The sequence below is a fragment of the Triticum aestivum genome, chromosome 5A (genome assembly GCF_018294505.1).
Source record: "Triticum aestivum cultivar Chinese Spring chromosome 5A, IWGSC CS RefSeq v2.1, whole genome shotgun sequence".
Taxonomy (NCBI): Eukaryota; Viridiplantae; Streptophyta; class Magnoliopsida; order Poales; family Poaceae; genus Triticum; species Triticum aestivum.
Window position 1 is genome coordinate 472,948,093 of NC_057806.1, and position 72,089 is coordinate 473,020,181.

General features: G+C 44.7%; 2 protein-coding genes, 1 long non-coding RNA gene and 2 pseudogenes across 22 annotated transcripts; 4 read left to right on the forward strand and 1 right to left on the reverse strand.

Annotated features, from left to right (window-relative positions):
* Window positions 1-11,792: 11,792 nt before the first annotated feature.
* On the forward strand, window positions 11,793-12,486 carry LOC123107216 (auxin-responsive protein SAUR36-like; annotated as a pseudogene).
* Window positions 12,487-18,018: 5,532 nt separating this feature from the next.
* LOC123104113 (uncharacterized) lies at window positions 18,019-31,113 on the forward strand. 20 transcript variants are annotated; one of them, XM_044525863.1, is made up of 12 exons: window positions 18,019-18,800; window positions 18,904-19,071; window positions 20,209-20,288; window positions 20,430-20,500; window positions 20,570-20,685; window positions 20,817-20,961; window positions 21,403-21,440; window positions 27,611-27,736; window positions 27,828-28,315; window positions 28,403-28,774; window positions 28,963-29,186; window positions 30,438-31,113. In XM_044525863.1, the coding sequence occupies exons 9-12, from the start codon at window positions 28,018-28,020 to the stop codon at window positions 31,080-31,082; spliced, it is 1,539 nt and encodes a 512-aa protein (XP_044381798.1). In that variant the 5' UTR covers window positions 18,019-18,800; window positions 18,904-19,071; window positions 20,209-20,288; window positions 20,430-20,500; window positions 20,570-20,685; window positions 20,817-20,961; window positions 21,403-21,440; window positions 27,611-27,736; window positions 27,828-28,017; the 3' UTR covers window positions 31,083-31,113. The 20 variants fall into 20 exon arrangements, 19 of the variants coding, with proteins under 19 accessions (XP_044381798.1, XP_044381782.1, XP_044381787.1 ...); XM_044525847.1 differs by having other exon boundaries at window positions 18,019-18,614; window positions 18,747-18,800; window positions 20,430-20,685; XM_044525852.1 differs by having other exon boundaries at window positions 18,019-18,614; window positions 18,747-18,800; window positions 18,907-19,071; window positions 20,430-20,685.
* Window positions 22,154-25,708, reverse strand: LOC123101415 (senescence/dehydration-associated protein At4g35985, chloroplastic-like; annotated as a pseudogene).
* A 3,056-nt stretch (window positions 31,114-34,169) lies between the features above and the next one.
* Window positions 34,170-37,743, forward strand: LOC123101416 (probable L-type lectin-domain containing receptor kinase S.5). The gene is made up of 2 exons (XM_044522878.1): window positions 34,170-34,241; window positions 36,902-37,743. Exons 1-2 carry the CDS (start codon window positions 34,170-34,172, stop codon window positions 37,691-37,693), a joined length of 864 nt encoding a protein of 287 aa, XP_044378813.1. The 3' UTR covers window positions 37,694-37,743.
* Window positions 37,744-53,833: 16,090 nt separating this feature from the next.
* LOC123107217 (uncharacterized) lies at window positions 53,834-54,626 on the forward strand. The gene is made up of 2 exons (XR_006451616.1): window positions 53,834-54,064; window positions 54,171-54,626. It is a non-coding gene; the product is annotated as an uncharacterized lncRNA (long non-coding RNA).
* The last annotated feature ends 17,463 nt before the right edge of the window (window positions 54,627-72,089 follow it).

A 72,089-nucleotide genomic window follows, 5' to 3' on the forward strand; every position in this document is an offset into this window, starting at 1 on the left:
TGCCTAGATATTCTCACAACGATGCTCAATTCTGTCAATTGCTCAACAGCAATTTGTTCACCCACCGTAGAATACTTATGCTCTCGAGAGAAGCCACTAGTGAAACCTATGGCCCCCGGGTCTATCTTTATCATATTAATCTCCTACTACTTAGTTATTTCCTTTTGCTTTTACTTTGCTTTTATTTTACTTTGCATCTTTATCACAAAAATACCAAAAAATATTATCTTATCATATCTATCAGATCTCACTCTCGTAAGTGGTCTTATAGAGATTGACAACCCCTATTTGCGTTGGTTGCGAGGATTTATTTGTTTTGTGCAGGTACGAGGGACTCGCGCGTAGCCTCCTACTGAATTGATACCTTGGTTCTCAAAAACTGAGGGAAATACTTACGCTACTTTGCTGCATCATCCCTTCCTCTTCGGTGAAAACCAACGCAGTGCTCAAGAGGTAGCAAGAAGGATTTCTGGCGCCGTTGCCGGGGAGGTCTACGCAAAAGTCAACATACCAAGTATCCATCACAAACCATTATCTCCCGCATTGCATTATTTGCCATTTGCCTCTCGTTTTTCTCTCCCCACTTTACCCTTGCCGTTTTATTCGCCCTCTCTTCTTCGTTCGCCTCCTTTTCGCTTGCTTTTTGTTTGCTCGTATGGTTGGAATAGTTGTTTATTTATTACTAAACAGAGAACCTAAGATATATGGATCGTCATCCGCTTGCTAATCTTTTTAAGTGATCCAATTATGATGAACCAATTGCTAGTGAGTTTTTGTGCACTAGATTATCTTTATGAGGTTTTGCTTCAAATTCGTGAATCTTAAAAGTGTGATGAATTACTTTATGAAGCGATTCACGATAGATCTTTGAATAAAAAGCATGATCGCAATGATTTTATTATAAATTCTATTCATGTAAATTGTGCTAATAATATGCAAAACCCTAAGCTTGGGGATGCTAGTTTTGCTATGCCCTCTACTTGTTGCAATGATCATGATTGGGGTGATTCTTCTTATGATATTGAAAATTTATTTAAACCCCATGATGATGAATATGAGATTGATAATAGTGTTTGCAATATTATTGAAAGTGGGTCTGAAGAGTGTCAACTTTAGATCCCACATATTTGGAGAATGGTCAATCTTATGAAATTTTTGATAAAAGTGGGTCTGGAGAGATCATGACTTTAGTTAATGTTAATCTCACTATTTTGGAAGAGTGTCAACTTTGCATGCATGTGGATCATGTTGAAAATATTTTATGTGATAGCTATTTTGTTGAATTTGCTTATGATCCTACATGTAATTATTATGAGAAAGGAAATTATGATGGTAGAAATTTTCATGTTACTAAATTACCTCTCGTTATGTTGAGATTGCTATTGTTTTTTTCCGCTTCCTTGCATATGCTAGTTTTTGCTTGCCTTGATAATTTGTTTGCCTATAAGATGCCTATGCATAGGAAGTATGTTAGACTTAAATGCATTTCTCACGTGTTTTATGATGCTCTCTTTGTGCTTCAATTCTTGTCTTTCATGTGAGCATCATTGAAATATTATGCCTAGCTATAAGGCTTTAAAGAAAAGCGCTTGTTGGGAGACAACCCAATATTTTCCTTACTGTTATTCAATAAATAATTTATCTAGCCTCTGTTTTGGTTGTGTTTTTTGTGTTTACTTAGTGTTTGTGCCAAGTAGAACCGTTGGGAAGACTTGGGAAAAGTCTTGTTGAACTTGCTGTAAAAAACAGAAACTTTAGCGCTCACGAGAACTGTTGTCATTTTTATTTGGAAAGTGTTATTTAGTTAATTATTTTTTGCAGATGATTAACAGATAAATTCCTCACGTCCAGCAATTTATTTTAGAATTTTTGGGGTTCCAGATCTTGCGCTAGCTACATATTACTACAGACTGTTCTGTTTTTGACAGATTCTGTTTTTCGTGTGTTGTTTGCTTATTTTGATGAATCTATGGCTAGTAAAATAGTTTATAAACCATAGAGAAGTTGGAATACAGTAGGTATAACACCAATATAAATAAAGAATGAGTTCATTACAGTAACTTGAAGTGGTCTTTTATTTTTTTTCGCTAACGGAGCTCACGAGATTTTATACTTTGAGTTTTGTGTTGTGAAGTTTTTCAAGTTTTGGGTAAAGATTTGATGGATTATGGAACAAGGAGTGGCAAGAGTCTAAGCTTGGGGATGACCATGGCACCCCCAAGATAATCTAAGGACACCTAAAAGCCAAAGCTTGGGGATGCCCCGGAACGCATCCCCTCTTTCGTCTACTTCTATCGGTAACTTTACTTGGAGCTATTTTTATTCGCCACATGATATGTGTTTTGCTTGGAGTGTCTTGTATGATTTGAGTCTTTGCTTGTTAGTTTACAACAATCATCCTTGTTGTACACATCTTTTGAGAGAGCCATACATGATTTGGAATTTGTTAGAATACCCTATGTGCTCCGCTTATATCTTTTGAGTTATATAATTTTTGCTTTAGTACTTCACTTATATCTTTTAGAGCACAGTGGTGGATTTGTTTTATAGAAATTATTGATCTCTCATGCTTCACTTAGATTATTTTGAGAGTCTTAATAGCATGGTAATTTTCTTAAAATCCTAATATGCTAGGTATTCAAAGTTAGTAAAATTTTCTTAAGAGTGTTTTGAATACTAAGAGAAGTTTGATGCTTGATGATTGTTTTGAGATATGGAGGTAATAATATCAAAGTCGTGCTAGTTGAGTAGTTGTGAAATTGAGAAATACGTGTGTTGAAGTTTGCAAGTCCCGTATCATGCACGTATGGTAGACGTTATGTAACAAATTTGAAACATGAGGTGTTATTTGATTGTCTTTCTTATGAGTGGCGGTCGGGGACGAGCGATGGTCTTTTCCTACCAATCTATCCCCCTAGGAGCATGCGCGTAGTACCGAGGTTTTTGATGACTTGTAGATTTTTGCAATAAGTATATGAGTTCTTTATGACTAATGTTGAGTCCATGGATTATACACACTCTCACCCTTCCATCCTTGCTAGCCTCTTCGGTACCGTGCATTGCCCTTTCTCACATTGAGAGTTGGCGCAAACTTCGCCGGTACATCCAAACCCCGTGATATGATACGCTCTTTCACACATAAACCTCCTTATATCTTCCTCAAAACAGTCACCATACCTACCTATTATGGCATTTCCATAGCCATTCCGAGATATATTGCCATGCAACTTTCCATCATTCCGTTCATTATGAGACATTCATTATTGTCATATTGCTTAGCATGATCATGTAGTTGACATAGTATTTGTGGCAAAGCCACCGTTCATAATTCTCTCATACATGTCACTCTTGGTCCATTGCATATCCCGGTACACCGCCAGAGGCATTCATATAGAGTCATCTTTTGTTCTAGTATCGAGTTGTAATCATTGAGTTGTAAATAAATAGAAGTGTGATGATCATCATTTTCTAGAGCATTGTCCCAAGTGAGGAAAAAAGGCCATAAAAAGGCCATAAAATGAGAGAAAAAGAGAGAATGGACAATGTTACTATTCTTTGCCACACTTGTGCTTCAAAGTAGCACCTTAATCTTCGTGTTAGAGTCTCTTGTTTTGTCACTTTCATATACTAGTGGGAATTTTTCATTATAGAACTTGGCTTGTATATTCCAACAATGGGCCTCCTTAAGTGTCGTAGGTCTTCGTGAGCAAGCAAGTTGGATGTACACCCACTAGTTTCTTTTGTTGAGCTTTCATACATTTATAGCTCTAGTGCATCCGTTGCATGGCAATCCCTACTCCTTGCATTAACATCAATCGGTGGGCATCTCCATAGCCCATTGATTAGCCTCGTTGATGTGAGACTTTCTCCTTTTTTGTCTTCTCCACATAATCCCCCTCATTATATTCTATTCCACCCATAGTGCTATGTCCATGGCTCGCGCTCATATATTGCGTGAAAGTTTATAGGTTTGAGATTACTAAAGTATGAAACAATTGCTTGGCTTGTCATCGGGGTTGTGCATGATGAGAGCATTCTTGTGTGACGAAAATGAAACATGACTAAACCATATGATTTTGTAGGGATGAACATTCTTTGGCCATGTTATTTTGAGAAGACATAATTGCTTAGTTAGTATGCTCGAAGTATTATTATTTTTATGTCAATATGAACTTTTGTCTTGAATCTTTCGGATCTGAATATTCATACCACAATTAAGAAGAAGGGTTTTTATCATTTTTGCCACTAGTTGTGTCCCACTACTCAGTTTTGCCATTAGAAGTTACAACTACTCAAAAATGCCATCGATCCGTGAGATGTTTGCTCAAAAATGCCATCGTCCCGTTAGATGTTTCCTCAAAAATGCCATTAGACATCGTTATTTACACATCAAACTCATTGACCATGTTATATGACAAAAATAAGCCTAGACCCACATGTCAGTTCTCTCTATCTCACAATGATAAGTGTGGCCCCACTTGTCAGGAGTAACCAAGCGAATAATTTTATAAAAAAATAAGAACATCGTTGGGATCAAGTGGGCCCCACACTTTATTGTAGTAAGATAGAAGGAGAGATGGCATGCTGGTTCATAGGTATTTATGTCATTATAACATGGCAAAAGAGATTTGAGATCACAATAATGGTGCCCAGTGGCATTTTTGAACATGTGTCTAACACAGCGATGGCATTTTTGAGCAGTTGAAATTCCTAGTGGCAAAACTGAGTAGTGGGACACAACCGATGGCATAAATGATAAAAACCCTTAAGAAGAATTACATTAAAATTATGCCAAGTAGCACTCCGCATCAAAAATTCTGTTTTTATCATTTACCTACTCGAGGACGAGCAGGAATTAAGCTTGGGGATGCTTGATACGTCTCCAGCATATCTATAATTTTTGATTGCTCCATGCTATATTATCTACTGTTTTGGACATTATTGGGCTTTATTATCCACTTTTATATTATTTTTGGGACTAACCTATTAACCGGAGGCCCAGCCCAGAATTGCTGTTTTTTGCCTGTTTTAGGGTTTCGAAGAAAATGAATATCAAACGGAGTCCAAACGGAATGAAACCTTCGGGAACGTGATTTTCTCAACGAACAAGACCTGGGAGACTTGGACCCTACGTCAAGAAAGAAAAGAGGAGGCCACGAGGTAGGGGGTGCGCCTACCCCCCCCCCCCAAGTGCGCCCTCCACCCTCGTGGGCCCCCTATTGCTCCACCGACGTACTCATTCCTCCTATATATACCTACGTACCCCCAAACGATCAGATACGGAGCCAAAACCCTAATTCCACCGATGTAACTTTCTGTATCCACGAGATCCCATCTTGGGGCCTGTTCCGGAGCTCCGCCGGAGGGGGCATCGATCACGGAGGGCTTCTACATCAACACCATAGCCCCTCCGATGAAGTGTGAGTAGTTTACTTCAGACCTACGGGTCCATAGTTAGTAGCTAGGTGGCTTATTCTCTCTTTTTGGATCTCAATACAATGTTCTCCCCCTCTCTTGTGGAGAAATATTCGATGTAATCTTCTTTTTGCGGTGTGTTTGTTGAGATAGATGAATTGTGGGTTTATGATCAAGTCTATATATGAATAATATTTGAATCTTCTCTGAATTCTTTTATGTATGATTGGTTATCTTTGCAAGTCTCTTTGAATTATCAGTTTGGTTTGGCCTACTAGATTGATCTTTTTTGCAATGGGAGAAGTGCTTAGCTTTGGGTTCAATCTTGCGGTGTCCTTTCCCAGTGACAGTAGGGGCAGCAAGGCACGTATTGTATTGTTGCCATCGAGGATAACAAGATGAGGCTTTCTTCATATTGCATGAGTCTATCCCTCTACATCATGTCATCTTGCTTAAGGCGTTACTCTGTTTTTAACTTAATACTCTAGATGCATGCTGGATAGATATTCTTAGGAGTAATAGTAGTAGATGCAGGCATGAGTCGGTCTACTTGTCTCGGACGTGATGTCTATATACATGATCATGCCTAGATATTCTCATAACTATGCTCAATTCTGTCAATTGCTCAACAGTAATTTGTTCACCCACCGTAGAATACTTATGCTCTCGAGAGAAGCCACTAGTGAAACCTATGGCCCTCGGGTCTATCTTTATCATATTAATCTCCTACTACTTAGTTATTTCCTTTTGCTTTTACTTTGCTTTTATTTTACTTTGCATCTTTATCACAAAAATACCAAAAAAATTATCTTATCATATCTATCAGATCTCACTCTCGTAAGTGGCCTTATAGGGATTGACAACCCCTATTTGCGTTGGTTGCGAGGATTTATTTGTTTTGTGCGGGTACGAGGGACTCGCGCGTAGCCTCCTACTGGATTGATACCTTGGTTCTCAAAAACTGAGGGAAATACTTACGCTACTTTGCTGCATCATCCCTTCCTCTTCGGGGAAAACCAACGCAGTGCTCAAGAGGTAGCAACTGACGATGCCGGAAGCACGGTCAGCCTTACCAAGAAGGTCTATTCCTGCAAGCAATCGAAGAACGAGCGAGAATATGATAAAGCAATCTGAATATCGCGAATATATATGAAGTATTGATAAAGGTGGGGATCCGTAAGCGGTCTTGGTCTGGTAGTTGGACACAAACAAAGTACGCGAAGTTGCAATGGCTAACTTTTAACTAAACAAATCCCAAGCAAAAAAGCTACTAGATGGATCTACTTATATTGGAGCAAGGGGTGGCGTCCAAGGAGGTGGGAGGACGTTCCAAGGCAGTCTAAAACTAACCCTAGGTCGTACAAGGCTCATGGGCCCAAGTGGAGGTGGTGCAACACCTTTGGACTTGTTATTTGACTCGGATTCTGCTGCAGCGTCAGATTGTTTCGTCGATATCTCAAAATTACGAACGAATTTGAAGGTTATTCCAATTGGGTTGGAAAGAGCACGAAATCTACTTTCCAACAAAAAAAGAATCACCCAATTTGGAGTCCGTATGAAAACGTTGTTGACGTTTTTGAGTCAGGTATGTTTGTGCAGTCCGAATCTGAATCCAAAACGTGAGAGACTTGGACTCTATCTTCTCTTGGCCCAAAAGTGACGTGAGAGGACTTTTTGAATAGAACCTAAACTTCTCATTTTCCCTTATTTTCATATGTGGATTGTACAAATGTCTCATACACCTACAATTAGACAAAACACAAAAGTGTGTGAAGTATTTTTGTTCTGAATAACATAAATAGATCATTGAATAGTTTGCACTAGAAATCACCTGACAAATATGCATGTATGCAATATTTTTGGTCGTATCCAAGGTAGTAATGTCCTCATCATCCTCCCCTTCTTGAAAACAAAGCCATCCTCGGCGTTGCTTAATCTGAAATGTGGCTAACAAAAGAGACAAGGTGTACATGTTGTGTATGTATATGTCATCCATTTTTACTTCCCTTGATTTTTGCACATATGACACATGTATACATGAGTAACTTTCATAGTTCATAAAATATATAGCCAAAAAATTATCACAAGAAGTAGAAGGTATGAAAATATTGCAACTCAGTTTGCACATATAAGTGAAGCTCTTATTCATTTCAAAAGATTGACAATGTTCATCATTAAACCATCCCAACATTGGTGAATAAACCTTACTTGCATCAAATTTACATGGTACAACATGCTTAAATAAGCAAACATGCAATAAGTCATTGGACATAGAATCATCACCAAGATTAGAGGTCATATCAAAATGATTAAACATTGCTTTTTTTGTATCAACAGTTAATTCAATGGGTGCACTCAAAATTGTTGGTATTTCATTTATTTGATCACATGACTCATTCATGACAGTAACAAGATTCTCTAAAATAGGCGGTGTGCTCAAATCAACAAGTAACTCAACACATGATGCATTCAAATTAACTAGGCATGCATCATTCTCATGTGAAGTTATATCATCAATACCTTTATTGTTACCTTGTCGCAAAGACGTAGCTGATGTAGGTACGGACGTTGACAATGTACCATACTCTTGAGATAATGTCGCGCTCACAATCCGAGGTGAGGCTGCTCTAGTAGGTGCAAAGGTGGAGGAACCAACCGGCGGTGGTGAGCATGAACTGGAATAGTAGTAGTTGTTGTCACCCAATGCATCCTCCTGTATTTGTCTCTTAAAGGTACAAGCACGAACATACATACCAGTAATACAATGAGGAATATACTGAAATCTTGCACGAATATCATGGTTCAAACCACCAAAAAATCTATTCATTGTATCATCCTCAGATTCTTCCATGTCACAATGATGCATATAAGATTTGAACTCTTGGTAGTAAGCATGAACAGTGTTACTGCCTTGTTTTAATTGTTCCAATTTGCGAAGCAATTCACGACGATAGTAAGGAAGAAAAAATTGTTGCCTCATTACAGCTTTCAAAACTTTCCAAGTTGTGGGTTGGTTATCAATGTTTTTCTTACAATGTACACTCCACCAAACAGAAGCAAAACCAGTAAATGCTCTAGTGGTAGCTCGTACTCTCTCAAGTTCAGAAAAATCATGGTGAGTAAAAACTTGTTCTACTTCAATCTCCCAAGCTAGATAAATAGCAGGATTAAATCTACCCTCAAACGACGGTAAAGAGATAACCGGACCATGTGCATGTGTGTGTTGTCCCTACTCTCATGATGGTGAAGATGTGTCCGTCGTCCGAGAACTTCTATCTCCGGAACCTGTCATGATTAGTAGAAACAATAAACAAAATTCGAGAATAGTGTTCCTATGAGCTATTAGGATGTGGTTGTAAAGTGCTCACAGTAAATCAAATATCAATATCTTACAAGTTCTTACCATGCGGCAGGTGGTGACAGCGCAACCAGCGGTGTCAAATAACTCCGAAGATTGTGTAAAGCAATTGCCAGGGAAACATACATATACACGGTATAGAAATATGTGGAGCTGGATTGACTATATTTGGTAGCAAAAGATTAGCAATAATCAATTCAGAGATGCAATGTTGAATAAACGCTCAACGACGATACTATGCTGGTCCTAGGCTAGACTGAACTAGAGACGCGAGCCTAAAACAATAATGAGGTCACGCCATAGCACAACTAGCATCAATAAAGAATATGAATTAGTTCTAGACAGCAAAATATAAGCGAAGATCACAATAGCCGTAAAGATAATGATGTGAAACAACAGCCAAACAGGGTATATCAACAACTTTCTCTCCAACTTTCCTCTGGAAAAGTTTGTGCTAATTTTTTGATAATTTTTTCAAGAATGGTATTGACTCAAGCTTTCAAACACAAAAAGAATCACTCAATTCAGAGTTGATATGAGGAGTCAAAAAATTCTAAAACTGGCCTGGAAAACTGGAATAAGTTGTGTTCGTGAATTTCGGAGGGTAAAAAGACCTATTTAGAAGCCGATTTTGAGGTGCCAAATATGGAATTAGCTTCTGCAACTATTTAGAAGCGGCTCGTCGCTAGCTTTTATTTGAGTATTCGCGGAGCCAAAACGGACTTTGTATGAGGAAGTTATGCCTGTTTTACTGAACAGTGCACAAAACAAATTCCAATCCGAATTCAACTACGAGATTGAGTCTAGATAGATCTGAATTTTGTTTTTTTCTTCTCTCTTTTTTTCTCACACTTTTTTTCTTTCTCTTTTTTTTCTCTGGCTTTTTTTACTTTCTCTCTCTCGTTTTTTCTGTCTTTTTTTCTTTCTCTCCCTCTTTCCAAAACAAACTAGATAAGATGCAGATTGGATCAAGCGAAGATGTGAACGATCTCAACTATGATTATGACAATGAACGGTGGGTAGCACATGGTGGAAATTGATGGATGGGTGGTGGACAGCGGAAGGAATAACGATGCAGCGCCGACGTGAGTAATGTGAACAGAACTCAAAAGTCTAAATGATCTAGACACTAAGACCAGCAACTCGACACGACGATGTAACCGATAATTCAACTATGCAAACAATGAAAAGAAAATTGCAAAGACTCAGACTGGCTTGGACAAAGAATGAATAGATCTAACTTTTTTGTGGCTTTTTTTGGACAATAGGTAAGAAAAAAATCTAATCTACGGAAAACTGGAAATTCTCACCGAGTAACCTGAAAACTGATACCACTTGATAGAGGCGAGGGTCCCGATCTTTCGATGAGATGATAACTATCGATTTGGTGGAGACGACTTTGACGATCCGACTACAAACGTGCACGACGTCGCGCCTTAGCAATCGCTAAACCAATCTCCTGAGGTTACTGACGATGCCGGAAGCACGGTCAACCTGACCACGAAGGTCTATTCCTGCAAGTAATCGAAGAACAAGAAAAAATATGATAAAGCAATCTGAATATCGCGAATATATATGAAGTATTGATAAAGGTGGGGATCCGTAAGCGGTCTTGGTCTGGTCGTTGGACACAAACAAAGTACGCGAAGTTGCAATGGCTAACTTTTAACTAAACAAATCCCAAGCAAAAAAGCTACTAGATGGATCTACTTATATAGGAGCAAGGGGTGGCGTCCAATGAGGTGGGAGGACGTCCCAAGGCAGTCTAAAACTAACCCTAGGTCGTACAAGGCTCATGGGCCCAAGTGGAGGTGGTGCAACACCTTTGGACTTGTTGTTTGACTCGGATTCTGCTGCAGCGCAGATTGTTTCGTCGATATCTCAAAGATCCGAACGAATTTGAAGGTGATTCCAATTGGGTTGAAAAGAGCACGGAATCTATTTTCCAACAAAAAAAGAATCACTCAATTTGGAGTCTGTATGAAAAAGTTGTTCACGTTTTGAGTCAGGTATGTCTGTGCAGTCCGAATCTGAATCCAGAACATGAGAGACTTGGACTTTATCTTTTCTTGGCCCAAAAATGACGTGAGAGGATTTTTTAAATAGAACCTAAACTTCTCATTTTTTCTTATCTTCATATGTGGATTGTACAAATGTCTCATACACCTACAATTAGACAAAACACAAAAATATGTGAAGTATTTTTGTTCTGAATAATATAAATAGGTTATTGAATAGTTTGCACTAGAAATCACCTGACAAATATGCATATATACAATATTTTTGGTCGTATCCAAACTTCCAAAATAGTCAATGTCCTCATCAGGTACACCAGAGGGACCTCGAACCGTGCTCCGTCGGCAGCATACATCACACAGTGGCCCTCATCGGCAACCACAGATGACGTTGTGCTGCAGGATTCGTCGTCAGCCATGTCTGAGGCATGCTGGCGGCCGGCACCGGCTCCGGCCACAAGCATCCGCTGACACTTCTTGGCCAGCTGAGCAAGCTTCTTTGGATGGATGCACTTTGGCTCTAAAAGTCTGAAGGTGTGGTGTAGATTGTGATGTTGCTTGCAGATGACATGAAGAAATTTGTGTTGAGGAGGCCATGGATTTATAGTGAAAGGAAGAAGGGCCTAGGGAAGTGCTTATGTGTGTGGGTTGTGTCTGTGTGTAACTATCAGCAAGATCGGTGGGCAGGAGACAAGGCCACGAGTGCTCTGAGTGTGGTGTCGTTGCAGCTAGCTTCAGACAGCGTGATGAATGGTTTTGATGAGACACCATTCATGTCCAAAATGTGGTCCTTGTGCCATTTCCCCAGCAAATCGATCACCACTGCTGTGCAGGCAAGATGTCCAGCCCAAGCTCCGGCATGTGCCAAACACTTGGCCCCGGCAGAACCTGATACAGATCACATCATGGACCTCCAAAACCGTAGCACCACATGGACCCTGCACATGGCATTGTTTCCTGCCTAACCATTACACACTCCACCGTGTGGGCGCTCGCTTTACCCTTGAGCTATAAATCCATGGCTAAGTGCCCTGCAAACACCACCACTTCATCCACAGACAAAGGCATTCCAACTTCCAACTAACAGGAGAATTTCTCCCGTTTCAAGAAACACAAGAAGCCACCATGATAAGTGCCAAAATACTCGCTCGGCTGGTCAAGAAGTGGTAATGGCCCTTGGGAGGAAGAGGCTGACCTCATCGCCGTCGATGCTGGAGGGTCGTGCGGTACGTCGTGCTCATCGGTGGCCAGCAAGGGCCGCTTCGTCGTGTACACTGCTGACGGTGCGAGGTTCGAAGTGCCGCTTGGGTTCCTTGGCACGACGGTCTTCGGCGAGCTCTTGAGGATGTCCCAGGAGGAGTTTGGATTTGCAGGCGTTGACAGTGGCAGAATCATGCTGCTGCCCTGTGACGCACCGGTGATGGAGTACGCCATGTGCTTGCTCAGGAGAAGCACCTCCGCGGAGATGGAGGCCGCCTTCCTCCATTCCATGATGATGCCATGCCACTATCATGCGGCAGCAAATCTGGGAGTTAGGCAGTATTTTGGTGTCTGCACCTCCTAATTACCCTCTCCAGAGATATACTAGGAAACAGGCAAAGGGATAGACATCATCCTTTCAATGTACTAGATGAATAAAGTCTCTAAGAGTAAGCTCAGTATGTGTTACAAACTTACAATACACACTTCTGTCTATAATTTTTTTACCGTGTCACTATTATGCTGATAGGTTGCTCCCTGCCTTTGAATGAATAGCGACGAAGCTTCAGCTGGGCAGCAAAGGTGTTTTCACAAGCCGCGCCCTATGTCCAAATCTTTTCTACTATGGTGCATACCTTTCTGGCAGATTGCACCAGACCACTAGAGGTGTACGGTTACATCGCGGTCCAAGATGACAAGGAATATGGCCGCAATTATCTTTTCAACCGATCCCGAGCTATAAATTCAGTAATCGTGACATATTCAATATTAACTGTGTAGCTGTGTTCTAACTTCTAAATACAGTATATGTTGTCATGTGAGGTAAAAGCACACCAGATACCCTAACTTGTATGGAATGTGATGATTTAGTCCCAAACTTGCAAAATGCAACTTCACCATACTCCAACTTGCACCGAATATGATGATTTGGTCCCCGGCCTATCACAGTGCGGCAAGTGGCAGCCAGGTGGCTGTGCCGGTCGTTGCCCGCACTTTTGCACAAAACACCCTACCGTTTTATCTAAATCAACCCGTAGTACATGGCACTTGAATTAATTCTGTCTCAACTCGCATCTCTGGTAACCGAAACCGGCAGCGAATCACCGGAGCTCAACTGAGATACCAAAGTCACTCCTCTCTGATTCCCAACTGCTCCACCTCGCCAATCTCTCATCATGGCGACGGCGGCTGCATCCCGGCCCAGCGGCCCTGTCCTTTTGAGCCCCATTCCCAGCTACCACTCCGCCTCCCTCTCCCGCGTCAAGCTCTCCGCCGGCGGCTCACCGGTCAAGTCGGTCAGCGTCACGTCTCTCCCCTCCTCCCCCTCAGGCGGCGCCGCCAAGATCCGCCGGTCCTGCATGTGCTTCCCGAGGAACCACCCGGGCTCGTTCCGTTGCAGCCAGCACAAGGAGCGGAGGCCCCGACCGGCAGCACCAAGCCCGCCTCCCAGCCGCCCGTCGGCAGCGGCTGCTCTAGGCGCATGCTAAACGTGCTAGCGCAGCGCATGGGGAGCGGACACTGGGCACGCAGGGCGCTGGCTCCGTACCCCTCGGTGCAGCAACCGCGCCGACGGGTTCCGCGCCGGGGCCAGCCTGCTCTCCGCCATGTCCACGTCCATGGCTGGCGGCCGCCTGCAGTGAAAAAACAACAGCGTCGACATGCCATAGCGAAGATACTACTAGTACATACCCCCTCCCGAACACGTGAAACCTCACTTTCCCATTACTATTCGGGCTCGTCTCTCTCACTCGTGCACACTGGAGATGAAGGACGGGGTTTGAGGCGGCGGCGCGGTTGGATCTCGAGATGGCCGGCGACTGGATCTCAAGGAGGCAGGCGGCGCAGCGGCTAGATCTCGAGGAGCCAGGCGGCTCGGGCTGAGGAGACGCGGCGCCAGTGATTGAGGGTGGGGCGGCGGCCACGTGCATGGGGCTGGTCCGCTGGTGGAAATTTCTCTCTTCAGTTTGCCATTGTGTGTTTTGCGCTTTGTGTAGTTTTCCTGCTACTGTACTTTCTGCTGCTGTATGCACAGTTGTGGTGCCTGCTGTTGAGGCATGCTTGATGTGTGGTGCGCGTGCATTGATGCTCAATCAAAAAGATGATGATTCTGACGAACCAAACACATCCCAACTTGCAGGACGGGAGAAATCCCCGATTCCGACGAAGTTTCTGTAAAGTTTCATGGCGGAGCGGCTCACCCCCCCCCCCCCCCCAGCTCTTCAACTTGCGCAAGAAGATGATGGACAGCTGGATAGCTTCTTTGGTCGGTACTGTTTCTTCGCCAGAAAGCAGTCGTCGCGCGCTGTGTCTGTCAGTTTGGCTCTTGTCCCCATTGTAGTATTGCATGCAGTGTTCATTTTTTCTTGATGGACGAGAAACATCGGTGCACTTTTTCAGATGAGCGAATGGAGCGATGAACACACAATACATAATAAGGGCGCGAACAAAGGAAAACTCTGAAATAAATCAGTAGCAAGCTTCCGTTGGAACCCTGCCGTTCACATGATGCCATGTACTGCAGTGTAGTGTAAATAGTTAACTGAATTGGTGTAGTGCAAAGGGGGTTTTGAGACAGAATTAATTCAAGTGCCATGTACCGTGGGTTGATTAGATAAAACGGCAGAGTGTTTTCTGCAAAAGTGCAGGCGATGACCGTTCCAACCACTTGGCTGCCATTTGTCACGCTGTGATAGGCCGGGGATCAAATCGTCACATCCGGTGCAAGTTGGGGTATGGTGAAGTTGCATTTTACAAGTTTGGGACTAAATCATCACATCTCATGCAAGTTAGGGTACCTGAGGTGCTTTTACCTCTTGTCATGTTGGTATGCTCACTCTGCTACTCAACTAAATTTGAGGTAATAGCACCCGAGGTACCCTAACTTACACAGAATGTGGCAATTTAGTCCCAAACTTGCAAAATTTGACTCCACAATACCCCAACTTGCACCTCATGTGATGATTTAGTCCCAGGCCAATCACAGCTCGACAATTGGCAGCCAGGTGGCTGGATTGGTCAGCGCACACACTTTTGCACAAAACCTCCTGCCGTTTCCTTTTATGGTTTTATCAACCCGCAGTATAGCACACCTGAATGAAATCTGTCATGGTTTGCCATCCAAAAATTAGGCAATGCAGGGGACAAATACCTGCAGCAGACGCCGTCCGTCCATCGCTCTCGCCTCTCCGAACCATGCGGACACCACGGTCAGCTGACTGACACAATCGTCGTCATCGTCTTCACTTGTCACATCAAATCACCGGCCAGATCAGTTGAGCAGAGCGGAGCAGAGCAGCCAGCCGGGCAAGAGCAGCCTTCTCCATCGTCCATCCATGGGCAAGAGATGGAATAGAAGAATAGAAGAACCTCCGCTGCCACTAATCCACCTCAAAACATGTTCTCTGGCTTATTCCATCCCTTGCTCATCAGCCAGCAGTAGGCTACCCCTCGGCTTGCTTTGCTGCTGCTGCAATGCTGGCCCTGGCACGACAACAGAGGACCACACATACCAGCAGGAATCCTGATGCTCCGTGATCAGCAACGGCGAGGCGTAGTAATATTCCAACATGCTCTGCATTGCTGGTGTGTCACGCACAACAGATCCTCATAGCCTCCCTTCCCTCCCTGCACTTGGACTCGTGGGGTTCAGTCGGCGGCTTCTTCATGTGCGCGCCCATCTCGCCCAGCATCGACATCACCACTGCGCCATCTTCAGTGCCAAGGCGGGTCTCTGGTTCACTTGATCCCCCTACAAGGCTCAGCCCCACGTCCTTCTCAACGCCGTTCTCCTTCATCGCCTCCCTCACTTTCTCCACGTCGTCCCACCTTCCTTCCGCCGCGTAGATGTTCGAGAGGAGCACGTACGGGCCGACCTCCGCCGGCTTCATCTCGATCAGCTTCTTCCCGACAAACTCCCCGAGCTTGGAGCCATTATGCATCTGAGAGGCCGAGACCATGGCACCCCACAACGCGGGGGACGCCTTGCCTTGTAAATTCTGGATGAGGTTCTCCGAGCCTGTGAGCAGCCCGGCACGGTCGAGGAGGTCCATCATGCACCCGAAGTGCTCGGCCTTGGGCTCGATGCCGTAGAGCCTGACCATCCTGTCGAAGCACCACCAGCCCTCGAGCACCAGGCCGCCATAGGCGCAGGTACTCAGGACGCAGACAAAGGTCGTCTCGTTCGGCCTAGGCCCGCTCCTCTCCATCTCCAGGAACAGCTCGAGCGCCTTCTCGCTCTGCTTGTGCAGCCCGTAACCGATGATCATTGAGTTCCAGGACGGAACACTTCTTTCAGTCATCAAGTCGAAGATCTCCCTCGCCGTCTCCATCAGATTCCGACAGATTTAATTCAAGTGTGCTATACTGCGGGTTGATAAAAGGAAACATCAGGGGGTTTTGTGCAAAAGTGTGTGCGCTGATTGGTCCAGCCATCTAGCTGCCAATTGTTGACCTGTGATTGGCCTGGGACTAAATCATCACATGAGGTGCAAGTTGGGGTATGATGGAGTCAAGTTTTGTAAGTTTGGGACTAAAGCATCACATTCTGTACAAGTTAGGGTAACTGGGGTGCTATTACCTCATTAAATTTCAGGCTAGCGACTATCTACGATTGTTGAGCCCCAAAAAAGGCATGCCGATGAAATTCAATTGCCTAGCTGAAGTGGATATTAGAACAAAGGCATTGTCAGGTGATAGAGATGATAAAACACTTGTTGATGGATGTTTCGACCTAATCGAGGGCCGGTCTACTTTCAACATGCTTTCTAGAATAAAAATGGAAGGTGAACATGGGGCCCTTGTTTTTAATCTTATCATATTGCGAGTTTGCAACAAAGTGTAGAGGCGACCATACATATGAACTTTTTGGAAGTGTCTGGAGATGAGTTTGATATAAAGATGTGCCATTTGGAAGAGCTTGTATGCATTCATATATAGACGATGAACAATGCGAGTGCAATAGGTTCGTCTCTTCAGCTGGGAAATATTCACAATATTTTGTAGCAGCTGTGCAGATGGATGACACACTGTTATTTAATTTTATGGAGTGGAGTATGCCAATTTTCATTCAAATCAGCACTTAGTGAAGAAAAGGAATATTACTTCGGTAATAGTGCTATGGGAACTTTGAAGAGAACAAAACTTATGCTGGTTGATGTAATTTCTTTTGCAGGCGATTGATGTACTGTACTATTTTGTCATGTCTTGCGAACTACTCCCTCCGTCCCATAATATAAGAACATTTTTTACACTAGTAAACGCTCTTATATTATGGGACGGAGGAAGTACTATACATGTTAAATCAACATAGGGGAAACAAGTACCAGAAGACTCGCTACATACCTAAACTTTAATCAAAATTCTTCCAAGAGCTCAGTTTGCAAGTCATTTATTCGAGTTTAACATTTTCTTTTGGTTTTTCTTCAACTTCTTACTTAAGCTTTTATTTCGAAAAGGAGGTTGACCCCCGGCCTCTGCATCCAAGGGATGCATACGGCCTCAACTTCTTACTTAAGTGGTCAACCTATACAGTATTTAAATACTTTAGGTATGAAATAATCTCCCGCAAAAACAAATGTATGTAACAATAAGCCAGATTCGTTTCCCACTAAGAACTGACGTATGAAACCATTTCTGGAATTCTTCGGTCAGCGAAAAATGAAAGTTTTATCTCCAATCCTTGTACCATGCAATTGTTTCAAAGTTGCATTGAACTTACCAACTCCCATTTAATATACTACCTCCGTTTCAGTTTACAAGTCTTACGCGTATATCTAGGTTGTCAATTTTATCATCTTAATATAAACTATATAACATAAAAATTATATGGTTTAAAAATAGAACATCTGAAGTTTATATTGGTATATATTTTTTAATATATGACTTGTATTAGGTTGGTCAAATTAACGACCTAGAAGCACACGCACGCCTGTAAACTAAAAGAGAGGTAGTAGTAAAAATATGTAACTTTCTAAAATAAATCTCAGCGTTTCAGAGAATAATGTTTTTTTCTTTTAAAAAAGCTACATGGAAGCAAGCCCTCTTCCTCGATCCTCCCTCCACCACCGGCCGCCGCTACCGCTCCTCCATGGCTCAATCCCTCCTCTTTGTCCGATGGAGGCGACCGACTTTGCTCCATCTCGAGCTGCTTGTTCTCTCCTCTCCCCTGACGACCAGCGCAGGAGATAGAAGATAAGAGAGGAGGGAAAGGGAGAGGGAGAGAGAGAAGGAAGGAGAGGAGGGAGAAAGAGAGAGGAAAGAGAAGAGGGAGGTACGATGGCGGACGGGGTAGGTTCACCGGCCGGCACCGGCGAGGTCGGGCGTGGTCTCCCGGTCGGTGGTGGCTCAATCCGCTCCTGGATCGGGGGCCTCCCGTCCGCACCGCAGCACCGCCGGCATGGAGGCCCGGGCTCGGGCAGCCACTGCCCTCCTTCTCTCTATTGTTCACTGCTTGCAGATTCCTTTCATCTTGTGCCTTATTCTCATATGTGTTTCCCATCTCGCAGATCATGGGGAAGTGAGTGGGCGGATCATCCTTGTTTGCTAACCCTGCACGTGGTAATCCTCTTCGTTTCATCGAAACTCATCTTTGTCCGGCATTCAGTTGCGGTTCTTCTCGCCTTATTCAGGTGTAATATGACTGATTTGTTTCTTTTGATTTGGTGACGTTTCTGTGTTCGTCGGTTGCTGCTCACCACTTGTTTGTGTTTATGCATCGCCAGAATATTCGTCTGTTCTAATAGTGTTGCTTTGTTGGTTAGGCATCCTGCTCGTTGGTGATTGGGTTCTCGGGTTAGCTCGTGTTTCTCATCCAGGTATGCCTACGCACAATTTTCACGCCTTTCCCTTCACATGATGATCCTGATGCTGTTCATATTGTTACTGGATCCCACGATTAAATTCCTTTAGTACTATTAGTAGGTGCGCACGATATGAGCTCAAATGATCATGCCCACGATATGAGCTTAAATGATCCTGTCCATGATATGAGCTCAACTGATCCTGCCGCGGATCGTGCTGCTGCACGTGACCGTTCTGTGGCTCGGTGGCGCAACGGAGTCTCAGCGCGAATCGCACTGTTTCAGGGTTCGTGCTTATTTGGTTTCATGATCTGTCTTCCTTGCTTGCTCGCCTGCCTTTACACTATGTTTGACCTTTCTGATTGTCGTTGATTTGTATTCGTTTAGATGCGTTTAGTGCCGGGCGTGCTACTTCCTCTGTCCCTGCAAACACGCTGTTTGTAGGTGCGTGTACCACACTTTGACACAACCAGGCTTCGCCTTCCACAATTTAAGAACGATCTTAACATGAGTGGCACAGTAGGTGGCGGTTACTTCCCGGTTGTCTCAGCTGCTTATAGCAGCGTTAGGCGTCAACAGCGAATGCGAAAGAGAAAGTTCCGTAAATGGGTTTCTTCAGGTGTGTTTTCATTTCCTTGTCTTTGTGCCCGCTTAAAAAATATAGAATACCTTAGTCAAACTGCAGTGAATAAAAGCTTTCTGTTGATTTGAAGGATGCCCATACCCAACTACATTGACATCTCGATCTTTGTTCTGTCCAGAATACACTGAATTCTTAAAAGGTATAGAAACAATTCAGACTAAAACATGTTAAATGATCTATGTGCACCTCTGGTGTCTCGTCTTTGCAGCCACACATAGGAAGAGATCATATCACGATGCACTTAAATACCGTTGCCAATTCTATGGTGCCGTGTTTTGGTTCCAGGAGAGATGCAAGGCTGAATCCTCTGTGATTGAGCGCCGTATCCTATACAGCTTGTGCTGTAAGGGTGGTAAGGTCAAAATACCAGCTTTTAAACCCCCCCTCCTCTCCTATCAGAGCTTCTTAGATTCAATGGTGACTCACAGTGCAAGCACTTCTTGGATAGAATAAGGCAGTATAATTCTCTTTTCACTTTTACTTCCATGGGAGCCGATATCGACAAACACATTAACCGGGGGGTGGGTGGGGGGGGGGGGTGGGGTGGTCCTTATGTTTTTAAAATCCATGGTCTGCTATATCATCGTATAGGATCACTATTTGCCCAACAGAGGTGCTACTCCAAAATTTGCTGAATTGTATATTCATGACACGCATAATGAGGTGAGCAATAGAATTAAGGCTGTGATGTCTGAAGATGGTGAAAAAGAGAGTGGTATGGATAGAGCGATAGCTGATGGTCTAATGGAAATGCTTAATGAATTCAACCCTCTTGTGCAGACAGCAGGTCGGCTTCCTCTCGCCGCTCTGAACTGCAGGACTCGCTGGATGGATGTGAATGTGAGCAACCAAACTATCAGGTGAGAATAGCTTCGTGTGGCTCTTTATTTTTTGAGCTGGTCAAGTGATTCTAGGAGACTCATATTCTGTTTCATTACTTTTTTATCTGTGATGTCTGGACTTTCTTTGAGGCTCATATTCTTTTTTTTATTGTTCACAAGATAGGTTAGATTTTTGTGGCAATATCACTATGAGGAAGCCGACAACCTGGATTGCCAATTACCTCCGCAGGGTGCCCCATTTTTTGATGTCATGATTATCCGCGTTCGAGAACCGGTGGATCATTTTGTAACTTATGCAGGTTATGTGCACATTGAGAGTTTCTTCTGCTCGAGGCAGCCGTCGTCCACATGCTCCTCCTAAAGTTCCTCCTTGTCACCACGAGTGGATGCCGGTGAGGCCAGCCTTCCCGGACTGGTATGGTATAATACCCATATTTCTCTGTAGGTGCATTCGGTTTTTGTCTTGAAGAACCAAGAACAATCCTGTTTTGATAAGGGTGGCAATTTTACAAGCTTTGGTTCTAACAGTAATCTGCCTGGTTTCAGCTATCTTCTCATGCTGCTGCAACAACTTCATAAATTGTGACTTGAGACACCTCCCTGCGGATTACCATCAATACTTACAAGAAAATGAGGTGAAAGTGAGTACAGTTGAAAGCTACCCTATGAATAATGGAGGATGCACCAGCAGGTCAATTAACTCCTCATCCTGCAAATCATGCCTGATCTTAGCTGAACTAAATCTTTGTGATATTAGCGACCACTTTCGTATTTCAAGACAAATCAACACCCAACCACCATCCACGGGTAAAATGTTGCATGTTTTCTTTTTTCTTTTGAGGAAGAATGTGGTATAATTTCAGTTGGTCCTGTATATAATTACACATGTTACACAATTTTTGCTCGCTTTGGTACCAATTACCAAGGATAGTTTGTCCAAAAAGTTTGGATATGCGGGAGCTTTGTGCCCATTCGCAGAAACATTTTGAACACTCACACAGTTGGTTTTACAAATCAAAATAATTGTAATTTTGAAATTATGTGGGGAGCATGGAACCTGAATCCCTTAAGGCCTTCCCATCTCATGTTTGGAAGAAGTTACGGTATTGATTGGTTAGGTTTTTTTTTGCAGCAATGTGAAGCAAAATTTTCAGAGATTCAAGCATGCAAGTAAGTGTTGCCTATCCCTGTGATGTTCTCTACTAACTTGTCGACATTAATGATCTTCCCATTTAGTTTGTGCTTGCGTATACTACATACCATGATGTATTCCAAGGACAATGTTTGGATGTTTGGTAGACGAATTTTCAGTTTTAATTCAGCATGGGCACTGGGACCGGGGATCAAGTAGAGAGGTGATAGAAGAAGAAATTTATTCAAATGATGATTATTAACATTCTCGTATGCATTTTTAGTACCTTATGTAGGACATTTCAACTGTCATTATTAACTTTAGCTTAACATAGATTGTTTGTGTCCTCCAGTGAAGTAACTTTTAGATTGATGTATTAGTACTTACAATTATATTTGCTTCATTGCAGTGCTTGGTTTGAGAAGCTTCACAAGCAGAGAGTTGCTGAATTGAAAAGGGAGGCGGCTCGGCGCCGCCGACTCCCCACTGGCCATCGAGCATGGGCACCGTCATGATACTTCTGTTATGCGACTATTCTCTGGGGGCATGGTATATGGCCAAGCTGATTATAGAGAAGGGATACACGGGTGCCCAGGTCATGAATGTCATCTTTGCGGTGCTTACCCACTCTGTAAGTTAGTGATCTCCATGCCTATCTGTAGTGTCATATTTTTAAAAGAGAAGGGATACACCGGAGACGAGCTGATTATAGAGAATGTGATTTAAAAGAACCATGCCAGAGGTTTTCTAGGGGCTGCTATTTTTTGTTGCTATCGGTAGTGTTATATTTTTAACCATTGTTGTTTGTCTGTGTTGTTAGAACGTTGCAGTATGATTGTGCATACAATAACGCTTAAGAGGAGCACCCTCGTCATGTCCGATAGCTATATTTACCTGTGGCCAAATCACTTTTGTTATATATAATCAAGGCTCAACCTAGATCTAAGGATGTATGTAAGCTAGATAAGTGCGCGCATCACCGCTCAGGAGGCGTGCCAATGGCACGCCCCAACCACTAGTAGATTGTAATGGTGGAGCAAGGCCGGCTGGGCGGATCGTGGCGGCGGTAGAAACTAGGCGAACCCCGAGAAGAGGGTACGATGGACCGGCGATTCAATCCATTCAAGGGGCCAGGGGGTGTGGTGGCTACAGTTTCGACAGCAGAGACCGGACGGTGGATATGGCGAGCGACCTGGGTTTCAGGAGTCTCTTTGGGTTCATGGCCTGGCCGATCTTGAACACAGCCCACGCCGTGCCTAGGGCGTGGCCGGCTGCATCGAGCCCTTCATTCGTCGCAGCAGCGGCTTTCTCTCCGTACCTGAACAGAAGAAGCACCGTATGAGGGAAAATGCTCCGAATCCTGGTCCAAGACCAAGAGAGAGTAGGAACAAGGATGTACGGCAGAACAACACATACTTGTGAGACACATATATCATGTGTCTGTGTGGTATATTGATCTTGTTTCATGGTATGCTTAAGTTTGGCATCATTTTCATGGTTCACACCACGCAAATATTAACATAGGTCACATTCTCTTTCAAGAAAAAAGATGACATACCAAATCCATCAAGCGAAGCAAGAACAATCTCTCCAGGCAATAGGTTGAAAAACTTCTTGCCAGCTTCCGAGTTAGCTAATGAACCTGTAAAATAGCCAGTAACCTTCACGACTCCAGACAGTATTCCAGCAGCCACTTTCTCAGACATTTTTGTCACCTTCTTAACCCTGCTAGAAACGACATGTACTGATTCTTTATGGCTGACAGTAACAGAAATATTTGACTGAAATTATCTGTGTCCAAATTGTGTAATTAAGCCCAAAGGATTACTTGACTAATTTGCATAGATTATGCTTGCCAATCATAGACTTTCTTTTTAATACAACCTGAATAACATCGAATGCAAATGAGATGCCCAAGATGGCACATTGTATCACGATCTAAAGTTGTACTATTAGAGTTGCGCCATTTAATTTGGATCGAAGGGAGTACTAATCTACTCTGACTACGAGGGTGCTTGGATCCAAGAGATTTATCTTAGTCTGACTAAAAATAGTCTCTTTATCTCTTTAAGAGGCTAAAGTTTCAAGCACCCCTGACTAAGAGGGGCTAAAACTAGTATTGAGACTAAATTTTTTTAGTCATGGGTACTCCTACTAAAATATGGATTAGCCATCTCTCTCCTTATTTAACTCCTCTCCTTTAACTCAGGCGAGTTCTGGATTGAAGAGTTTCGAGGATAATAAATGTTCATTAACTTGATTTTAATCTCTCTAGTATTTGGATCCAAGCATGGATGAGGCTAGCAAGTTTTAGTCCCATTACTTTTACTCATGAGAGTAAAACGTATCCAAGCACCCTCTACGAACTGTGATGTGCCCAAAACCTGAAACATTTACTCATTATGCATCACAGACCTTACTGGATAAGCTTGCATGGCTGCAAATTAAGAACACATTTGATATGAACAAGTGAGAAGCAAAGTAATACATTTTGATCCGTTTGAGCATCTCCGGGCTGACCTCGGCCTCAGCATCACCGGGCTGGATCCTCTTCCTGAGCACCTCGTTCCCCCACCGGAGCCTCTCCACCGTCATCTCGCCGCACCACAGTATCCCCTTGGCCAGGTTGTCGGCGCCCATCGCGATCGCCTTCGCCACGGTGCCACCGTACTCCTTGACGTTCGGCGCCACGGTCGTCCAGTACGCGGCCGCCTCCACCTCGCCGCGCACCCTGTGGGCGAGCCCCTCGCTGCCGGCAACAGAATGGGCCGAGAACCTGGTGTAGGTGGCGAGGACGCCGTCGAGGCGCGGGTCGGGGTTGGAGAGCGTGAGGCCGTAGTGGAGCGGGTCGTCGGGGGAGGCGGGGACGGCGAGGGAGAAGGAGTAGTGGCGGGGGTCGAGTTTGACGGCGGCGACGTCGCGGGCGAGCGGCCACTGGATGGGGCCGAGCCGCGCGATGGCGGCGAGGGACGTGTCGCCGGCGCGGATGCGGAGCAGATAGAGGTCGCCGGCGGCGAGCGGGAGGCTGCGTCGGCGATCGATGAGGTGGAGCTGCGCGCCGGGGAGGCGGAGGAGCACGTCCTCCGAGGGCGCCGGCGCGCCGGGCAAAGACGGGATCTCGACCCGTGGTTCAGCCGCACCATCCCGTACGGCGCTCCGCCCGTGGTTCTCAGCAACGGCGACCGTTCGTGGTTCTCAGCAACGGCGAAGGGTCCTTGGGGCCCATGACGGCGGGGCTCCTCGAGGCGGCAAGCCAGCGATGCCGCTCCTTCTGCTGGTGGACGAAGTGGGGATCGAGTTGTGTCGTGAGTGTGAAGTATGACTTTGGCAGACAGCTCTAACGGCCCACCGTGACGGAACCGGATCCTCTAACACAGACAAAGAAAATCACGATACTACAGTTAGCCTAGACTAAAATGAGGAATGAAAGCTAGAAACTGTTAGTATTAGGTAGTTAGCGGGTTGTTTACTGTTGGTATTCACTATAGATATAAATAATTTAAAATTAATTTTATTTCATCATCAATTTATTTGTATGTAATTATTATAAATGTACATAGTAGATCATCAATTTTGAAATTAATTTAAGTCATTTTAGCCTTAATCATATGAATAGAAATGAGAAAAGTTAAGGCATCGTAACTTCTCTAACTTTTTTTTTCAATATTAGAGGATCCAGTTCCCACCCCTACCTCCTTTTGACTCGCCTCTATTATTGGTTTCGGTGTTGCTGATCTGTCAAACACATCAGATTGTAGTCTTTTTTTTAGCATAACATCAGATTGTAGTCGATTCGGCCTTTCTAGTCTCGTACAGGGCGTAGCCAATGTGCACGAGTACTAGCTTTTTTGTTTTTCGTTTACGGAGCTGGGCTATATGGGTTTTTCTTCATCTATTTTTTACCCAGCTGAATAAGAGAAAGAGGATATGATCGAATGATGCGAATAGTTGCTAGCTGTTTGCATTCTTCCTTGAATGCTATTGTCACATGTTTTCATTTTTAAATCATGTTATTGTCATTTGTTGACCGTCGCTTCCAGGGGTCAGCTCTTTGTAGCGACTTTCTTTTCTTTTTTTTCCGCATGATTAATTGTTTTTTATTTTTGTTTTTCTATTTCACTAAATGTAGTAGGGCAAAGTTTAATATGCTCCCTCTTACTGCTCATGCAGTAGAACATTATTCTGCTCTTCTCCCTTTTCCTAATTTCGTGTATTCATTTTCTTTAGCTTAATATTCATTTGTTACCATAGTTTGAAAAATTGATTTTTTTAGGGATTTCACTACTTTTTCATTGTTCTCTTCCATTTTTCCATTTTGTATATTTTTTGTTTCCCATTTTCGTCTTTCTTTTTATTCCTCATTTTTATTTAATATTTTTTTGTTTTTTCATTATATTGATATCAAAGCCCATGCCTCCTTTTCGGTAGAAATGCTTTTTCCATGAATTTTTCAGTCAACAAAATTGTGTGACCTAAGTTTTTAAGTCTGGTCACAACTACAAAATTTTCAAATTGGGTGGTAATTGCAATCCATCAAGTAGGTTGGAAGTGTTAGTTTTTAGATGGAGTCGCAACCTCAAGGTTTCCAAAAACTGATTGCGGACAACCGTTTTTCAAATGTGGACGCAACTGTAGGCTTTTAAGTCGGGGTTGTAAATGCAAGTTTTCAAGACTAGTCGCAACTGCAAGTTTTCAAGTTGGGTCGCGACTGAATGATTTCAAGCTGGGTTGCAACTATAAGCTTTCATGTTGGGTTGCAACTACAAGGTTTTAGATGTAGTCGCAATTGCAAGTATTCAAAGTCGGGTCGCAACTTCAAGTTTTCAAAGTCAGGTTGCAACAACAAGTTTTCAAAGTCGGGTCTCAACCGCAAGTATTCAAGGTCGGGTCGCAACCGCATGTTTTCAAGGTCGGGTCGCAACTGCAAGTTTTTAAGGTCGGGTCGCAACTGCAAGTTTTCAAGGTTGGGTCGCAACTGCAAGTTTTTAAGGTCGGGTCGCAACTGCAAGTATTTAAAGTCGGGTCGCAAGTGCACGCTTTCAAAGTCGGGTCGCAACTGCAAGTTTTCATGGTCGGGCCGTAACTTCAAGCTTTCAAGGTCGCGTTGCAACTGGAAGTACTCAAAGTCGGGTCGCAACTGCAAGTTTTAATAGTCGAGTCGCAACTGTAAGTTCTCAAAGCGGGTCGCAACTGCAAGTTTTCATAGTCGAGTCACGGCTGCTACTTTTCAAAGTCGGACCGCAACTGCAAGTTTTCATGGCCGGGTCGTAACTGTAAGTTTTCAAGATCGGATCGCAACTGTAAGTATTTGAAGTCAGGTCGCAACTGCCGGTCTTCTAAATGCGTCTTCTTTTTCATGTGATGACAAGCCCAACTAGATAATATTTTTATGTGTACATAGCTAATGAAAATCTATCCCAACACAGCAACAAAAGGAGACTGCCAGCCGAGGCAAAGAAGTAGCAACCAATTCCATACAGACAAACTGCAAACTCCATCATTTTTAAAACAATTTGATGGATTTTTAATACATAAATAAATAATGCATGGGACAAAAGCAGGATAGATCCTATGCTAGACATCATGCTGGTGCTTAACTAAGTAAAAACTGAAAATCAACAAAGAAAACACTATTTTTTAAGACAGCGAAGAAAACACTCAAAAACTGTGTTATGAAAACTAAAATAAGTTGTACAGGCTAGCCCACTAAGACGTATGTGCTTCTCTTATGGACTCGTATTTATGCTCTAGCACGAGCTACAGAGAAACAAAAGGCCAAGCCCCGAAAAACAACATGACGCGTGCAAATCATGGGGAGAAGAAAAAAGTCTAGCCAATATATATGATGATGTCATGTGAATGAGACCATAGATAAATCTCAGCTAGCTGAGTTCCAGGTGCTCCCTATTGGTTTACTTAATGGATAATGGCGTTGAATCCATGTGCACATAAAAAAAATCATGATTTAGTTGATTTATTTGTTGTGGGCGAGTATATATGGTAACGAATTTAACGCGTTTTAATAAAAAAAGGTGACTTGCCTACAGTGAGGTGTACACACATTTAAATTTGGCATAGTACTTGATACCTTATCCGCACCCTCTCCTGTCTCCTGATGCTCTTATCCCCCTTGTCTATTTTCAATGCATTAAGGCTGGTATGCCATTGGTTTAAACTAACTTGTTTTCCCGTGATAAATTGATTTTAGGTGTACTTGCAGGACTAGCGCAGATGATACTATTGTCGAGGGTGTGAAAACAGGTATTCTCGCTAAGCTAGGGTTGGAGGGGCACACAGAATACTGATGCTATTTTGCAGCGGTTGATGGGAACAAGTATTCTTTCTTACACATGTTAATATTATCTATCTGTACACTGTTTAAAATAAAACTCTCATTGGCTTGTATATTTTCTTGCTCATGACAGATGGCCGTTGCGTGAACCACGCCTCGTTGAACATAGAGCTGATCCTAAAAAGAAAGAAAAGAAAAATAAAAAATAAAAAATAAAAAAACGAAACAAAGAAAAATCAGCCTGTATTTTTTTTGAGGGGTAGAAAAATCAGTCCGTAGCTTCCTAAAACCGGAAAAAGGACCAAGTTGGGCCGGGCCAAGTGATGTCAAAAAGAAAAGCGGAAGATTACTGGGCTGTAGTACCAACGCCGCCTAATGGGCATGAACACATTTCCGACTCCTGTCCCGGCTTATTGATTCGATTCCCCAATCGAATCGCCGCCCCCCTCAAACCCTATCTTAGCTTCTGCCGCCGGCGACGTCGATCGCCGTTGATCATCTCACGCCTTCTTCTTCTTCCTGGTGGCAAGATGTTGGGCGAGACCCAGCTGCCCGTGACGGCGCTGATCGGTCGGAAGCGGCGCTGGGACAAGGACGACGCCGCCGCCAGCTACGAAGAAGGTTCCCGTCTCCTTCCTCCACTCCACCCCCTTTCTCTTTTCTAGTTACCTTCTTCTGTTCACCATGGATTTCTTGATTGTTGTACAGCCAGCGATGGTACCCCGAAGGAGCAAGCCCCTATGGAGATCGCGGCCAGCCCAACAACCCGCGACGAGGAGAAGCAGGAGAACGAGGATATGGGTCTTCCGGCCTGCAAGATGGGTGAGCAACCCCTTACGGAAATTGGAAGTTCGAACGTCTCGATTGTGGAGGAGAAGGAAGTGACCGAGGAGCTTGAGATTCCAATGTGGGACAGCGATGATGATGATGGTGAGTTTATGCTCAAGGCAAAGGCAGAGCTCGAGGAGCTTCACATTGCCTGTGTCAAAAGCATCTCCGAATTGGATCCTAAGTCGAAACTCTTGGTCCCTACCCGCTTCTGCAGCTTCAATATAGTCGGCTTCGACCTCGATAAAGAGTGTGAGTATGCTTGCAATTGTTTCGTTAGCAGTCTGGGTATTGATTGATTGATTGATTGATTGAACATGCAGAGACTGATGAGTGTAGATTTCGCTTCGGCCTCTTCCCTTGGTGTATCTATATGAACAATAAACTAGGCATCTTTTGTTGGCTGGTTCTGACTTGTGTCTCTTGCCTTTGATTTACAGCTAAGTTTGGCCTTGGGCCGCCACTTGATAGCAATATAACTCCTGAGTTGGAGAAGTACATGGTGACGTCAGCCGTCAACGTCATTTCCGTCAAAGTAATTGAATCTGACCGGGGTTATCCAATCAGCATATATGGTACTGTTCTTGCAAGGGATAGGATTGACTACAGATGTATCTACCTGTTCAGACGTGGAAGGGAAGACCCCCAGATGATCAGCTCCAAGGTGTGCACTAGTCCATCCCTTTGCTTCGTTAGCTTTTACTTACTCGTATATACTAACCAAATCCTAATATTTTTATCCTCTTGATAATAATTCTATTGTGTATACAAGGTGTGTATGCTGAATTTCACCATAATATTATATTATATAATCGCTGGTGCCCTAGTAAGTAGTTTCACAGGTCTGGTATCTGAGCCGAACTTTTTAGACTCAATACAAACTGAAATGCAAGCAGCTCCATTCTTCAATATGGTCTGCTAAAATTTGCTAGGTTTATGCCATGTACTCTTCGGCATTTCTTCTATATGTACTTGTTTCCCTATCAGAACAGGTCCTGCTCTGCAATGTTAACTGGAAAATGTCTCTTGTCATTCGTGGTTGCAATTACCAGTATTCAGAAGCTTAGCGTCATACTCCCTCCGTCCGGAAATACTTCTCCTAAAAATGGATAAAATGAATGTATCTATAACTAAAATAAGTCTAGATACAACCATTCCTAGGACAAGTATTTGCGGATGGAGGGAGTGCCAGATACACGAATTTTAGTAAAAATAGTTTGCAAGTTACCGAGTTAACATTTTGACTGAAAACATTGATAGCTGTTGCAGCTTACTGTTGGTTCACGTTGTAGCTATCTGAGCTTACTGTTTGTTCACGATGTAGCTATCTGAGCTTACTGTTATGTTATGATGTAGCTATCGTAGCATATTGTTTTCTCATGATGTAGCTATCTTAGCGTACTGTTCTGTTGTGACCTCCGCTATTATTTGTCAATATAGTTCCCTAGCAACTTGATTGTTATTGTCATACACTACTATTTCATCAAGTGTTGTGCCTTTTCATATACATCTATATCTATCAGATTTCTCCATTTAGTTCTGGTCACTTGTTCAAAACTTGTTGCCTTTTAACTTCATGTGAGGTTTGGTTGCTTATTTTGTACACTGTGGTCTGATTACTTGTTTAACATGCCAGGTTGTAAAAAGTGCCTTTTTTAATGCTGACATGTTTGTTCCGCAAAAAAAAATAAGTGTTACCTTCTGTTTAACATGCAAGCCACAAATGCATGGGTATTGGTAGCAATTTGTATCAGAGGTGATGGATGCTCTGCAGGCTAGTTATACAAGATAATTTTTAAAATTGGTTTCAGTTTATGTGACTAGTCAGTTTGGTTTGGTTAGCATGTCCAGCTACACAGCTTGCTCTACTTACTACGCAGAAACATATTTTGACATTTCCTAAATTACTGTGCAGGATGATATGCTAACATTGACAGGTCCACGACGGGCATTAGTTCCGCTGGATAATATTTACTTTGAGTTCAATCTGAGGGTGAAGGGTGATGCCGGCGACGAAGATTTTAGCAAAGGTGTAATACAGCTCCATGTCGTTCCCTATGACAATGAACCAATCACAAGGGTGCTTAGTAGTTGGCTGAGCAGAGTGGAGTTGGTGCTCGCACCTGTTGATGGTCCAGTGGCAGCTAGCCTTGAAGTCAAGATTTTGAAAGGAGCACCACCTTTGACTGGCAAAATATGTGCTGGGACTAGTGAAAATCCTGAGACTCAGATGATTGTGTATGATAGTAGAGATATGAAGAGCGGTTCCTCTGTTGTGTTAAGTCGCAACTTGGTAGCTGTCCCTGACCCGGATGAAGAAGACGATGAAATTATTGTCCATGTTCGCTTCCTTAATGATGGCGATGACGAGGATGCAGGCACCTTGGTCAGCGTAGCATACCCTGCTGAAGAGCAAGTCTGCAGTCACGGCGCCTGGGAGCTGCAAGTGAACGTTGCCTGGACTGCCATCCTGTCCAAGCCGAGGGCAAAATATATCATGAGAAGAGGGAGGAGTACGCCCAGAGCTTTTACTTGCCCTCAGTATGAGCCTCTCTTCTGATTGGTCTCTAAGTAACTTGTTCAGAATTTCTGTTCCCGTCCTTGTACATGTAAGAAGCATGCACGACATCAGTCCTGAGTCTGGGTAGGCGCCTCCATCATAGGAGGCATCCACACCTGCGTCCCTTGACTAGGGGAACACAACTCTGAGATTGTCGACGGCCGCGGGCAAGCCAGCCCCGAGCCATTTCCAGGCAAGCTCACATAACGCCATGTCCGTGATCACCAAGGCCCATCCATGCACTGATGAAACGCTAACATGACCACTGCCACCGAGCACCATACCCATGAGTAGAGCACTAGCACATCTCGGGCCAAGCCTGACCTCTCCTATCCGAAGCACAACCTTTGGTCCGCCCCGGGCCCTGACCTGGCCGCCCGAGCATGAACCCTAGCTTTGAACCTGTCGTCGGCATACATCCAAGAAAAAGAGGTCACCACCGGCACCCCTTGGTGCCGCTTGAAGAACCACAACAACCACGTCGCTGCAACACATCAAGGCACGCCTTGCTTCCCTGCCCCAACCAAGACCCCAGCAGCACGGCACCGCCCGCGAAGAGCGAGCCGAGGCAGCCAGCCAGCGCCACCTAGGCACACGCCACCTAGGCACGCGCCACCATTTGGCCACAACAGTCGCTGTGGCCAGGTGCACACCACCTGGCGTGTTGTCCTCGACCCGCGCCGCGAGCAGCCACCGCCGCTCAGGTCTGGCTCGCCGCCGCAGTCGCCACCGCATGCCCCACCACCAATAGCTCCGCCTAAAGCCTGGCAGAAGCACCGGCGCCCACCATGGCGATAAAGGGGCCGCGTCGCGCCGCGCCAACCCCCGACCACCATGGGAATGAGAAGGCCCCGCCACTGCCGGCTCTAGTTGGGCTTTGCCCGGTCGAGCCTCGGGGCGGCAGCAGGAGATGTGGGATAAGGTGGGAAGAGGGCTGGCGGCGGCGGATTTGCCCCCTCCCCACTCCCTCCCGCGTGGAGGGAGAAAGGGGACCTTCTTCAATGTTGTTTTCTCACAAAAAAACCTTGCAAAAAAAAAAGCAGCAGGTGCACTCATACCAAAAGCAACACATATTGTTTTGGCTCTAAATCTTAAAACTGCCATGAAATCTGCAACTTAAATACTTTTCAACTAGAACACTACCTGCAATTTCTACTATAAATGACGCTAGGCTACCCGCCATTCTGAGGCAACCGCGTGTGCCAAGCCTGTTGGACCGCACGAATCTTTTACTATCGCTTTGTTTTGACCACTAGCGCTTGGTCGGGCGTTAGTTCATTTTTACATTCATAGCTAATTCAAGAGTGGATGACGGGTGGGGCTTATTAGCCATGGGGCTGACAAAACTACTGGTTTCATTTCGAGTTTGCGTACGTGAGAAGTTTTACCGGAGTGAGATACACGGAAACATGGGGTGGATTTCGCGTGCGTTAGCTGTGAAATCCTAAAACCAATCCCCACGCACCTCGAGCCCCACGTCCAGCTCCTCCTTCACTGCTCTCCACTCCTACGCTCCCTCGCGCAGGGAGATTTTCAGGTGCTCCCGCACCTCCCGTTATACACTGATACGAGAGTTTGTGATTCGTTAGATCAAATATCGAACGGTTAGCGTTTCGGTCTATAGACCTGCGCAAAATTACAGGGCTTCTTGGTTTTTTTTTTTTTGCAAGTTTGCACAAGCTCTTTGTGTGACCACGGGATCTTTGATCCGACGGATCACGAGCTCTCGTATCACCGTATCACGGGAGGTGCGGGAGAGCACCAGAAATTCTCCCTGGCTACACCGTCGTACTCTTCCTCCTAAACCCCACTGTTGTCAATGTAGCACTGGAGATGGTTGCCTGCACGTACACACATGGACTTAATCCACCTGTGGCTGAGTTGGTCGCTAGCCGTGCAAGCTCTAATGACCGACACCATAAACGCCACACATCGGTATCCTGTACCACGAACCATGCGCAACGCCGTTCTTCTCCAATGGATCTAGCCTCATCGTACCGTATGGACCGCGCGCGGCCACAACCAGGTCGTCTTTTTCGTTTTTCCTCCTCCTGAAGAGACCTGGATCGGAGTGGCGGTAGACAGCAGAGGAAAGGGAGTGAACCTTTTTTGACGTCCGGAAAGGGAGTGAACCTTGAAGGTGGAGAAAAGGAGCCCCAACGATTACCGCCGGTACCACGGGCATATTCCGGCGAGCAAGGAGAGGTTTCTGAACCAGAGAACACGTTGCCCTCGCGCAAGGAAAATTTTGTCACCTTTTCCGGCGAGCAAGGAAAATTTTGTCACCTTTTCCGGCGAGCAAGGAAAATTTGTTAGACGAGAGTTTCTCGGGCAGCTCACCTCAAACGTGGCCTGATTTTTTAGCTCGAAAGTGATGTGCACACGATGTGATCATGCACGATTAGCGGACTACACGAGTACAAGCCATACAGATTAAACAAACGAAAGCAATCCAACGGTGTGTGTGAGTAGTGCGTGAATGCATCGTGTGCACAGCTAGCTTGCACGGTCAGAGCATCTACAAGTGGACGTCTTAAATCCGTCTAAATGTCAGACGGACGTACCGGTCATCGACCAGTAATAAAAATTCACACACACAGACGCTTCAAATGGGCCTCAAACGTCCGATCTGATCAGACCTGGCCCACGCTGGCCCATCCGACTCGATATATATTCTTTCCCATCCGTTGGCCGGACCAAACGCTAGCCACTTCACTCCATCATCCAAAAGCTCCCGTCCGGCGATCTCTGGCCTTCTCCGGCAATGGCGGATAGAGGATCTGACTCTGACAAGTCTGGATCTGTCGACCGGGTGTCATCCCGTGCGGGTTGGAGGAGGCAATGGTTGTCGGCATTGCACTCCGCCGCTCCCGGAAGGACAACATCCGGCCGACAGTAGGATCTGTCTGACGCAACTCCATAGCGACGACGCATTGGGCGCCTGGATCCTACGGAGTTGGTTCATCGCGATCCGTGGAGCCTTTAAATCTCCCCTTCCCCATCACCGCTCCGGCGGAGTATGAGTTCCACCGGGAGATGCGTGCCCATCGTGGGAAGGAGAGGATAAGGGCCCACCTCGTTGCCGACATGGCGGCGGTGGAGGCGGCTGATGCGGCGGTGCGGGCGTTCGCAGAGGAGGAAGCTATATGCGCCTGCATTGTAAAGAAGCAACAGTGGAGGAATACCTGAGCCCTCGCCCGAGAGCAAAATCGGGCAGTCGTGCCATGGCCGGACTGCCACCCAAGGAGGACATCCCCGGGTCAGACAGCTCCAGCGACGAGCAGATCCGGCTCGATCCCTACCGCGTCTTCGACCGTACTTCCGCGAGAAGGACGACAAGGGAGCCGGGAAAGGCAAGGACAGCCGTGGGTGATCTTCTCCATCATAGCCAAACATGCCAAATTTTGATAGTCCGGTGGCATGTTACTGATGTAGTAGTCGGACGATGTGTGTAATGCATTGTTTACGTAATTGCATGAATTTGTATGAATTTGAGATATGCTAATTGAGGTGTCCGGTTGTGAAAAAGGTAATTTGGGGCTTGACCGATCAGTGTCCGCGGACGCGCCCGGGCGCGTCCGCGGGCGTTTAAGGGGTCGAATTTGCCAAATCCGGCGGTAGATGCTCTTACAAGATTGGTTAGCATCACATAGATAAAAAATAAACTGCATAGCCACATATATATTTGGCATATATTGATTGAATAATTAGACGCATTATAAAGGAATACTTAAAAAAATTATTAACCCATCAAGACTGAAGTCCTATACTTGACATTGGTGCTTCCATTTTTCTGAATTTATTTCAAACTTTCCAGGTATATACGTTTAATGGAGGGAGACATTCCCGTCGACTACGAGGCATACATGCGTGCATTTATAGAGGTGGGTGTGTAAATGTTTGATGGCTACAGGCTATAGAATTCATTAACAACTCATGGAAGGAATGGTTGCTCCAAGTTCTGGCGCCTTTAGATTAAGCTATTAGATGCATGTTATTAATGACCTCGTAGAGAAACAGGTATGTTCGCAATGAAGTGGTTCACAATAAATCAACACCACCAGTGGAGGTCTCTGTTTGTTTTCTTCAAAGTTATCTGGCTTCAATCATCGGAATTAAATTGAATATGAAAGTTGATTCTCGTAAAGGGAAGATGGTCATAGCCCTTGACCAGACTGCTAAAAATAACAACGCTCCAGCTCCGGGTGCTACTTCCATTTGGCGACCTTAAGTTGAATTCTAACGGTTCATATGTATCGTATGGAGAAATTGGCGTAGGCATGATTCTCAGAGATGATATATGAGCAGTCATCTTCTCAGCATGTAGGAAGTTGTACTCTTGTAGGGAGGCATTAGAAGCGGAGCTTTGCGCATGTAAGGAGGGTTTAGCCTTTACCCTACAGAGAAGTGATTTGTCTATCATTATTGAACTGGATTCAGTCAATGCAGTGAATATGATCCAGAACATGGAAGTTGACAGATCAAACTATGCTCACGTATTTTGTCTATCATTATTCATGACAGATTTTTTTTCTTTTTTGCTTCTGATGTATGTTTTGAATTTTGATCTGAATTTTTGAGGGGTTATCTTAATATGTGCTGTGAATATGCATGAATTTTTTTTTCAGATTTTTTCGTAATGTTTAAATTTGAATTTAAACCGTAAGACACACGGTGACATGCAAAGGTGCATGTCACCTGATCTGTGTCCGTCACACTTGGAACCAGTATAGTAATAAGCTACACGACGTAGGCAACTAGCTAGGCGTTGGAAATAAAAAATGATTTCACGGGCCGGCAATTGGAGGAGCTGCATAAAATAAAGCAACATGGGCCCGTTTGAATACTCTAATTTAGTTAAAGATTAGAGTTAGATTTTAACCTGAACTAATTTTAATGTAAGTCTAACCAAAGAGCTGTTTGGATGGTAGAAGTTAGATTGATAATAAATATTATTTCTCAATCTTTGACTATTTTGGACCTTATTTGGATGGGAGGTGTAACAATTTTTTACTATTTTTTCTAATGGGCCCATGAGAACTAACCCAAATAAACTTCTCTATTGTGGGCTAGTTTTTTTTTGATGGGTTAGATCCAACTAACCCAAACTAATCCATCATGTTTGGATATTTTTAGGTTATTTGAGCCCCAACTAATTAAAACTAACTCTAACTTAGGGCATGCACAATGATGGCATATGGATACATATGCCCCATGACAAAAAGTAATTTGAAATAACTACATTAATTTTTCTCTTCAATGCGAGCTATCATTAGTGGGCTTCATTAAGAAATAAAAAATAAAAACTCTAGTACACATGCATCTCTACTTTTCACTTCAACCTTTTCAATTTTTGTCACCGCACCATATTTTTTTCTCTTCAAGCACTCGCCTCCTGAAAAGGAACCCGCTTCCCTATCCGAACCTACTTTACATTATATCCGATCCTATATGACATATAATGCATCACCTTGAGGCTATGCATTGTACATGCCCTTAGGGATCCAAACAGGGCCATGGGAATCGAACGTGAGCAATGCGTCACATTCCGATGATGCAAAATTTGACCTGATTCCTTATTTTTCTGAGTAAAAAATATCAGAAGGGTAGGCCGCCGGAAAATGAGTCATCTCTGACTTAACTAATTCCCAATTGGCAGCAGCAATTCACACTCAGCAGTCATCATCACACACTAGCACCCCAATTGCATTAGTATAAAACTTTTGGGTGATGAAGACGTGACTGTTCCCATGTGATCTTGAACGAACAAAGGTAGATTAATTAACAGCTAACGAACATGGACGCGCTTGTTTGTTTGTTTGTCTGCAGGCTGGTGCCACCAGAACGGCGTGTTGCTGCTGGTGTACGACCTGATGCCCAACGGCAGCCTGGACCGGCACCTCTTCGGCCGCCCCGGCGACGCTCCGGTCCTCACATGGGAGCAGCGCTACAAGGTGGCGGCCGGCGTCGCGTCGGCGCTCAACTACCTTCACCACGACTACGACCACGTGGTGATCCACCGGGACATGAAGCCGTCCAACATCATGCTGGACGCCGCCTTCAACGCCCGCCTCGGCGACTTCGGCCTCGCCCGCGCGCTCGACGCCGACAAGACCTCCTACACCGACCGGGCCGGCCTGCCGGGCACGCTGGGCTACATCGCGCCTGAGTGCTTCCACACCGGCCGGGCCACCCGGGAGTTGGACGTCTTCGGCTTCGGCGCCGTCGTGCTGGAGATCGTCTGCGGCCGCCGGAACTCCTGCTGCCACCCCGCCGGGTGCAGCCAGCTGCTGGAGGAGGCGTGGGAGCTCCATGGCGCGGGGAGCGTCCTCGAGGCCGTCGACCCCAGGCTCGCCGGCGCGTTCGACGAGGCCGAGGCGGAGAGACTTCTGCTGCTGGGCCTCGCGTGCAGCCACCCCAACCCTGGGGAGCGGCCCACGGCGCAGGCCATCCTGCAGATCCTGACGCACTCCGCTCCGCCGCCGGACGTGCCGCCGTCGAGGCCCGCGTTCATGTGGCCGGCTGTGCTCGTGAAGGGCGACGAGGAGATGTGTACCTCCGGCAGCTCGGCCACCTGCAGCACGGTGATGACCTCGTCGCTGTTGAGATAATATAATGGTGGATTGATGGATGGTCACAATATCAGAACCCGCCCGGCGAGTTAGGTGCAATTCGATGGTCATGTGAGAGACGACTAAGTAAAAATTTTACCGGTGTCGGGAGCTAGCGGTGAAGCATCCGCCGTCCACTGCTTATATTGGGATTTGTGCTTGCTTTGCATGTATAACATGAGATATCTTTTCTAATGTTATACGGAAGAGCATCTCCAGCCGTGTCCCAGAAAGGCCTTTCCAGACGTTCTTTTTACGTCGGCGCTGAAAAAACGACCCAGTCGCGCCCTAAGGAGTTTGATTTTCGCCGGCCTGAGCCGAAAACAGCGCCGGCGGATCCAGGCCGAACCCGATGCGCTGGGAGGCGCCCGGGGGCGCCGGGGCGAACTGTTTTGGCGCGAAAAAGCCGTGGGCCAGCCGCGTCAGGGACACGGCGGCTCGTCTTCCCCCCAACTGCCTCGGTTCCCGCGGGAAATCAATGGCAAGGCTGCCGCCGGTTAGCCTTGCCATTGATTCCTCACGGGCGGCGCGTCTCGGGACGGCGCGCCGACGCCTCCCCTCCCTCGCGCGCGTACACACGGCGCGGAGCGGCTATAAAAGCCGACGGTTCTCGCCGGTGCCCAGACCAGACTCGCCCCTCGCCGCCGCCCAGCCCCTCTCTCTCCGTCTCCGTCTTCCTCTCCCGAGCGCCACCGGCAGCCCCTCTCTTTCCCTCTCTACCACTGCCGAGCCCGTCGCCATGGCAGAGCGCTTCCCTGGAGACGAGGCGGCGGCGAACGGCTTCGGCCGGCGTTCGCTCCGCGAACAGGAGTCCTGGCTCCTGTTCCAGGCGAACATCCCGGCGCCGCCGGACGTGCGCGCCGGGCCGACGGGGTGGCGGCTCAGCGACGGGAGAGTGCCCGTTCCTCCGTTACCCGACGCCGTGACGAAGCCAACGTACTTCGTCGAGGAGGTCGAGGTCGCGCGCGCCTCCCTGACCGACGACGAGTGCTCCCTCCCTTTTGCATGCAATTGTAGTTAGAGAGAGCCAGAGAGTGGCTAGAAGGACAATTGCATGCATTCTCTCTCTCCATGCAAAAGGTGGGTATTTTATTTTGTAGTTATATTTTGAATGATCGATATATTTTGAACTAAATCTCCGTTTTTGAAACTTTTTTTATATTTGAATTCGTAGCGAGAAGATCATCAGAACAAAATCAATTATGGATGCATTTGAACTAGTTTTATTTTTACCGATTTCATAAAACATATTTCACTCAATTAAAAAATAATTTTCACTCATTTTATAAAACTGCTTCCACTCATGTTGCCAGAGTGGAATAACCATCTTGGCAAACATACTAAAAAAATTGAGTGAAATACGCGGACTGCAATGCTATAATTTAAACGAGCTTAAAATTGAGTGAAATGACAAAAATGAAAAAAAGGCCGTTTCACACCAAAAAGATATATTTCACTTATTTCAAACAACTTATTTCACTTATTTCAGAAAACGCATTAGCCTAGCTCAACTGAAAAACTATATTTCACTTGTTTCAGAAAACCGATTACAAAATATATCTCATTACAAGATATATCTCAAAGAATATTTGAAGAAAAGCATTTCGCTGAATTGGAGATCTGTTTTCACTCATTACAAAATATATCTCAAAAAGTACTTTTACTATTTCACTCATTTGAAAGAATATAGTCCCACTCATTCCGAAATGAGTATTTCACAAGTTTGAAAAAACACAATTCTATGATTTGGAAAACTGATTCACTCTTTACAAAAACAATCTCTTTACAAGTGCTTTCGCTCGTTACAAAAGATAGATTTCACTCATTTCACTAGTTTCAGAAAACATATTACACTCGTTCAATTGAAATACTACATTTCACTTGTTTCAAAAAAGTGATTTCACTTGTTACAAAAGATAGATTTCACTCATCTCACTAGTTCCAGAAAATATATTACACTCATTCAATTGAAATACTATATTTCACTTGTTTGTAAAAAGTGATTTCACTCGTTACAGAATGTATGTTTCAATTCTTTGGAATAATTTATATCTATGAACTTAGTTAAATTTATTTTTTGAACTAAGTGAAATCTATGAAACGAGATATTTTTTGAAGACTATGAAACATGTTATTTCGAAATCTAATTTAAAAATATTCAAGATTGATCTTGTTCTGAAGATCACGTTGCAAGGAATTTGAATCTATAAAAAAAATTCTATAATGATCACAAATGGAAACGTATTTCACTGATCACAAATATCAGTATCAAACATTAAAATACGCAGTTCCACACAAAATATATTGAGTGAAATATGTTAATTGAAACGTTGAAAATTAAACTTGTTTCAAATATATCCAAGATTGCTCTTGTTCTAAAGGTCTTGGCGCAATTAATTCAAATATATAAATTATTTCATAAAGAAAATTATAAGTTAAAAGATGTGAATGATTAAAATTTTCATGGGGTGAATAAAATGATGGGTTTGTTGGTGGGAGAGGAGAGAGTGAATGTGTCATAACCTGTACCCATGTCAGAAAAAAAGAAGTATAGGACAATGCATGCGGACGCGGAGTTTCTGCACTCGAGCTCAAATGAGCTCGGGTGAACAGTAAAATCAAAACTAAATCAAAAAAATTTAAAAAATCCAACTTTTTGGAAGAAACACTGACAAAAGTTCTAGGTGCTTGCAAAAATTCGCCATGAAATCACATTTCTAGAAGCGTGGCAAAAAAAACAAAATCAGTACTCTGAAAAAGCTACTTTCAAAAGCATTTTGGAGCACTGAATTTGTTTTTTTTGCCACGCTTTACAGGAATGTGATTTCATGATGAATTTTTGTAAGCACTTAGAACTTTTGTCAATGTTTCTCCCAAAAAAATTTGGAATTTTTTTAATTTTTTTTCAATTTTACTGTTCACCGAGCTCAAATGAGCTCGGGAGCAGAAAGGCACTTTCGAATGCATGCTACCTTTATCTGCTAATGGTGGAACCCACAAGAGAGTAATACTAACACTTAAAGCCAGGGAAAGATATCAAATACGTGCGAATGTATCGGGATACACACCATGTGGCAGAATCGCATTGGCTGTGTGTTGCCCGGTAGCTCCCGTTGCCGGTAAGGCTAGTCATAGTGGGAGTAATTTAGCTAGTAACATAGCACATTCTAATTTTCTTTTACTTATGTGGCAAGTAGTTAATGAGAACGAGTAGTAAGTACGTACTACGTATGACATGTGGGATTGGAAACGCCATACTGATTATGATGCCACATCGGCATAGACTTGTCCACTGCGATGCTACTTATCCTAGGCTGGACGTATCAACAGCTCTAACAGGAATTTGGCTCAGCTTCAAGATCATTCAACCACCGAAGGCATTGTCTGATGTCATCGCCTGGCCATACGTCAGCCAATAAGACTTGGGATGCCCTAGGAGATCTAGAAAGATGGTGCAAGGTTTCTAAGGGTGTGTTTGGTTGAAGAACCAAGTGGAATGTAATGTAATGGTTCCATTCCATAAAAATGGAATGGTTCCATCTCTGTGTTTGGTATGAACAGTTAGGTGGAATGGAACGGTTACATCTTTATGTTTAGTTGGTGGAATGGAATGATTTTTTTTCAAAGTAGTGTTTGCTTTTCCAGTAATATGTGCAACATTAAATTTATTTTGAAAGCATTTTGTTTAAGTACCAAAACAACATTTTTTTCATCACCTACAGTTTGTATTTTGCTTCACAATCATGCCAAATAAAATGACATCAATAATCTATACACAATCTATTTACAAACAAATCTAGAAAGAATTCTCAACAAATGGTGGGGTATGCACAAATTCCAAAGGCGTGAACAAGCACAAATTGCAAGAGGGAGCAGGAGCACGATGGAGCAGAGCCTGATTCACTTTGGCGTAGCCGCCGCATGCCAATTCGTCTGCAGTACAGGATGTGTGTACGCCGCTGCTGCAGGTGAGGCCACCACTCGGCCAGCCACGAGCCACGGCCACAGTCCATGGTCGCTGCGGCTCCTTCCACTGCCGCCGCCCGCCAGAGCTGGTCGCTGCTGCACTCCTCCTTAGCCGCTGCGGCCGCGCAGACGTGCCTGCGACAGGATGGCCGCTGCTCCACTCCTCCTTAGCCGCTGCCGCCGCACAGCAAGCAGCTTCTACCGCTTAGATGTGCCTGCGACCGGACGGCTGTTCCTCGTTCCTTTGCCTGAATGTATCCGCGGCAAGATGGCCTCTCCTCCTTCTGTCGCTGGTAGAGCTGAAGATGTCGATGGCCGGCTGTGTGGGAGAAAGACGAGCAGGAGGCGGGACGACAGGCACAAGACGGACAGCTGACGCCAGAGAGGGAGAGAGGTGGGAGTCGGGGCCGGGGAGTGGCGGCGCTGAGATTTGAAGGGTGTGTGCGAGTTGGGGGAGGAGAAAGAGACGCCCGTTCCGCGTGGTCCGGCCAATTTGGAGGTATCACTCGGTTTCGGATATACAAGGAATATTCGTTCGTCAGGAACGAGTGGGTTCCGTTCCATTTGTATACCAAACGCTGGAACAAGCCCTAAGGATGGGTCGGACCCATGTCATTCCACTTCGTTCCTGAAACTAAACACATCCTAAGAGCATCCATACACAGACCTCTCAAACTCGTTTCATACGTCTGGGCGAGCCGTCCGCTCACAGACCGGTCAAGTTTTTTCGACTTAGAAGGACGTCTCAAATGGGCCTCAAACGTCGGGGTTGACTGGCATCTCCCATATCCAGCCCAAGTATGGGGCAGATATGGGGGCGTCCGGACACGCCCGCCACGTCGGACCCGGACCATGCTGGCCCACCCGACTCCACTTATATTCGTCTCCATCCACTCATCAAAGCAAACCCTAGCCACTTCACTGCACTCCCCTTCACCACCCGAGCTCACCTTCGGCGGTTTCCGGCCTTCTTCGCCATGGCAGGCAGCGGATCAGACTCCGACCAGTCCGGATCCATCGACTGGGGTGTCATCCTGTGCGGGTTGGAGGAGGCAATGGCAGTCCGCATTGCACTCCGCCGCTCCCGGGAGGACAACGCCCGGCCGACAGACGGATCCGTCCGCCACGCCGCCATAGCGTCGGCTCACCGGGCGCTCGGGTCCTTTGGTGCTGGATCCTCGCGGTCCCGGCTGGAACACCTCTCATTCCCTGTCACCTGTCGAGCAGAGTATGAGTCCCACCGGGAACGGGCGGCCCGCCGTGGGAAGGAGAGGATAAGGGCCACCGAGGCCCGTATCGAGGCGGAAATGGCAGCGGCGGAGGCGGCTGATGCGGCGGCCACAGAGGCGGAATCCATCCGCGCCCGCATTGTGAAGGAACGGCAGCGGAGGAACACGCGCGTCCTCACCCGAGAGCGGAATCAGGCGGTCCGTGCTATGGCCAGATTGCCACTGAAGGAGAAGAAGCAAGACAACGACATCGAGGACAACTCTAGCAATGAGCAGATCCGGCTCGATTCGTACCGTGTCTTTAACCGGTACTTCCGTGAGAAGGATGGCAAGGGCGCCGGAAAGGGCAAGGGCAGCCGTGGATGAACTCCATCATAGCCACACATGTCAAATTTTGGTAGTCCAGTGGCATGTTTAGTGTAGTGTGATGGAGTAGCCGGACGATGCGTGTCCGTCGACGTAATTGTATGAGTTTGTATGGATTTGAGATATTATAATTGAGGTGTCTGGATGTGGATTGTATTTTTCAAGGAGTGCCCGGATTTGACAAGCCCGGCTGTAGATGCTCTAAGAAAGACAGACTTATAGACATGACCAATAACACATATAACAAAGACAATATAAAAAAATTGGCCTGTAGTTTCCACAATTTAATATATCATGAAATGAAGCAGAAGTTAGTATGTACTACAAGAATCAACAAATATGGAACATGATAAAGCATAAAACTCTTTAATCACCTGATGCATGGTCTTTGGATAGTACACCGCAGATGAAGGGTTTGTACATAAACACCCCTTTGTAATCGTCATGCTGCTCGGCTTTACTGTACTTTTTCCAGGATATCAACATCCGCGCCTTCATTTCGATACTGACTAACCATACACTATCATCATGATAATCCGCCCCCCACAATCGGAAGTGTAGTATACCTGGGTCTTGTGCATCCACAACAGGGAGCCGCGGAACACACAGAGGTAGGTGGGAAGCTTCCAAGGCAACCAATAGTTCGCTTACAATGAGGCTGTCTTCTTCCACCCACCTCATATCCGGGATGCACAGCGTCCATGTCTTGATGCAGAAACTATCAACTTTAACGAACTTGATTTTTCTATCACAGACACCAACAGTCCTGTATGATTCAATCGGCGCGCCGACTTCTTCCGCATTATCATAACTCAAGTTAACTTTTATCACCGGTACAGGGAATTTGACGAACTGGAGCTCACGAGAACATTCACAAATATCATAGAACATAAGTCCAGTTTAATCAACAAAGCACACTTTGTTTTCATAGGAGAAGGAGAAGGCGGTGTGCCACTGGAATCAGTGGCGGATCTACCATTGGGGCGAGCTGGGGCGGCCGCCCCGGGTCTCCGGCGGCGGAGCACCGACCCCCGCTGCCTATCCTTCGTCCGGCCCTCTCAGTTTTCCTCCGGCGGCTAGCAGTTCATGGCGGCTCGGCTGCGTGCGTCATTCTGTGAAGGGGTGGGTGACTTGAGGTTGAGGGAGGGAGGAATTGGGCTTGGGCTGGAGTCCACAGACTAAGCTGCAGCGATTGGGCCCAATTTAGATCTCACCAAACGTCCACACACACACACAGCCACCAAACTATCAATCATGTTTTCTCAAAAAAAAATCAATCATGTCCTAAAAAAAACACTATCAATCATGTTTTCTCAAAAAAAAATCAATCATGTCCTAAAAAATCAAAAAAAAAAACCAATCCAGTACTTTGACCAATAAAATGTAGGTTATATGTCACAAAAACTATACCATCCAATTCATATTGAAAAATAGTTTTCAACTGTGTACTTTTTATGATATATAATTCATATATTATTGTTGATTTACTGTCAAAATTTTAATCACAAAAAAAGAAGACCATGTAAATAGAGAGGGAGTAGTAGTTTCTAAGACACTTTTATGCTTTATCATGTGTTTGGTATTTGAATTTATAAATTTTGGTTCAGTAGACTTGCTTTTCATGTCCAATTTTTTTAGATCCAATTGTTCGCCCCGGCAAACTTCGATTCCTGGGTCCGCCACTGACTGGAATGGCTCCAGCCCGTTCTCAAGGTACGGCAACTCTACTTCCTGCACGCGCCACAGCGGGTCCTTTTCGGAGAACCTACCGAGTTCAACCAGCTCCTTGTCAGTGTCTTCAGACGTATCCCCGAAAACTAACAGTTTTCTGAAGGTCACGACAGTAAAGAACTGTCCCCGGCCATGGATGATACCAAGAACAACCCCAGGCCGTCGCGCCCAGTCAAAAAAAGGTAGGCGCCTAATTGAGGGGCCTGACGGGTTGGCATGGTAAATGAAATACTCGTCAGGGTAGCTGTAGCCGCCGTACTCCTCTTTCACAGGCACCACAATGCAAACAAGCAGGAGCTCTCCATCGGCAGCGACGATGGAGGAATCCCCGTAGAAGCCGGCCTCTTCACGGCCCCTGGGCAGTCGAGGTATACATGAGAGCAGGCCGGTGGACTGGTGACCTTCAGGGAAAGGGAGAAGTTCAAACCCGCATCCGAGCGGAATGTGGCCTTGGTGTTATTGTCGAGCTTTCCAAGGACAACTGCGGTATCAAGCATGAACGATCGTGGGGAGCATGGTTGAGTTGAGTGGTGGGAAGAGGCGTGCTAGGCTGCACGACACCTCCTGAAACGCGATGAGGGCAACTCCAACTCGTGACCCAAACGGAGAGAAGACTTATCCGGGTTTTTTTTGTCCGTTTAGTTTTTGTTCTGTCCGTTTATTAGGTGACCAAACAAATAAAGATAAGCGTCCAGCCCATGTCCGCTCTTCCCTGGCCGACGTGACTCTTTGACAAAAAAGAAAAAAATAGGGCCGTGCTACGCGTCGGCAGATGGATCTTTTAAAAAATTTGCCGCCTCACGAGCCATCTGGTGTGAAGCAATCTTGCGGCAGAGCGGCTTCTTTCATCACTGCAACAGTCTCGTTGCAGAAATCTTTGCAACTCATATCTTGTTGTAGAAAACTTTTGCAATGAAGGTCTTGTTGCAGAAAAACTTTACAATAATGATAATGTTGCAGTTTTTTTTGTCTTCACCCTCGTATGATGTTCTGGAAGAAATGTTTTGGAGTATGATTGATGTTATAAAAAATCTTGCAACGAAGAGTAAGTTGCAAAAAAAGAGCCCCACTGTGTTCGCCGCGAGCTCTGCTAGACCGTGGTGACGGAGGATGATCGGCGCCCGTCCCCACCTTCACGCTTCCGCCGGCGAGCTCCATACCTCCGACCAGGCCGCCTTGCTGCCATCCTCCTGTTCATTCTGTTTTTCGGTCTTCCTCCGTCTCTCACCGCACGAGCACCGTGCGCCGTTGCCATCGCGGTCCTTACTATGAAGCTCGCCTCCAACTCCGCCGGACCTCACTAAGCCGAGCCCCCGCCGCTCACGGGCATCCTCGACTCCTGCTCGCGCGCCATCCTCGTTGGATCCGGCAAGATACGACTTGGTTTCTCGTCGCCATCACCCTCCCAGCGTCATGGGTCTCGGCCTCCGCCGCTCCCGGACGTCCCTGCACGCCATCCTCGTCGGATCCGACGAGATCCGACTGGAATCCTCGCCGTCGTCTCCCTCCCAGCCGCATGAGTCTCCGCCACTGCAAACTCTCTTTTCTGAAACAAAGGCCCAGTTGCAGAAAACGTGGACACAAAGGGGCTTGCTCCCCACCGTATGATGAAGAGTCAATCCAACGGACACCGAGGCGGCAGACGCTCGCACTCGATCGGTCGGCTGAAGGTAAGCTTTTTCGAAAAAAATACCCAGCCCAACAGGGCATCTCTCATTTGTTGCACAGTCCAAACTCCCTAAAAAAGTTGCTCAAAAAAAATCTAAACTAGTAGACTGCCGTGCGTTGCCACAGGATTTTAAAATTTTGTGCTAGTTGCATGTCAAATTTTATCTGGATAAAAAAGATAGCTAGTAACATAGACGAAAAAACAATTAAAATCCATTTCACTTGCAACATATTCAATAAAAAAAGTCAACCCTATACATAGAAAGACTTATCATATTTGATTCACAAAATAAAGAAGGCGACTACAAAAGCATGTTATGAACTTAAAGGGTTCGATAGAGAGCAGCAGAGTTGTTCTCCGAGATATGATCACTGACATACGACATCTCTAAGGACTATTTCAAAATGGACCCAACATATCATGAAGGTTATTTCCAACATGATTCCGGATGAGCAGAGATTTGTTCTAGCATGTGGTGCATGCACTACTAGGGAAAATCCTAGTAGTAGCGCGGGTTTTGAGGCTATCAGCAGCGCGGGCAGCCGCACTATCAATAAGGCGCTACAGCTAACTGTTAGTAGTAGCGCGGTCTGTACCCGCGCTACTACTATGGACTGTATCAGCAGCGGTTTCCGGAACGCGCTAATATTAATTAGCTGTAGTGATTTCCTGGCCCCGCGCTACTGCTATATCTTTCATCATTCCCCCCGGCTTCCTACCCCGTTTCAGCTTCAATAAACAACAATTTTCAGATACTAGGTACTACTAGCTATCAATTTCATAAAGCATTATAGGTACTAGGTAGTACTCCCTTGGTTCCAAATTACTCGTCGTGGTTTTAGTTCAAATTTGAACTAAAACCACGACGAGTAATTTGGAACGGAGGGACTACTAGATAATAATTTCATACATACTCAACATGCATCCTCAAGCAGTACAAGGTGATATCGACGACGATCATCATATGTAGTTCCAGATAATATCGACAACGATCATCATATGTAGTTCTACATGATATTGACGACGATCATCATATGTAGTTCTAGATGATATAGCCACACACACATATGTAGTTCTAGATGATATCGACGACGATCATCATCCTCAAGCCTGGGCGGTGGGTGTTCCTGATAGTAATTATGATGGACTATCCAACACGAAGATTCTTGCCAACGAGGAATCTCTTTCACCCAACCGAGTTTAAGTGTATGCGATCGTCTGTGTCCATGCGGTAAGTACAGGTGGTGACGGAGCCCCTTGCGGTAAGGCGTAGTCCAGCTGAGCCTTCTTCATCAGGCTTGATACCACAACTCACAGATAGGTTCTTTGGCAATTTCTGAATAAGAAAAACATATCAATTAATAAATAGCCTCGCACATACTCTTGCAAATATATTTCTATTAAGTCTAGATTTCTACACTATCAAAAGACACAGTACTACGCATTTGTACTAACTAATCATGAATTCTACTAATAAGTATATATGGATTATCTACACGATTAATAGTTTCTTAGATTCTACACTAATAAAAGCATGTGATCAGACTCTACACTAAAGCATATCATCGACTAGATTCCACAAAGCATATCATTGGACTCAACACTAAGCATATCATCGATTAATTTGCATTTGTAAGTATAACATACCATTTCATGCCGATCGATCATGATACTTGTCAGGCGGGTCATGAATGGCACCCCGACAAAGTCATCACGTAGCGGAATTATGTCCCATAGGTCGTACACATCCTCCTCGCTCAGCCTCATTCTTTGAGCTATGATGGCTTCATGAAGTGGGTTCTCATCATCTTCATCGAGTGGGTCCTCATTATCTTCATCATCTTCGGCATCTTCATCATCTTCATCATCTTCCACTAGGTTGAGATAAATGACAGCCAACTTGGGTCTTTCTGCTTTGAAGGAGAAACTGATCAACTCACCACCAGTAAGACGCATGTGGGCAAGGAAACGGGCCATCCATCTCCTCCAATCTGCGACATATTGCATCCTTTCTCGACATCCATAGTGTACGCCCCCCAGGAGCTTCAAATGTCACAGTGTCTCCTGTCAGCTTGTTGAATTTCAACCTCACATTGCATGGGATGATCTGTGTAAAAAAAGAAAAATGACACAATGCAGTAATGCCAACACTAAAAATAAAATACTTGTTACATTCCATCTAATTTCTTACTGCCGCATGACGAAACCTCGGCTGGAAGTAGATGCCGAACAGCTTTCCAGTTGCAAGGCTGCTGGCGCACCTTGACTTGCACAGTCAACATAGTGGTGGTGGTGGTGGCGCCATTTTCCTAAAGCAATATGAGCAAATGATTAACGATTCACTTCACAGGAAAGAAAAATAGTAGCATGTGATATTTTTGGTTCTTCCGCGAGAAGCAATTTTATGGACAAAGCATTTCGGTGGCACCTATTGCCGAAAAAACTTTTCAAAAATATGTACCAAATAAGGGTACCACCTACCAAGACATTTCATCTCATTTGGCCCCTATTGCCTAAGATAATTGATTAAAAAAACAAGTGGCAAATTTAACTAAATTGGCACCTACATTTTGCCAAAAAATAACTTATTACAAAAAAACAAAAGCATCTACCTATCCATGTACAGAAAAAATAACAATAAAATGGTGCACACTAAATCAACTAGATCAACTAGCCTACTGAATCCACTAGCATACTAAATCAACTAAATCAAAATGTTTTAAATCAACTAAATCAACTAGCCTACTAAATCAACTAAATCAAGATGTTCTAAATCAACTAAATCAAAATATTCTAAATCAACTAAATCAACTAGCCTACTAAATCAAAATGTAGCATGAAGGAGGGGTTGTGGATGGAGGAGGGAGGAGGGAGAAGGAGGGGCGACTCGAGGAGGGAGAAGAGAGTAGGACGGAGGAGGAAGACGGAACAAGGAGGGGCCAGCCGGCGGCGAGTGGAGGGAGGACAGAGGAGGAAGGCGGAGCGAGGAGGGACCGGCCAACGGCGACTAGAGGGAGGACGGAGGAGGAGGCCGGTACCGAGTCCAGCAAGGAGGAGGAGGTGGCGGTGGCGCAGATTGGAGGAGGGGCAACGGGGGAGGACCGGCGTGGAGGGTTGAGGGGGAGATCGAGTGAGTGTGAGTGTGAGTGGATCGGATAGGTCGGAGAGGGGGGAGATGGAATGGCTTAGCAGTAGCGCGCTATAGCAAAAGGCGCTACTGCTAAAGGACCTAGCAGTAGTGCCTTTCACAAAGAGCGCGCTACTGCTATGTGTCAGCATATAAAAATAGACATCAAAAATACATTGATCATCAATGATCTTCTTGTGTACAATCTGATTTGTCAATATGAGTCCTCATCAGTTTAGAAAAAGACTCATATTGCGGCCACAAATTCTACACATAGAGTTCAATGAAGAGCAAGTGGTTGTGAAAGTTTGAGAAGTAACATATTTAAGGTGGTACAAACTCTCTTCACGAAGCGAGGTGGGACTAAATTTTTTAGTAAACTTAGCAGTAGCGGTTATTGTGTAAATGCGCTACTGCTATGGTCCCTAGCAGTCGCGCTCTTCATATTAGCGCGCTGCTGCTAGAACTAGCCTCGCGGTGGCGTCGTGGCAATTATAGCGGTAGCGCGTCTTATAGTGGGCGCGCTATTGATACATTTATTTCAGCAGCGAGGTTTGTGCGCGCGCTACCGCTACTTAGCAACAGCGCCTTATTTTAAAGCGTGCTGCTGATAAGATTCTATGTATAAACTTTTCCCTAGTAGTGATGACATGGAGGAGGCTGATAACTACTTCAAGCTGGGAAAAGATTGTTGCGGAAAACTTTCCAACTTTCCTCTACACAAATGTACGGCTGCTCAGGATGCTTGCTTATGGCAAAGTTGTAGTTGATGCTGAAATCCGAATGCGAGAAACCAAATGCTTGTAGGCCCCTATAAAATTTGCCCTCACTGTGATGAAGGTGTTTGGATCGGAGTACCTGAGAAAACCAACTATTGAGTACATAGAAAAATTACTGACAGTTGGAGTATCAAGTGGTTTCCCGGATATGTAATGTTCAGTTGATTACATTCATGAGCAATGGAAGAAGTGCCCAAAAGGTTTGCGCGAGCAGTTACCAAGATCACACCAAAGACGGCACCATCATACTTGAAGCAGTGACATTGAAGGACTTTTGGATTTGGCATGCTTTCTTTGACATGCCTGGTTCTCACAATGATATCAATGTGCTCTAGCGATCTCCGTTGTTCAAGCGACTTTGTGACGTGAATGCTTTGACATACAATTAGACCGTCAACAGACACAACTATAAAATGAGATACTACCTTGCCGATGGTATCTATCCTTAGCGAGAGGCGTTTGTGAAGACTATATTCGAGCTAGGAGGTAGGAAAGAATGTCTCTTTGCACAAATACAAGAAGGTGTTAGGAAGAATATGAAGAGGGCATACCGGGTCCTCCAAGCTTGCGGGGTATTATTCATGGAGCTGAAAAGGTGTGGGAACCGAAGACATTGTGACAGCTAACGACATGTTGTGTAATCTTGCATTGTGGAGAATGGGGGCGAAGAGACAGCCCGCACACACGATTTAATTTGAGAATCCCGAAGTACAGGTCCGGTCCATGCACGGAATAAAATGGGAAGTATGTTGTGAACTTTCTAGAAATACATCGACAACTTCTAGATCAATATGTGCAACTATCCAATGATCTTGTGAAACATATGTTGGTGGAAATCAATAAATTCTATGTTTGAACTATGTATTTTTATGTACGAATAAATATTATTACTGTGTGGCATTCATTGTTACGTGCAGTTGTATCATCAAATGATCAATGCGCATGTGTCTGCATATATTTAAGGTTTTAAAAGCGGATGTGCGGTCCAACGTTTAGGGTTTGAATTTGCCTAGTCTGGTTGCGGATGCTCTTTGCTCATGCAATGCAACACATACATGCGGTCCTTCTCTTTGCGGATGATTCTTTGATTCTCATGAAAGCCAACCAACACAATGCGGAAGCTCTGAAAACAGCGTTAGCTTTATATTGTCAGGCATCGGGACAATTGGTAAGCATTCAAAAATCCAGCATTTTCTTTAGCCCAAACACGAAGGTGGAGATTAGGGAACAATTCTGTATAACGCTGAATATAATGACAGAGGCCCTCAGTGACAAATATTTGGGCTTGCCAGCAAACGTGGGTGTAGATAAAACAGACTGTTTCCAATTTCTGATTGAACGGATTGTCAAGAAAATTAGTGGCTGGAAGGAAAAATTATTGTCTGCCGGGGGAAAGGAGATCCTGCTCAAGGCTGTGATCCAAGCCATACCCACCTATGCAATGTCGGTCTTTAAAATTCCTAAAAAAATTGTAAAGGAATCATTGACGCGATAGCGCATTTCTGGTGGGGAGACGAGGAGAACCAGAGGAGGATACACTGGATGGCCTGGTGGAAAATGTGCGTACCTAAAAATCAAGGAGGGATGGGATTTCGTGATATTCACTGTTTCAATCTAGCACTGCTCGCCAAACAGGCATGGCGCCTTCTGGATAATCCTGATTCTTTGTGTGCCACAATTCTAAGGGCTAAATACTATCCTGATGGCGATTTGTTAAATTCTAAGCAAAAGAAAGGCTCTTCTTTCACCTGGCAAAGTATTATGGCTGGCATAAATTCTCTGAAACGTGGCTATATTTAGCGTGTGGGGAATGGACAAAATATAAATATTTGGGAAGATGTCTGGATCCCAAATTGTGATACTAGAAAAGTTGTGACACCTAGGGGGGTACAACTGTTAACTAAGGTGGGTGATTTGATTGATCCTATTTCAAATTCTTGGGACGAAGATCTGATTACACAAACAATGTGGCCCATTGATGTTCAACAGATTCTCTCAATTCCAATCTTGCAACATGATATGCCAGATTTCATTACTTGGAGTTATACGAAAAATGGTATGTTCTCGGTTCAGTCTGCTTATTTTGTGGAGTGGAACCACCAGTACGGAAGTAGACTAAGACATTCTAACGGGATGGGGCGAAGCACAGTTAATCCTATTTGGAGTAAGATATGGAAGTTATCGTGTCCGGCAAAAGTCAAAATTTTTATATGGCGTACATTACATGGAACGCTTCCATGTCGGGTTACGCTCGCAAATAGACATATGAAGGTCACACCCATTTGCCCTACTTGCTTTGAGGGTTCTGAAGATACAAAGCATATGCTTTTCCTTTGCAGTAGAGCAAAGGAGGTTTGGACCAGGCTGGGGATGGATGATATCATTGATAAAGCTTGCAAGGTTGACCTTGCTGGAGAGGCGGTGCTGGAATACCTACTACTTCTGCCAGACCAAGAGTTGAGGATAATGGGTCATCACAATGTGCGTGAAATGATTGCTATTTTAGCATGGTATCTATGGTGGGAAAGAAGGAAGTTAGTGCACAAGGAGACAACTCAGAATGCACTTCAGGTTTCAATGGGGATTCTAGCGCTTACGTCAAACTTCGTAAATGCATCATCCCCCAAGGCTACTATGAAAAAGGGGGGATGGTCATGTCCTCCTAGGGGTTTTGTGAAATTTAACTTTGACGCTTCTTTTGACCATGACCTACTTAAGGGCACGATGGGGGCGGTTTTGAGAGATGAAAAAGGTAGGTTTATCGCGGGGGGGAACGGGAAGATTGACTATTGCGATGATGTGTTGATGGCGGAAGCCTTAACTCTTAAATTTGGTATAACATTGGCGCAAAGGGCGGGATGTAATCGCCTTATTATTAACTCGGACAACCTGGAGGTGATTGATACCATGAAGAACGGAGGACAGTCGATGGGTGCGGCGGCGGCAATTTTCGACGATTGTTTTCATTATGCTTGTGACTTCGTTGCTAGTAGATTCGAACACTGCAACAGAGAAGCAAATAAAGTAGCTCATAAGCTTGCGAGTTTAGCTAGATTTTCATTGGTTTCTGAATGGTTTGAGAAACCTGTAAATGAAATTGTAATGACCCTCACAGACGATGTACTTTCTATCTCTAATGAATAAAGTTTTCGTTTATCTAAAAAAAAATACATGCGGCCCTCGTGTAGCAACCGAATGAATCGTTCGCCCTTGTGTAAAAAAAGGGTGGTTGTTCCACGCGAGCCAGGCTGCCTTTCTGTTAGTGCTCGTCCTTGCTCATGGGCAAGCAGTAAGGCTGTCTTATATATTCGCAATGCCGAATGCGAAGAAACCATCGATGCCCAGGGCAGCGAGCTGGCTAGGTAGAGTCGAGACCGAGAGAAATGGAACATGGCATCATCTTTGTGATGCTCCTGGCCATGGCGGCCACCGTCGGAGCGCGGTCAGGAGCCACGGCGCAGCCATCCTGCATCCCCACTGCAGATGGCGCCCCTCGCATGCACGGTACTACTACTACTACTTGCGAACTCTTGGGAACAGCTAGCTATGTTTCGATTGTTTCCTCGCTCTTTTCTCTATATGAACAAATTTCTAGGGTTTCTTTGTACAGCCGGAGCAGTGCCCCCGTCGGTCGCCGCCAACTCGTCCCCGGCGCTTCATCGTCTGCATCGTCCTGCCAGAGGACTGCCAACGCACCCAGCTCCGGCGGATCATGAACCGCGGTCACTCGCCCGGCCGCTTCCTCGTCTGCCTCGTCCGGCCAGAGGACTACCGACAACACCAACTCCCGTGGATCATGAGCCGTGGTCACCACCGCCGCCCGCCATGCAAGGGTGATTAGTTTATGAAAGTGCAGCCGTGCCTGTTTCTCAGTACGTTGCTGTTGATCACCTGGCAAAAAGAAAAGACCCAGTGTCGTCGCTTTAATATTCTGTATCCTGTAGTGTAGTTCAGTCTAGTTCCAGTTTTTGTCAGCGTGCAAGTTCTAGTCTACATTTTTTGCTTAAACATCACTGTAATAAGTTCTTTAGGCCTTACATCTAAATTCGCGTCTTCTCTTGGAATCTTTTTTCTTTGAACACCTCTTTGAATCTTTGATAATACCGCTGCGTTAATCAGATCAGATAAATCACGGACATCTATCCACGAAAAAGGGAAGAAATGCCCTATAAATTTATAAGTAATTCACATCCCCTCCCCACGCATTTCTGCTCCCGGGCAGCGGCGGAGCCAGAAACAAAATATAGAGAAGGCCAAACATGTCATATAATGTTAGACGGGACCAAATCATCTAAACCTTGCTAATTTTGTTTGACAAATAAAGGATTAGCAACCCATATAGTTGTATTTATAAGAGCATAAGGGGGGCCAAGGCCCTTGCCAGCACCCCCCTGCCTCCACCGATAATTATATATCCACGTACAGCTATGAAAGGGTTTACGTAATCTTCCTAAATATACTTCTCTGCACCCCCCCCCCCCCCCGATTTTCAGGTGGCTGGGCCCCTTCCCCAATGATCATTAGCCATGTTGCTAATTACGCAAAGTACGTAGCTATCTCTACGTAACTGTAGCATTACTGCTGCCTCCGCCACTGTTCCCGGGCTCACATGAGCCCAGGCAAAATCCAAAAATCGCTAAAAATAGAAAATAAAAAAAATCTGAATTTTTTTGGCAAACAAGATGCTCGCGTGCGTCATGTTCGTGCAAAATTTGGTGGAGTTCGGACATTCGAGAAGCGCGCGACAAAAAAGACAAAATTCGGCTTTGTCAGTAAGTTTACTGTGCATGCACTATTCAGACCAATTTTCTCTTTTTTGCCAGAAGCTCCTCAGATGTCCAAACAGAACAAAATTTTTGTCCGGACATCACGCACTAGACATCTTTAATGCAAAAAAAAATCATTTTTTTTGAATTTTCTAGTTTTTTTATTTACTGCTCGGGAGCAGGAATTTCTTTTTTTAGGTGCTCGGGTGCAGAGATGGATTCTTGCCTAGGTTCTTTACTTCTTTCTAATATATACGGAGGGAGGTCGGAATGTATGGCCCAACTGCATAAATATTTTCTGTTGGAGACTGCAAATCAGCAAGGACGATCTGCCTATGTACGTACCGTCAAGAACCAAGAGGACATATTGTGCGTGATTCTTCAAACTCGGCTTGCAGGCAGCTACAACTGACACTGGGAAAAGATCTGGACATTTTCATCGAAACCAGATCTTTTACCTTTTTCTTTTCTTTTTGGGGAACACATTTTTTACTTCACTCAGTCAAACACAACATTCGTGCATATCAGTCACACCAAACAAGTAGTAGTAGCACAACATTTCTGTATATCAGTCACCAGCTTTTCTTGTCTGTAAATATTACTTTTATATTAATGAAAATTACATATAAAACAATTGTTCTACGGCTCGGATTTGAAAGAAAAAGTAGTAGTAACATGCGAGATTAGCATCTTGAGTCCAAAACAGGACAACATACTACACAAGAGGCAAGACAATCTTATTGCTCCTCGGAACAGGTTTTCGTCTCATTTTATATATAAAGCAGCAATCGAAAGTATACGGCCGGCCAATACAAGATGATGAGGTAGCCCTCTTATAAAGTTGATCCTGAGATATCCGGCAAACGCAAAACGCACACGATTACACTACCAGCTACAAGCACCGCAGCACTAAACACCCACACGCTAAGACTTAGCACATCTAAGCTCCATGACAACTCATCAAAGAGGGAGAACGGCGCGGAGCATCGCCGTTGACAAATCTTATTGCCCACAGTGTCCCCCATCCTTCCAAATGTAAGAGGACAAGCGACATTGATGCAGTTTATCGAGAAAATTACGTGGTGGATCCATCAACTTGGTGAGGATGTACAACAATTCCATCCATCAACTAGTAAAATGGCAAAAGTGACCCACTAAACTTGGCACTAATGATAACACAGTGGTGATCAGTTTAGTCCAAAAGAGGCCACGCGAGGGGATATATGCCTACGTGAGGCTTGTTCATGCCACAATACAATTGCCTGAAACACGTTTAAGTGTACTTCACCGACAAAGCTGATTCTGTAACTTTGCTAGTGAAGTGAATCCACGAGTGATTCAAAAGCCAACTAGAACTGAAACAATCAGGCCTTAGCAGTTACTCCACGGAATGACGAAATGTTGATCAAGATTTACCAACCACCACGACCCATCCCACGGAGTAATTTATTCGGACAATAATAAAGTCAGTTTGTGTTTCAAAAAAACTGTGTGGACAGTGAAACGAACAAATTAATACTGTAGGTAGACAGGAACACATCGTATCAAACAAATAAACCGCAAAAAAGCACCACGATAGAGGACCCTAACTCGAAAACCACCATCATTGTACTAACAGTTTTCAAAAAATGCCGATTGATTGATTAGACGAGTTTGATGCAAAATCTGACATATGGATCCCACTGTCAGATGCCACATGGCTGGGGTTTAGACGGCGCCCGTCACACACGTACTCACGACACTAAGGTTTGACCAGTTCACGTTTCATGAAAAACAAATCACCCGCGACGTCCCCGATTGAATCGTACACTAATCATACACACAAACGTGTACGGTCCCAGAGTTACTCCTGTTATTACAGGAGAAACTCAGAGTAACTGCTAAGGCCTGATGGGTCGTGGGCCTGATTGTTTCTCCTGTTCATACAATTACTCTGAGTTTCTCCTGTTATTACAAGAGAGATCAGAGTCCCAGAGTATAGACGAGGAGTAAAAGATCCTAATACCACCCAAATGGCGACGTGGGCCCGCAAGACACACAACCATGTTAGTAAAAAGTTTTGCAATGTCTAGACTCAACTTCGGCCAAGGAGTGTGGAAGGGGGATTCCTACAGGCAGTCGGCTCTGATACCAACTTGTGACTCCCCCGATTCAATCATACACTAATCATACACGCAAACGTGTACGATCAAGATCAGGGACTCACGGGAAGATATCACAACACAACTCTACAAATAAAATAAGTCATACAAGCATCATATTACAAGCCAGGGCCTCGAGGGCTCGAATACAAGAGCTCGATCATGGACGAGTCAGCAGAAGCAACAATATCTGGGTACAGACATAAGTTAAACAAGTTTGCATTAAGAGGCTAGCACAAACGGGGATACATATCGAAAGAGGCGCATGCCTCCTGCCTGGGATCCTCTTAAACTACTCATGGTCGTCGTCAGCGGCCTGCACGTAGTAGTAGGAACCTCTAGTGTGGTAGGAGTCGTCGTCAACGATGGCGTCTGGCTCCTGGACTCCATCGTCTGGTCGCAACAATCGGGTATAGAAAGGGGGGAAAGGGGGAGCAAAGCAACCATGAGTACTCATCCAAAGTACTCGCAAGCAAGGAGCTACACTACATATGCATGCATTGGTATCAAATGGAAAATGAGTAGCATGTGTGGACTGAACTGCAGAACGCCGGAATAAGAGGGGGATAACTATTCCTATCAAAGACTACGCTTCTGGCAACCTCCATCTTGCAGCAGAAGAAGAGAGTAGATGGTAAGTTAACCAAGTATCATCGCATAGCATAATCCTACCCGGTGATCCTCCCCTCGTCGCCCTGTGAGAGAGCGATCACCGGTTGTATCTAGCACTTGGAAGGGTGTGTTTTATTAAGTATCCGGTTCTAGTTGTCATAAGGTCAAGGTACAACTCCGGGTCGTCCTTTTACCGAGGGACACGACTATTCGAATAGATCAACTTCCCTGCAGGAGTGCACCACATTTCCCAACACGCTTGATCCCCTTTGTCCGGACACACTTTTCTGGGTCATGCTCGGCCTTGGAAGATCAACACGCTGTAGCCCTACATAGGCACAACAGAGAGGTCAACACACTGGTCTAAATCCTATGGTGCAGGGGTCTGGGCCCATCGCCCATTGCACACCTGCATGTTGCGTACGCGGCCGGCGAGCAGACCTAGCCTCCCTTATACAAGAGAAGACGTTTCGGTCCAACCAGGTGCACGCCGCTCAGTCGCTGACGTCACGAAGACTTCGGCTGATACCACGACGTCGAGTGCCCATAACTGTTCCCGCGTAGTTGGTTAGTTTGTATAGGCCAGTGGCCAGACTCAGATCAAATACCCAGATCTCGTTAAGCGTGTTATTTTAAAATAACCGCGGACACCGACCAGGGCCAGACCCACATCTCTCCTAGGTGGTCTCAACCTACCCTGTCGCTCCGCCACAAAGATCCACTCAGAGGGCCGTCGGGACAAACATCCTTTCGGACCCAATCCGTGAATCACTCGCGGGTACTCTACGAGCCGACCCGACTTTAGTCACCACAAGTATCATATAATATGTATATAAGTATATGCTCGTGATCACTCCCGAGTGATCACGGCCCGATAGTATAGCATGGCAGACGGACAAGAATGTAGGGCCATTGATGATAAACTAGCATCCTATACTAAGCATTTAGGATTGCAGGTAAGGTATCAATAACTGTAGCAACAATGACAGGCTATGCATCAGGCTAGGATTAACGGAAAGCGGTAACATGCTACACTACTCTAATGCACGCAGTAGAGGGAAGAATATGCAATATCTGGTGATCAGGGGGGCTTGCCTGGTTGCTCTGGCAAGAAAGAGGGGTCGTCAACAGTGTAGTCGATCGGGGCACCAGCAGCGGCGTCAGTCTTGTAGTCTATCGGAGAGAAGAGGGGAAGAAACAATGAATATAATGCAAACAGATGCATAGCGATGCATGACATGACAAGTAGCGGTGCTAGGGGTGCCTTAGCGCGGTATGAGGTGATACCGGTGAAGGGAGAAACATCCAGGAAAATATCCCCGATGTTTCGTGTTTTCGGACAGATGAATCGGAGGGTGAAAGTTGCATGTTCGCTATGCTAGGGATGCGTGGCGGACGAACAGGCTGCGTATCCAGATTCGTCTTGTCATTCTGAGCAACTTTCATGTACAAAGTTTTTCCATCTGAGCTACGATCTATTTTATATTAATTTTAAAAGATATAAATCATTTTTAGGATCTATTTAATTATTTTAAATCAACATTATCCAGAACAGTGCGCGCTGATGTCAGCATGATGTCAGCAGTCAACAGAGGTGTTGACTGGTCAACTGACGTGTGGGTCCCGTTCGTCATTGACTAGACTAACTAATCATGATTAATTAGTTTAATTAGTTTTTAGTTTAATTAATCAAAATCAATTAAGTTAATTAATTCTTTAATTAATTTATTTATTAAATATTTAATTATTTTAATTATTATTATTTATTATTATTTTAAATTCCCATTTTTTATTAAACGTTCTGGGGCAGGGCCCCATAGGTCATTGGCCCGAGGCCATAGTGGGTTCGGCGCTAGCGAGTGCCTGGAGCGGGCGCTGGGTACCTGCCCAGGTCGACATGGAGGAAACGGCGCTGGAAGCTGGCGGCCACAACGACGAGCAGCCGAAGCGGCGCAGGGGTCGGAGCTGCGTGCCGGCGTGGTACAGCAGCAGGGCCGCCGCGGGACGGACACGGGGCGGCGGTCCGGGTAGTCGACAAGCGGCCTGTGGGGGCGCGTGAGGTGGACGAGGCTATGGCCACGGCGGGGCGACGGGCGAGCAGTGGGGTGGCGGATGAGCAGCGGGGCCCCGCGAGGCCGCGGCGGAGCAGCCAGGTGCGGTTGTGGGCGCATGGGAAGCAGCAGGGCGGCAGAGGCCTTGCGGGGGAGACGCGGCCGGGATGAGCTACCGGCATCCAACTGCAGCTCGCAGCAGGGAGCGGGGGAAGAGGAAAAACGCGGCGGCGGAGCAAGCGAGCCGCAGCGGTAGCGGCGCAACGCTGGCAAGATGGAGCGGGCGCCCACGGGGAGGACGGAGTCGATGCGCACGGGCGCAGGAGCCAGCGTGCGCGGGGCGACGGTGAGCGCGCGCGGTCGGCCTGTGGTGACCAGACGGGGGGCGAAGAGGGCAGAGGGGGGAATAGGCACAGGGCCTCACTGGCGGTGTAGACGACCAGCAGCGGCGAGGCTCGATGGGGTCCGGTGAGGGGGAAGCCGGGGATGACCGGCGAGGTAGCGAAGGGGACGGCGACATGCGCCGGGGGCGATGCGGGGATGAGGCGAGGTCGGCGGAGTCTGACGAAGAGGAGGTCGAGGACGGGACGGCGTCGGCGTGGACTACAGGCGGCGACGGCGACGGGGCCGTGCCGTGCGAGGGAGGAAGAGAGGCCGGGGGGGCGACGGGGCCGTGCCCCGTTTCAGATCTGGTCGAGGGAAGGAGATGAGGGAGCGAGAGGGGTTCGTGGGGATAGTGGGGGTCGTGCGAGACGAGTGGGGGGGGGGGGGGCTCATGCTGTGCGAGGAGTAGAGCGGCGCTAGGGTTAGGGTGCTCGTGGTGGGCGGCTCGGCCGGCCAGCTAGGCCGGCTTTGGCCAACTGGGCCAGTCGGCCCACTTGGGGGGGGGGGGGGGTCTAGTGTTTTTTTCTTTGTTTGACTTTTAGTTTTTATTCTTTTTTCCTTTTTCCTCTTTTCTTTTAACTTTTAATCTATTTTATTTTTATAATTTATAAAGTGGACCCCTAATTCAGTGTTACAACATAATCTAATACCACAAAAAGTTTTACCCCAAACAAAATAGTTTAGTATCTTATAAAATATAAAAGGCATTTAATGAATGGTTTTAGCTACTGTTTTAATTAGTTTAGTGCACTAAATCTTTTTGCAAAAATGTGGTTCCTCCACCATTATGACTTAGAATTTATTTGTCCCATTTTGAACATTTTAGTTTTAACGGTTGAAAACTTTTGATGTTTGCCTTTATTTAAATTTGAATTTGGATAGGATTTGAACCTTCGCAAGTTTAGCAATAGTAATACCACTGACGTGGCAACGTTTAGCAGAAGGTTACTGTAGCTTAACTATTCGGGCGTTACAATTCTCCTCTACTACAAGAAATCTCGTCCTGAGATTTAGGAGGGGAAGTGAGGGGGAAAGATCTGGTTACGAAATTCTAACGAATCTTGTCGGTCTTGATTGCCCTTCTCGAAGAGGTCGATCCATTACTTTGATGTCTTCCTTTCTCTGCTTTAGGTCAACATGATGTAGTACACATCCTTTCTTCAGGATCTTCATCGTACTTACGAAAAGGATAAGGGGTGGCTTCGAAAGGACGGACCTCTACAAGGTTGCTTATCTGGTAGATAATGTCGGGGAAGGTGGCGGAAAGTATCTCTCGAATTGAAACTTAAGAAATTATCGAGAGCAAAGTAAGAAGGTGCAAAATAGAAGTTTCAAGTGCATAGGCAATTATTCGATGCCTGTAACCGGGCCTAAAAGGGGTTTTGAGCCACGGGAATAAGTATTGTGTGTGATACCAGAATAGATCATCTCTAGGAAGGTGACCCGGTCAAACACGAGGAATAACTATGGCAAACAAGGGTGTACATGAGAGTCAGGTTTCGATCCTGTGGAACTATGGGTTATGGGCCCACCATGTTGTTTTAAAAGTAGAAAGAGCGGTGACATCTTGCATGGTTAAATTAGCAGGGTATGTCAGAGGATAACCGGTCAGTTATGTTGGCAACAACGTTGGTACTAAGGGCGAGGGACGAGGAGAACCATTTTCCTGCTCGTTGAACGAGGCGGACCAATAGGCAAAGTTCTCATCCATCGGTGGTTACAGAATGTCATCAACAATAGTAATAGGGTTATACTTGACAAGGTTGTACACCGAGGTGTTTACATAAGCAGGGAAATATTATTGCTTATATCATATAGATCACAAGAAAGGTTAAACAAAACAATGGAAAGGAAAATGTGATTCTCAGATTAAACAGAAGAATGGGAAGGAAAATGTGATTAAACACATATTTCACGGGTATATCCTTCCCAAGGACAAGTAGAGCATGATATTCATGACAGGATATAATGTAGAAAACTCTTTAGGTAGGGGGGAGAAATTTCATGACATTACCCATACAACGGTGTTTGGATAATTGAGCAGGAAACATTTATCATTGGCTTCAAATGTTCTTGTTGAAAATCGGAATACCACAGACATGCTTCGAGATAGCATTGGCATGGTCTCCAATCAAAGATCGGACTTTGGATACACAAAGGATCCATCAGGAACAACTCATAGAATAAGTCCGACAATATCCTCATGGAAGAATGGCTAACCTTGCTAAAAAGGAAACTATAACAATAGGTCCTCCAACCCAGTGTGCTAAGCATGACATCACCTTACCGTATCATATAAAGACCAATGTTATAACTCTTGGAAATATGTCCCAGCCATCATATCTGACCGAGATTCAGATTTGATTGGTGTCAGGATACCTCAGACTCAGGGTGCCTGAAACAGAGAGGTGCAACACAATTGATAAGATGACATTGTAAGATTCTTGGGAAATGAACCATGGAAGCGAGTTCCGAAACAAGAGTTCATCATTAAGCCAAAGATAGGATGAAGGGGTGGCTGATGGACTCAATGACAATCCTCGAGATTTCCAACAAGATGGATTTCCATAATTATGTGAACAAGGAGAAAACATTTGTCAGATCAAACGATACAATATAATGATGTATGTTCGAGGAAAACATCCACAATTAAACATTGGTTGAACGGTGCACTCGAAATATGGGCTTAGGTAGAATGATCAATGTTAGAATGGTGATTCGATAACCAACGGTCTAAGAATGAAATATCGACCATTAACTTCAAAGCAATAGGGTTACTAGAAGTTTTGAAGTCGCACATCATAGTTTAATTGTCGGTTTTCCGGTTAGAAACAACATGGGGACCAAGAAGAATGGTGATGGAAAGTAGCATAACTTTATCAAGAATTCTTAAGAGGTGGTGAAATTATCACAACATCCTTGACAAAAAGGCAGTAATACTTCAAGGTAGATCATAATATGAGCTGGATAGCAAGTTGCATCCATAACATGAACAAGTTTGTGATGAAAGGAAGGTAAGGATGTTGTTGATGGTAACACAAATTACCAAGGAACGAGGATGGCACTTATCATCAAGAATTCCATTGATATCCTGGAAGGAGTCAAAATTTTGATGATGATCACGACAATTTGTTGTCGAGAGGATCCACGAAGAAGCAATTGAACAGCGACTGCATCAAGCAAAAGGACTGATGCAACAAAAGATTATTGGAGCCACAGATAGGACACAAACTTGAAATCAAGCTTTCTGTTTTTAAGGCGAAATCATATGAGGGGGAAGATCGACGTAAGGTTAGCTCATCGTCGAAAATTGTGCTCGGGAAAGAAGGACCAGGTAGCACAGTTCAAATTTAGCACAATAATGATATAGCCGATCAGGTTAGGAATGACTTGAAGGATTATTAAACTCATAAGCAACAAATATTACTTAGAGTTATCGAACCAGAGTGCGGAATCGGTTCACTTACCGGTGTTCTTGAGCGACTAACAACTCAGAACCCATGAAAATTGGAATCAGTGAGAAATAATAGCTGATGAAGACTCATAAGATACATCACAGTTCTTAGATATTCTCGAGATACCATAGGGTAATACTCGACGATAGATCAAGGTAGAGGTTGGACTGGTGTATTGACTTGCAAAAGACAAGTGCTTTAACTTGTCCGAGAAATGGGATCAAAGAGAAAATATGGTCGGAACCACGATTGCATAGGATCAATTCACAGATACCAGATGATATTATATCAACAAAATAGTTATTATTACAAGAAGCTTCTATGGTAGGATCTACATCATGTCCATGGGCATGAACACAAAGTTCAAGGTCGACTCCCACTTCTTCAATGTATAGCCTTCCATTCACCTCTCACCTTCGAAGAAGTTGTAGTGTTGAAATTTTATCTAGCAAAGTACCAGAAGAGTATGACTCATGAAAACTTTTGAGTTCACACATATTAAGGAAGGCATAGGTTCAACCCATCAGGGTATCATGGAAACATATACCACAAGCTTCAATAGTAAATACCACCAGATCGAAAACAGAGCATGGTTGAGAAAGCAGAGGATATAATTTACCAAAGGCTTTATATATCCGTGGAAAGACTCGCAAGGTTATCTGAATATGAAGGACACTGTCGGATAATAATCCAACAAGAGGTCTGGTGGTCTACAGCGGAGCTGATGTGAGTATCGGTACTCTATCAAAGGAAGAAGGAATGCAAGTGCATCGGATTATAGAAATAACTGAATAACTCAAAGCTCAAATGCAAAGAAATTATGAATTCCAAGACAAGGGATCAGAAGCAATGCTCTGATTAGGGATGGATAAGCTGAATAGCCTTAGGGGTACAATCGATGACAATTTGATTGGTCGAGATCCAGCTCATGTCCGGAATGACGTCTGAATCGGAAGGATAAATTCCAGGGAACATTAGATGATTGTGTGCATTCACACACATGTTGAATCAAAAGGATCGGAATGACAATCACAAAGGTTTTAAAAGTAAATTGCTAGACCAATGGAATTAACCGGAATGCAAGTACGCAAGCATTCCCAGAACAACAGGTTGTTGAGGATTTTCGAAAGATCAACTAGTATTTCGAAGTCTTTTGGGGAACACAAGAACAACTAGGAATGAGTGGATACTCAATAAGTGCGAGGAATTATCAGTATGGGTATTTCTGCGGCAAGGAACTACAATGCAGTGGTACAAGGGATTCTTAAGAGTCGGAGAGCAATTCGATGCATCTTGTAATAACAGGAGAAACTCAGAGTAATTTTATGAACAACAAGTGTATGTCGTTATCCATATGGATATGTCGGTAATAGGGAATTGAAAAGGCAGAGGGCACAAGGGTCTCAGGAATGATCGAAGAGTATCTTCAAAATCTTCTGGTGCAGTAGGCGATCATCTATGATAAGGGGCTCTTCAAAAGAAGTAGTTACGAGAACCTAGAGTCAGAATTAGTAAAATCATTTAACCTGAATAGAAGAGAGATCAGAGTCCCAGAGTATAGACGAGGAGTAAAAGATCCTAATACCACCCAAATGGCGACGTGGGCCCGCAAGACACACAACCATGTTAGTAAAAAGTTTTGCAATGTCTAGACTCAACTTCGGCCAAGGAGTGTGGAAGGGGGATTCCTATAGGCAGTCGGCTCTGATACCAACTTGTGACTCCCCCGATTCAATCATACACTAATCATACACGCAAACGTGTACGATCAAGATCAGGGACTCACGGGAAGATATCACAACACAACTCTACAAATAAAATAAGTCATAAAAGCATCATATTACAAGCCAGAGACTCGAGGGCTCGAATACAAGAGCTCGATCATGGACGAGTCAGCGGAAGCAACAATATCTGGGTACAGACATAAGTTAAACAAGTTGGCCTTAAGAAGGCTAGCACAAACGGGGATACATATCGAAAGAGGTGTGGGCCTCCTGCCTGGGATCCTCCTAAACTACTCCTGGTCGTCGTCAGCGGCCTGCACGTAGTAGTAGGCACCTCCAGTGTGGTAGGAGTCATCGTCGACGGTGGCGTCTAGCTCCTGGACTCCATCGTCTGGTCGCAACAATAGGGTATAGAAAGGGGGAAAAGGGGGAGCAAATCAACCATGAGTACTCATCCAAAGTACTCGCAAGTAAGGAGCTACACTACATATGCATGCATTGGTATCAAATGGAAAAGGAGTAGCATATGTGGACTAAACTGCAGAATGCCAAAATAAGAGGGGGGTAGCTAGTCCTATCAAAGACTACGCTTCTGGCAACCTCCATCTTGCAGCAGAAGAAGAGAGTAGATGGTAAGTTAACCAAGTATCATCGCATAGCATAATCCTACCCGGTGATCCTTGATACGTCTCCAACTTATCTATAATTTTTGATTGCTCCAAGCTATATTATCTTCTATTTTGGACATTATTGGGCTTTATTATCCACTTTTATATTATTTTTGGGACTAACCTATTGACCCAGAGCCCAGTGCCATTTTCTGTTTTTTTCCTTGTTTTAGAGTATCACAGAAAAGGAAAATCAAACGGAGTCCAATTGACCTGAGACTTCACAGAACTTATTTTTGGAAGGGAAGCAACCCAGAAGACTTGGAGTGCACGTCAGGGGATCAACGAGGAAGCCACGAGGCAGGGGGGCACGCCCACCCCTCTGGGCGCGCCCTCCACCCTCGTGGGCCCCTCGTGGCCCCCCTGACGTACTTCTTCCGCCTATATATCTCCATATACCCTAAAACGATCGGGGAGCACAATAGATCAGGAGTTCCATTGCCAGAAGCCTCCGTAGCCACCGAAAACCAATCTAGACCCGTTCCGGCACCCTGCCGGAGGGGGAATCCCTCGCCAGTGGCCATCTTCATCATCCCGGTGCTCTCCATGATGAGGAGGGAGTAGTTCTCCCTCGGGGCTGAGGGTATGTGCCAGTAGCTATGTGTTTGATCTCTCTCTCTCTCTCTCTCTCGTGTTCTTGAGATGATACGATCTTGATGTATCGCGAGCTTTGCTATTATATTTGGATCTCATGATGTTTCTCCCCTGTCTACTCTCTTGTAATGGATTGAGTTTTCCCTTTGAAGTTATCTTATCGGATTGAGTCTTTAAGGATTTGAGAACACTTGATGTATGTCTTGTGTGGGATACCCGTGGTGACAATGGGGTATTCTATTGATCCACTTGATGTATGTTTTGGTGATCAACTTGTGGGTTCCACTCATGAACCTATGCATAGGGGTTGGCACACGTTTTCGTCTTGACTCTCCGGTAGAAACTTTGGGGCACTCTTTGAGGTTCTATGTGTTGGTTGAATAGATGAATCTGAGATTGTGTGATGCATATCGTATAATCATACCCACGGATACTTGAGGTGACATTGGAGTATCTAGGTGACATTAGGGTTTTGGTTGATTTGTGTCTTAAGGTGTTATTCTAGTACGAACTCTAGGGCTGTTTGTGACACTTATAGGAATAGCCCAACGGATTGATTGGAAAGAATAACTTTGAGGTGGTTTCGTACCCCCATAATCTCTTCGTTTGTTCTCTGCTATTAGTGACTTTGGAGTGACTCTTTGTTGCATGTTGAGGGATAGTTATGTGATCCAATTATGTTATTATTGTTGAGAGAACTTGCACTAGTGAAAGTATGAACCCTAGGCCTTGTTTCCTAGCATTGCAATACCGTTTACGCTCACTTTTATCATTACTTACCTTGCTGTTTTTATATTTTCAGATTACAAAAACTATTATCTACCATCCATATACCACTTGTAACACCATCTCTTCGCTGAGTGCGCCTATACAATTTACCATTGTATTGGGTGTGTTGGGGACACAAGAGACTCTTTGTTATTTGGTTGCAGGGTTGCTTGAGAGAGACCATCTTCATCCTACGCCTCCTACGGATTGATAAACCTTAGGTCATCCACTTGAGGGAAATTTGCTACTGTCCTACAAACCTCTGCACTTGGAGGCCCAACAACGTCTACAAGAAGAAGGTTATGTAGTAGACATCAAGCTCTTTTCTGGCGCCGTTGCCGGGGAGGTGAGTGCTTGAAGGTACATATTTAGATCTTGCAATTGAGTCTTTTAGTTTCTTGTTTTATCACTAGTTTAGTCTATAAAAGAAAATTACAAAAAAATGGAATTGAGTCTACCTCATACGCTTCATCTTTTTAATATCTTTCGTGAGTATGATGGAAAGGAAAATTGTGCTCAAGTGCTAGAAGAAGAATGCATTAGAATGTTCGGCACTAAATATTTGAATGATCAGCATGATTGCAATGTTGTTAGTATGAATCCCTTGAATATACATAGTACTAATGGTGATTGCACTAGTTATGATGAAAATGTCTCCTATAAACGTGTCAATTTTTGTGGAGTGCATTGGGTTTGTAAGTAGACACCAAATAGGGAAGACAGATATTGCATGAGGCATAAGTACTTAGAAACTAAATTGTTGCAAGAAAGGCTAGATGATTGTGCTAAAAATTTAAATTTTCTTGGCCGTACTTCTGGACTTTGCAGTGAACGGGGTCATTTAGCTATCCAATGCAAATTGTTTCATGATCTAATCGTGTCCAAAAATTGTGATGACTTGATTTCCCTTGCACATTATAATGAACTTAGTTTGCTTATGGGCTATGAAGAAATGAAACGTATAACTAACTATCTTCCAGAATTTTCCCGTTATAAACTTCTTGGATTTGATCTAGAGGAAATTTATATGTATTGTGCGGTGAATTGCATTGAAAATCCTTATATTGCCAATTACATAAAGAAAAGAAAACAAATAGAAGATGAAGAGAACACTAATGAAAGGGAAGAGACTTCCCAATACCCTCCTATTATTTCTTATGATGAATCAGGTAACGAGGAGGAGTCTCCTATTCAACCAATCTCATTAATAAGGAGCTCCAAAAAGAGGATTGAATCCACACATGATGTGGTGAAGAAGAAGAAAAGAAAAAGGAAGAGAGGTAAAAAGATATCTCTCCCAAATAATGCTGATCCTATTACTATTGTGCCTCATGAAAATATAATTGTGGAAGATAATGATACTTCTTATGATCTTGAAAATCTTTTTGGCACTTGCTTGGAAGAATATGATAATTGCTATACTATTGGTGCTATCCATACTATTAATGATGAGAGTGATTATGCTTATGATATGAAAAGGCCGAAGCTTGGGGATGCTATGTTTGATGAATATGATGTTTTTGAGAATATATTTGCTGCAATTAATGTTTGTCCCAAGCTTGGGGATGCTACATTTAGTGAAGATGATATTTTTAGTCTCCCAAGTTTTGATATGCAAATTTATAATGATGATAGCATGCCTTCTGCCTATGATGATTATATTGATGAAAGTGGGTTTGGAAGAGTGTCAACTTTAGGAAGTAATGATCCCACTATTTTGGAGGATGTTGAATCTTATAATATTTATGAAAGTTGATTTGGAGAGGTCATGACTTTATTTAGTGATGTATCCACTATTTCGGAAGAGGTTTCAATCGATTATGATGAGAACAAAGTTGCTACTTATGATGATTATTGTGATAAAACTTATGCTATAAAGAGTAGTGATGATTATATTTATAAAACTTGTCATGATTATGAGTACCCTTTCTCTGAACATTACTCCTTTAACGTGGACACAATTTATAGTATTCAAGTCTCTTATGATACTCCTACTATTCCGAATGAGAAGAATTTTGCTTATGAGGAGAGTAATAAAAATTCGATGCTTGTAGATCGTGAAAAGAATGCTTTGTGTGATGGTTATATTGTTGAGTTCATTCATGATGCTACTAAAAGTTATTATGAGGGAGGACCATATGCTTGTAGGAATTGCAATAATATCAAGTTTCCTCTCTATGTGCTTAAAATTTTGAAGTTTTGCTTGCTTTACCTTCCTATGCAAGTTGATTCTTGTTCCCATAAGTTGTTTGCTCACAAAATCCCTATGCATAGGAAGTGGGTTAGACTTAAATGTGCTAGTCATATTCTTCATGATGCCCTCTTTATGTTACAATTCTTATCTTTTATGAGAGCATCATTGAAATCATCATGCCTAGCTAGGGGCGTTAAACGATAGCGCTTGTTGGGAGGCAACCCAATTTTATTCTTGTTCCTTGCTTTTTGCTCCTGTTTAGTAATAAATAATTAATCTAGACTTTGTTTAGATGTGGTTTTATGTTTTAATTAGTGTTTGTGCCAAGTAGAACTGAGGGAGTCCTGGATTAGGGGGTGTCCGGATGGCCGGACTATACCTTCAACCGGACTCCTGGACTATGAAGATACAAGATTGAAGACTCCGTCCCGTGTCCGGAACGGACTTTCCTTGGCGTGGAAGGCAAGCTTGGCGATACGGATATGTAGATCTCCTACCATTGTAACCGACTTTCTGTAACCCTAACCCTCTTCGGTGTCTATATAAACCAGAGGGTTTTAGTCCGTAGGACAACATATAGAACAACAATCATACCATAGGCTAGCTTCTAGGGTTTAGCCTCTCCGATCTCGTGGTAGATCTACTCTTGTACTACCCATATCATCAATATTAATCAAGCAGGACGTAGGGTTTTACCTCCATCAAGAGGGCCCGAACCTGGGTAAAACTTCGTGTCCCTTGCCTCCTGTTACCATCCGGCCTAGATGCACAGTTCGGGACCCCCTACCCGAGATCCGCCGGTTTTGACACCAACATTGGTGCATTCATTGAGAGTTCCTCTGTGTCGTCGCCATTAGGAAGGATGCCTCATCCCGTCTTTAAAGACGGCACCGTTGCTAAGGGAGCTTTGGCTGTCGGCCAAACCCTCCGGCTAGGTGGTTTTCTTATGACCGCCTGTTCGGCTTCTACGCCGACGATGACCTCTCGTGCCATCGAAAACAATCTTCATGTCAGCTCGGAACTCGCCGAGCAGTTAGATCCAATGGAGCTCTCCTCCATAAACGAGCTCTTGGATCGCATCGCCGCCCTGGGAGTTGCTACGGATTACGACCAGATTGGGCCTAAACCCGATCTGAGAGAGATTAACTCTCCCCAAGTCACCCATCACGTTGCCGTGGTAGAGGGACAGTGCGGCGACCCCTCGTCTATCTTAAGGACTAGCTACGTCCTGATTCTCGATCCCTCCAAGACAGATACCCGCGGAGGGGAGGATATCACTCAAGACCTGAACTTAGAGTCAGGCGACGGGTTGGGTTCATTGGACAACATCCAGGAATCTAAATTTTCGAGTTTGGAAATTCCTCGGCCTCTGAGCCTCAGATTGGGTGAGGCTTCGGATTTAATTCCACCCACCCACCCGAACATAAGCGATCTATCCCAAATCAGGCAAGAGCCCTATGAAACAGTACATCATTACTGGGCCAGATTCCTCCTGGTTAGGAACAGGATAAGGGACTGCTGCGAGGAAGACGCAATCTCAATCTTCTGCAATAATTGCACGGACAGGGGAATCCTCAATGCCATAAGTCGCCGTGATATTACACGCTTCGCTGACTTAGCGTCCATTGTACGAAAGTACTGTGCGATGGAAAGCGCCTGGAAAACCGAAATAAAATTTTGGGATGATCCGGCCCTGAATACAAACCCAGTCCGAAATAAAAGGGTGCATCATCACCAGACACCCAGGTCAAACACCAAAAAGCAAAAACCCTCTACAGGGCATGGAACCGTACTGGAAGGATGGCTTAATGGACCCTGTAAAATTCACAGTACAGAGGACGTCACACCAACTCACAGCCTTAGAGCATGTTGGATACTCCGGCAGGTGGCCAAAATTGGCGAAGATCTCCTAATTCCGGAGGCCACAGAAAGCCACCCCAGAGACACCAATGCGATATTAACAGTCTTCGAGACTTTCGCATCAAATAATATGTGAAAAAGGACACTCCGCAGCCTTGTTGAAGTCTACCAAATAGCAACAATAAATCCATGGAGTGACACGACTATTACCTTTAACGCCAGTGATGAACCTAAATTCCGAACAGCCCGAGCACCAGCCGCATTGGTCCTTAGTCCAATAGTGGACGACTTTCGTCTTACCAAGGTACTCAT

Excerpts from the sequence above, each read along its gene's own strand:
- LOC123104113 (XM_044525863.1), top strand. The coding sequence starts at position 28,018 with ATGTCAAAAAGAAAAGCGGAAGATTACTGGGCTGTAGTACCAACGCCG. Across the intron at positions 28,316-28,402 it reads CGCCGCCAGCTACGAAGAAG|CCAGCGATGGTACCCCGAAG; the intron begins GTTCCCGTCTCC and ends ATTGTTGTACAG. Across the intron at positions 28,775-28,962 it reads CTTCGACCTCGATAAAGAGT|CTAAGTTTGGCCTTGGGCCG; the intron begins GTGAGTATGCTT and ends TTTGATTTACAG.
- LOC123101416 (XM_044522878.1), top strand. The coding sequence starts at position 34,170 with ATGGCGGCGGTGGAGGCGGCTGATGCGGCGGTGCGGGCGTTCGCAGAG. Across the intron at positions 34,242-36,901 it reads AAGCTATATGCGCCTGCATT|TTGTCTGCAGGCTGGTGCCA; the intron begins GTAAAGAAGCAA and ends TTGTTTGTTTGT.